At 33.7% G+C, this 71,985-nt stretch overlaps 1 protein-coding gene and 1 pseudogene across 1 annotated transcript; one reads left to right on the top strand and one right to left on the bottom strand.

Moving 5' to 3' along the window:
• Window positions 1-21,800: 21,800 nt before the first annotated feature.
• Window positions 21,801-24,964, bottom strand: LOC121391833 (annotated as a pseudogene).
• Window positions 24,965-50,495: 25,531 nt separating this feature from the next.
• On the top strand, window positions 50,496-51,444 carry LOC121391832 (MAGUK p55 subfamily member 6-like). The gene is made up of 3 exons (XM_041523316.1): window positions 50,496-50,630; window positions 50,780-50,950; window positions 51,262-51,444. The coding sequence occupies exons 1-3, from the start codon at window positions 50,496-50,498 to the stop codon at window positions 51,442-51,444; spliced, it is 489 nt and encodes a 162-aa protein (XP_041379250.1).
• Window positions 51,445-71,985: the final 20,541 nt, after the last annotated feature.

Raw genomic sequence — 71,985 nt, 5'->3', positions numbered from 1 at the left:
TCTTTTTTGTGATCCACATTTTAAAAAAAGTTTGTTAAATTGTTTCTAGGCAAAAAAGACAAAAAGGTTTTAGTTTTTTAAGGAGTTGGGAGTTCCTTTTACCACGTTTCTGTTTGTAAGAAGAAAAGATTATTTTGGCTTTATGAACGTGATAAAAATATCTGAAAAAAAGGTAATTGTCAAAACAATTTTGTTATCTCCAAGGTAACTGTGGCTATATGATAATGATTAATCCGACTCTTTTACCTATTCTCAATTATCTTAAAAATGGCTAAACAGATTTCTGGAGAAATCCAAGGAATTGAACATTTGAGTGTAATTTTCTCAAAAAATTTTTGTGAGCCGCTATCTGGCAATTGTGTTGACTGTTTGTGATAAATACTAAGGGATGTAAATCTAGGTGTGCACGTGTCGGACTACATAAAGAGCCCTTCCCCTTTAGCTATAGAAGCATTTCATAGGATTACAACTATTGGCAACCATCATAACTTGAGTTTTGAAGTAATAAAGCTGTTTGTACTCTTTCTGTAATGTAGTCACCCATTTTCATTAGGCTATTTGGGTACTTAGTGGAGATAGCAAAACTGCTACTCCTCTAGGAATTTTTTGTCTTAGATGCAAGCTAAATCCATTTCTGAATACACTGAAATTTTATATCTTTAATATATCTGTCCTTTGACAGATGTACTAATTTAAACCACTGTTTCACCTAGCACTTTGTGGATCAAAAGAATAACATGAGCTGGTACTGTTGATTGAGAGACTGGAAATAAATGGTAAAATGCTATGCTTTTAAATGTTCACATAACTTAGGATACATTCCTTTTCAAGCTATCAAAGCTAATCAAGTCATGCTTATCATAAAAGGGACAATAGTACTACTATGAAACTGTCCACTTTTGATTTGACGAAAACAAACCTTCAGAAGATAATTTTATTATGAAAGTAAAATGCCTTAGTTGACAAAGTTTCGAATCATTCTCATGTTATTGTTATAGCTGCTGTTATTAAGAGGAGAGTTTGAAAGTAAGTCTCTTCTCAACATCAAATTACTCACTCTCTGCAATAGCTTTATTTTATAGTACGCTGTCCTTAATAGAGTTATAGACTGGCAACCTCTGTTCTTGATGACACTAAATATTGGTAATGTACAGACTGTAATTACAACTCTAGCTACTGGTGGAAAATGTGCTAGATGATAAAAAAGTTTTGTAAAGCTTATTTTTTAGCTTCTTGATTAGACAATTTACATATTTCTTAAACTATAAAGCCGCGGCATGCATCCCGTACTTCATCTTGATTAAACTGGTAGAGATAGTTTCCTAGATGCTGATGAATCAAATAGGGAATGTTTTGAGCATTAGCTATTTATACCACACTTCTCCAAAGCTGCTGTTATGATAAAGTCAAAGGATAATTAGAGAAACATACCTACACCACCTTGTTTTAGCTAAAGGTCATTACTATGGAGAGGCCGAGGAAAGTTTTATTGGCACTATTTTGACAGTTGAAAGAAAACATGGCAACTCTTTATCGTGAAGCCATTGCCCAGAAATATTTAAGCTGTTCATCTGGCCAAATATTGATTGGACAATGGCAAAAGCTTTGTTGGTGTTTGCCACTTTTAGCAACCAACAGCAAATTTGAATGATAGTTTTCATTGTTAGAATAACACTACTAACATATGTCTCTAAACAGGTAGAAGAGTATGATGAACAGTCTCACTGCAAATAAATTGTTGTTGTAGTACTATACGAGAACGCCAATTGTGTAAACTGTAAGTCCCCACTGAGTATTGAAGCAATCTTAGACCGAGAGGGTCGTTATACCCTGTGGTCCCTAGGCAGTAATCTAGAATATCAAAGTTTTTTGCATTATTAGAGATATATCATAGATACTAGACTTTTTTAAGTAATGCCCTTAATCTACATGGACTAAGAAACATTTTTATTTTGATCAAAATACAGTTTCAAAGCCATCAATTGGTTTACAATTTACTTCAACAAGATTTACATTGAAATTCAACACACATTGCTTGACTGGGTTGTGAAAAAAATTGTTCTCTCAACTACAAATAAATGATTCACTAATGCTAATCTATTGTCCACCAGCAATTGGAGTGTACACTACTTGACTACTATGTAGAAGGTGCTTATAAAAAGGCTCTAAAAATCGAACCAACTTGTATCTTTACACAATCTATATCTGGCAGCATTGGTATACAGCAGTACAATTACTAGGGCACAGTTGTATTTAACAGGGATATTAGCTGTTTGTAACAGAAGGCAAACACTTTTTACTAACAGCTTGTTCCAAGTACTTTCTCTTCATCGTCTTGTCCTTTCTTGTGCTTCCTATTGAGAGAGATCAACGACTACGGGACTGACAGCAAAAGTTCCATTAATGTGACCACGAAATGGAGCTTTGGCTTCAACTGGCAAAGGAAGGACAAAATGTACAACCACTAGAACATCGTGTATACTGACTTCAAAAACAGTTCCTACCCATGGCAAAAACATGATGCTTCCTCTGCTAATTGCATTACATCTGTGTCTTTACTACCAACCTGCTATCCATTCATGTTTACTATGGCTACATCATCATTTTGTTTTCAGTATTGAAGTGATCGGTACTTTTAATAACTTCACACACACTACTCAGAGAATCAATTGTAAAAGTAGATTGTACATCATAAAGTAATTGAATTATGTGTTGAACATAGGTATCAGTATCAATAATTACTTTAAACACTGACTTAAGAGTGTTATGGACAGAAATGTCTATCACTTCAATGGAACAAACTGATCGAAGAAAAAAGTAATATGTATTTTGGTTCAGCCCTAAGAGATTGCAATAGTACTTGAAGCTTTGGTATAGTAAAGAGTTCTTCAGAGAGGTTTGTTGGTTGATTACGAATTGGAAATCTTAAAAGCGTTTTTTTCCATGAAAGGGTTCTGAAAAAACTGCAGATATCTTTATAAAGGAGTTAGTGTTTCAGATGACTTGCTAATAGATTTTTTAAGTAAAAGCCTTTACCCAGACTCCACCCTTCCATATAGGTTCTTGTGGATCTAGGAATCCACAGTTAGTCCTCACTAACAATTACTGAATGCAAATGTTGCCTGAACTATAAATTTACTAGGACTCCTTGTCATGAATCTTATTATATTTCCATGAACTACTGTACTTATGTGATAGACAGAGTTGAATCCAATTCCAAATACTTGTGGGGTTCTTAGCTTTACCACTCTGGTGTGACTTAGTATACTATCCATTCTTCTTTCTTAAAAGGTGCATTATTAAAAGACAATTAAAGCTGGACACAAAACCCGAGATAGTTTCGACATGTTTCTCAGTATCTGTCACTAGTCCAGGTGGGAGGGTCTGTAACAGCCGACAGTCCAGGAAGAATATGACCTCAGTAGCTCCAGATCATCAGCATTTTGAATACTTCCTGTAATAGTTCAGAGACATTCATGATAATGCACTTTTTGGGAATGAATTAGACTGTATGTTTTGTCTTGGCCACATAAAACATCAGTTAGTGCCAGAAAGTTATTTAGGCATTCATATTTACTCAGTTATATATAATAAAATATATGTACATTATAGATGTATAGTTTTAGTTAGCTCTAATGGAAGATTTTATGCTTTTTTGGATTATATCATGGCCAATGTATCTTTAATAGGAAACGTCCCAGAATGTCTAATCCCAGAATGTCTAATCCTAGAATGTCTAATCCCATAATGTCTAAAGGTGATAACTGAGGTGTTAATGAATGATTGTCTAATCTGAAAAGCTATATTTAAAAATCAAACGAAACAAACACAGTGGTCTAATTGCAGAAATGTATGATGTCAATGCTTCTATTCTCATTAGTAAGTTCATCTTTCAGCAATTTTATCCTCTCTTCTCTTGAATTACCTTTCGTCTTTTCAGCTTTGTGCAATCTCCCGCTTGTAGCTGTAAAATAGTGACTTCAGTAGCTGCTTGTTCTTTGTGAAAGAGTTCAAGCACTTCATAAAAGTTAGGGTGTGCTTTCTCTCGCTATTCTTTTTAACCTATTGTGCCATCCTTCTAAATGATTATTGGTTCTTGGGCCACTGTGAGCAAAGTAGTTCCACTACATGGTTTAAAACTGACCATTCATCCAGTTTTGGTCAAAATAATCTGAGTAGTTCTTCATCTTGTCATCATCTGGTATTTCAGTTTTTAATCCATCCCAAGCAACTCGAACAAAATTTGGATGGCACAAAAGCAATGGTTGCACTCTTTTGTATAAATTGCCTAATAGAGCCATCTTCTTTGTACTCTTCCACTAGTCCAAGACTCTGTACTTTCTCCACAGGCACTGCGTAAAATGAAAGTAGCAGCCATGAATACAAGCACTGGGAAATTGAAGTTCAAGTGATTTGCACTAAAGGAAGCTCAAATCAGTCATGATCTCAGCAGGGGAGATGCGAAAATCACATTTCAAAGCTTCTTCTTTTATACACATAAAAAAACGATTATAATACGTCTCTTGACTTCCTAGGTAGTAAACCATACACAAGAGGAACTGTTGGCCTTGAATAAAAGCATTAATTGTGAATACTTGGAAGAAAAGCCTTGGACAAACCTCAAAAGTACCCATCCACATAAATAGATTTTGCTTCTGCTAAGAGATGAAGGTTCTTATTTGTCGCAAAAATAAGGATCTTGTCAGCATCACCTTCTTGTTGCAAAAAGAACCTGTTCTCCTGACAATGATTTCTGCCATCTGCCTTCAATGACAATGTCTTCTCATTGCTGTGGGAGAGGTGGTAGCCGGCTTTGTCGAGCTCGATACAAGGAAGACTTAAGGCTTGGAAATGTTGGAAGCTTTGAAGTGACATCCTCATCTTCTACCAATTGGTAGCTAAGTCTACTAATACATCGTTGTAGATGCTAGGAATTAGTGTGATCTCCCTCTTGGGCTCGTTTACGTAGTGCATGCTTAACTCTTTTCCACTTTAGCTTGCACACCATCTTCAGGATGATTATGACCATTGTTTGTTGCAAGATGTAATTCTAGCTGGGCAGCTCCTCTTTCCACATCTCCAATAACTCTTACCATTAGCCATCTTGCGATTGAGAGTAAATTTACATCCCTGCCAGATAAGGGCTTCTCCACCTTTTTGTGTAGTAATGAACTCCATAACTGCATTAGTGATTAGCTGGCATGCTGCATTTATAATATATGTACTTAGGTAACTGATGTAACACTTTCTAGCTATCTAAACTATTATAGTACAAAAGTCTATTGCTCTTGAAATACTCTGTTATATTAACACCTCAGTTATCACCTTTAGACATTATGGGATTAGACATTTGGGATTAGACATTATGGGATTAGACATTTGGGATTATACATTCTGGGAATGACTCCTTTAATACTTATCTAGATAATAATAATGTATCTACCCTGAATACCTTGATATTTGTCCGCTGGGATACTCTTTCAGAATATTTTTAATCATCTGTACAGCAGAGGCCTCTTCTAGCCGAATGACTCTCCCTGCAGCGAATTAGCCATGGTGGATGACTAAATACACAGTAGACACTATCGTTGACAGTACACTATCGGTATCAACTATACGATGTATATACGTTTCTAGTAAAAGACCTGGGTCCCAGTTGACTACTAACGAGACCACAATGACGTAGGTTAAAGTGTGTAGGCTGAACTGTATACATAGCTATATATCCATACAAGTAATGCTTTGTTTTGACTAAAAATCTCTAGTAGAATTCCTTTCAATGTAATATCTACTCTATTCTATTAACGTTCATATCTGCGTGCTATGGCTAGGTTACTCAAATCAACCAGTATCATGGATACTATCAGAGTATGTCAAGCAAGACTTCTCTGTGCCTGAATCAAAAGCAGTAAGGTAGTCATGTGTTAAACCAACTAACTGTTAAATTTGCTGACATGACTTTTGTTAACTTAAAGTACTAACATAGCCATATATTTTAAACTATTAAACTTAGAAATTAAACTTAGAAAGTGCACCAAAATGTTCAGTTTTTTAAATTTAAAATAAAATTTTAACTCTTAACAAAATGACAAGGTTATTATTACCAGGATTAAACAAGAATGTGTGAAGGCACAATTATTGCAAGCTGTTTGGGTGCAAATTGACATCATGATAAAAATTGTGATGTTAAACTTAGAAAAGTCTGTAAAGTGTACCAAAATGTAGACTTTTTTAATTTAGAAATAAAATTTTAAACTCACAACATATAACAAAATGACAAGGTCATTATTACCAGGATTACAACAAGAATGTGAGAAGTCACAATTATTGCAAGCTGTTTTGGGTGCAAATGATAAAAAATTGTCCACACTGCATCAACATGTTCAGTGAATGGAACCTTGCTGTCTTTGTCGGTGGCTTTTTGACTGGATTGATGACTGATATGTCAGGCACTATATTATTAGTGCTAGTACTAGTATTAGGAGAAGGTGTATTTGAATTTTGTCACTCTGAGGTTGAAAATATCCTCTAGGTGAATAATACCATGCATCTTCATAAAAGTAGGAACAAAATGTCCAAATAACAAATACAGTACTAGCAGATATATGAATGTGATAGTCAAAGTTGTTATATGTACCATTTCATGTACAAAATATGACCATTGATGCTTGTTTACAGACAAGGACCAACATAGAGCAGTTACTTAAGTCTTGCTAGTTCAGTCTACTTCAATAACTTGCCAAGAGTATGCTCTGTTACAATTATTTAGCTTGATCCTTCAATTTAATTTAAGGAGATAAAGATCTTTAGCTTCTCAAATTTCATCATCATTGAGTCTATATAATTAAGATCAAATTCTACATTCTACAAGAAAAGTCTTTAGTATCTATCATAATGAAATCAACATGCAGTAATGTTGAACTGATATAACAGTACCTATAGCAGATCTCCAATACCAGCTTCTCTTTACAGTAGAGACTGCCAGAGTTGTCTCTCCATATATGGTCACACTTCTTAACCACCCACTCACGTAAGAGTGCTATAGTACTGAAGCCACACCTTCTTTATGATGGCTATACCTTTTCGGTTATTTGACAACTTTCTTTCTGAATGGCCTGAAATCGAAGAGAGAGCTGTTGCTCTGTTACAAACATTGATACAGACTGATACCCAGAACTTTGGAGAAGAGTGCACAGAAACCAAAGCCGTTCAGATAATTAAGGATCTTTTCCAAGATGCTGGAGTCCCTTATGAAATTGTTGAACCAAAGCCTGGTCGAGGAAATATCATTGCCCGTTTGAAAGGAGATGATAGCTCTGGAAAAGGTGCTTTGTGTTTGAGTGGTCATTTAGATACAGTAAGGGCACCAAGTGACAACTGGGAGGAATCAGGCTGGAAGCATGATCCATATGGTGGAGTTGTTGATGAAGAGGATGGATGTTTGTATGGAAGAGGAGCTATTGATATGAAACACATGGTGGCCATGTCTGTCATTTGATGTGCTTAATAAAAGAAAAGGGCATTGTTTTATCTCGCGATCTTATATTCGCAGCTGTTGCTGATGAGGAGCGTGCTGATTCTACATATGGTGTAAAATACCTCATTGAGAACAGACCAGAATTGATTGAAGCTGATGTTGTCATAACAGAACTTGGTGGTGTCTCATTTTATGTTGAAGATAGAGAAGTTTTTCTGTTATGGTTGGAGAAAAAGGCATGGCTAAAATTAAAATCACTGCTAAGGGACCTGGTGGTCATGGATCATTATATCACAAGGATAATCCCATAGCTAGGGTGGGTGATGTTGCCAGTACATTATCAAAGAGTCGTCTACCACTTCGTGTTGTGCCAGCTGGTAGAGGTACAGTTGAAAGTATAGCTAGTCACGTGTCTTTCTTAAAGGGACTTGTGTTGCGGCAGCTATTATCTCCTTACCTGTCTGATTACGTTGCTGATCATGTGCTAAATAGTGAGCAGAGACAAGCTTTCCTCCCATCATTGCACAATACAGCTAATGCTACTGTTATTGGAGGAGGAGACCAGCCTAACCAAATTCCAACTGAAGCATGGGTCCTTATTGATAGTCGTATCCTTCCAGGTTGTACAATTGAAGATATTCAGCAGGATATTCAATCTGTTCTTGGACCTGAAAAGTTTGAGTTACAAACTAATTCCAATGGTGAAGAGGTACCCCTGAACTCCATATGGAAGTACTGACATATCGTTATTCATACAATCAGGACCCCGAATCACCAGATATAATGTCAGTTCTAAATATAATAAGGCAGGTTATAGCTGAAAGGGCTGATGGGGCATCCATTATCACCAATCTTCTCCCTGGTGGGACAGATCTATCCTTTTATGCTAAGCATCCAACTAAAACCCCAATATGTTTAGGTTTACTCCTATTCGTTTGCCACCTGATATGAAGTTTACAGCATTATTTCATGGAGTTAATGAGCGTATTCCACTAGAAGGTTTCAAGTGGGGACTCCGGACATTAGCTGATGTTGTTGCCCTTCTTTGTTCAGCCAAAATATCATCGTAGTGTCAATCACACTGTTGGCTTGGATTGGATAAACTTACTATTACATAATTATATATATTAACAATTTCTGGCATCCCCCTTTATTTTTGTTTATGTTTTTTTTTTAAAGAATTATAAAAACACTACAAATAATCAACTCAAACTAAACTTGTTTTTATAACTTTTGCCAAATAATGAACACATGCTAACTGAAGCATATTACATACAACACCAAAAACAGCCATAGGCCATTATTGAGGTACATAATGAATATCAGAAGATATAAGGATATACCTTTCACCAAATTATATTTTAGGATTTATGAAAGACACTCTATCCACTAGTGGAACAGCAATACCTTTTGTTCCAAAGTAATTAAATGCCTTTATGACAAAAAGGTCAACAAGGTAGTTTACAGCCTTGTTAAGGTGTTCAACAGAAAAGGAACCAATATTACTGGATGTCACATCAAAATTGAACTTGAGAAGAGTAACATTACCATTGACAATTTGATCTAGACTTTTGGAATGAATCCCAAAAAAATATATTTGAACCACTGAGAGACCAAGTGTGAATACAGCTGTAACTCATTGTTTGGAAGAATAACTTGAACAATAATTTCACCTACTGCAGTAAGATTTGCACTCCCAGGGTTAATTTGTAAATGTGGTGGCTTAGTTGTACGAATACCAAGTTCAATGCCCATATTTGGATATTTATTATAGAGTTCCGGGATGATGTCTTTAAATGAAGCAGTGTTTAGCTTTATTGGTAATTCCTTTGGAACCATATCTGGTGTGATGTTATAAACAAAAAAGCCTACATTGTGATAGACCAAGCCAGCTGTATTAGCAATATATTCTGTTAAAACCAAACATATATCATTTGGTTAGTACTGTTGATGTCCGGAAGAACAGGTGGAGAAAAGGGAGCATCTGTGGGATCAACAAGAGACTCAAATTCACCTTTGTGAGACATAGCAACATAGTTTGAAGTATAAATGGGGTCCTTTACAAGCGCATAGTTGATTTCTGTATACTTACCAATCTTCACCATTACTGGCAGAAACTCTAATGCTTTTTGTTACCTTGATTGTTAATACCTTCCATGACACCTTTACAAAAGGTTGGCTCAAAATGTTTCGAGAGCAGCTTGTCAAAGTCAGCTATTTTATCAACTACTTTGTACACCCAACTAGAACCACCATGAAAACTAACATGAACATTAGAAATGGTGGCTGAACAGCTTGAAGTTGTTACTGTAGCATGACCTTGGTATCTTTTCCAACAAGAAAGCTCACAGTAAAAGAAATACCACTAAATGTGACAGAAGCATCACAACTGGCACTAATATGTGGGAAGTCATGACCATCATCAATGTGGATGTGTCCTGTTACTTTTGATGTCACTCCTGAAGCTTTCAGAGTGAGTCCATTTCTACCAGAAGTAAGACCAGGTGTTGGGATATCTAGACTTTCAACATGCAGTTTAGACAATGTCCAATGAAAAGTGATATGCCCAATACCATAGTGAAGTTTGACATGACCAGATAGATCAGACACCTTCAAAGACTTTAGAGATTCCTCAAGAATGTTCATCCCAACTTGCTGAATGTAAGTTAGTCCCTTGGCCGTGATAGCTGTGCGAAAGCCAGGATTTTCTCTACAAGATGTTGGCAAAAAGGGACCACAATACGACAGCGAAAGCGGCTACAAAGAACAGATTTAGCTTGCCATATTTCTAACTATGAAGGCTTCTTATCAGAGCTATTGTTTAATAATACTACAGGTCTTTTACGTCCGCAAACTGAAACTCTTGGGATAATCGATATAAAAATTGCTATTGATGACATCACCTAACACACAAACATTCTAAACCTAAAAATAGAATGATATTATTTATAGTGATTTTAAGCGGATTTGTTGTCTCACTCTTACCTATATTATGAATCAATGACGTTATCTCAGGGTCTAAATTGGATTCCATTCACCTAAAAAAAAAAAGTAACATACTCCTTGATATCACTTCATGAAAATAATGATATTTGTGAAAAAAGTAAAATTAAAATGTATGCTTTAGTGTCAGTCAAAAGCCCTTTCTAGAGGTCATAAGTGATCACATGTGGTAAATCTTGCTGATCGGTAACTTGCCAGGGTTTGTTTGTGATACATTAATGAAAGTGAAAGTCACACTCAGAAAGTTATCATAAATAACCATGTTGATAGTTTTTACAAATATGTATTAAAGTTGTTTATCATTACAATGATTGTACAAACCACTGTATTCAAAACTGGTTTGTGTGTAACTGTTAAGACATACACACCACAGTTTATGTTACTGTCAAAGATGTGGTATATAAAATTAAATTATGACCATTTGTACCATATGATAAAAATTACACAAACACATATACACATAGTATTTATGAAAATAAAAGTTATTATGTTTGATGTTCAGGTTTATCATATCAACTGATACAAGAACTACAAAAATAAATGACAAACATTTATAATCAATTTGGAAGATTAATGGTCTTTGTATTGGAAAAAAATCAATGGATCTAGGATTAGATTTTGAAGGGAGCTAAGAGGAAAAAGGAGAATTTATGAATATACAAAATGTAGTCAAAACGAATTTACTTTTGTGTATACATACTTCTTAAGAGTTTTTAATTCACAGGATCAGCAGTATCCAAGTATAACGCAAACTATATGTAATTTCACTTAATTTGATCTACCAGTAGATGCTTCTCAAAATTCTATGAGAAACTTCCAACATCATGTTTACTACTGCTAATTGTATTTATGTTCATAAATATACTAGAACCAACAAATCAATTAGTGGATGCATGCAATCAATTAGTCTTGCTCACTACATCATGTTTATATAATGTTAATTGTCAGTCTTACCAGTCCACAATTTTCAAATACTTATTTCATAGTGTTGCAAATGAAGCACCTGCTTTTAATTTGCGTGATCAGTTTATCCTATATAAATATATAAATAATATAACAAAGTATTCTATATCAACATATAGATACTATTGGCAATAAACCAAAGGGTACAAATCAATTAACATAAACTCTGACAATACGGGAAAACTTGGAGGATAGTCTGACGAAGGACATCAAGGAAGTGCCTAAATGTGAAGTAATGATCACTATGTATGATGTGTAGCACCATCTTACAATGGCATAGGACCAACTCGAATTACAGTCACAAAGCACTGAGATGTTGTCTCAAAGAAAAGGTCATCCTTGGGGTCAAAGTGGCTAGATATAAGAGCAAAGCTTATCACAACATATACTGGTATATACATAACAACCAGCCCAAGAATAACAACAGTGATCAATCGGAACAGCTAAAGGAAAATTTCACTTATTTTTAACCGAAGTAATTCTATCTGTGTGTGTGTGTGTGAAAATAATAAATAAAAGTCATGCTTTGATTTAAGACACCACATGTACAGTCTATGATAGTCATATGAGTTATTGTAAGCAATGTAATATTTGTAGATGTATAAATATGTCTTCTTACTAACCACTTTTTCCTACAGCTCTCAATATGTATAAGAGCACAGTGTTATTAAGAAACAAATAGGTGAAACACAATAAAAATAGCAATTAATGCTAGAGCCAACACAGAGAACAGCAGAAATAGCATGCGAAATGTTGGCTGAAAACTGAATATATAAAAACATCAAAATATTACTCAGGATGCATGGGGATGATTAGTATGACATGCCAATTTAAGGATGACATTGAACTTGCATATATTTTTAACTTGAAGAAATTTTTTCTTTGGATAATATCTGAAAGAGAGTAAGGTTGTATAATAAGGCTAACATGGCAGAATTTTCCTAAGTATAGGTTTACTTATTCATATAGTTATCTTTTATCTAATTTGTTTGAAGTCAACATGATGTGTTTCTTAGTAAGTTTATCATAATTCTTACATCTAGCTCTTGACAAATAAAGATTCAAACCACAAATTAATCCAGTTCATTAATCCAGTTAATAGTGAAATATTGAAGAACCATCCACAGTGCCAATATGGCATAAATACTAATATACCAACACTGTACAAACACTCCATGAACCACACTGGTAATTGAGGCTCAACGACTAGGGACAAATAGTGTAGTGTGTGACAATAATACACTATTATTGTCACACAAGTCACTGTTGTAATTATAAGGAATGAAAAAAGTGCAATACATACCTTTGTGTGAGCTTGAATAAAAGGGGATCATCAGAATTAAGAGTATAAGTTACCTGAAACAGAAATAAGTACCAAGCTATTCTACACATAGATAGTATTGAATGTTTTCATATAATAATGTGACTAACAGTGCAAACAAAAATCCATCTGGTAAATGGCATCTTTTGTAAAAATACATGTAACAAAATCATAGCACAGACACAGGCCCACACACACAATTTTATGTGTTTTAGTGTCGTATATACCTTACTTTCATCTATGATTCTCTTGACTTAATTTAGTCCAATGCAATAAATCAGTAAGCTTCTCTTGATGTGAATATAATTATTGCAAGACTTGATTCTTTTCTTTTTCTGACAATGAGATCTGGAAAAATTTGAACTATTGAAATTAATTCCATTAAATTCCTTTTCATTGAATGAATAATCCATTCATCTATCTATATTCTATATATTCATCCACCATTCACAAACAAGGTATTTACAATGATGGATACACAGTCTTCTTTGAGAATGCTGTTGACTGAAGAAACAACTTGACCATTAAAAGTTAACCCTTGATTACGATGGTTACTGGTACATATCTCAATCAACACTTGCACTGCACTGTGAGCCAAAGTTAAATTATTGTCAGTGAGATTATCTCCAATTCCATGTAAAATAAAGGCACCCGACTAACAATGTTAAGTTCCTGAAATAAGTAATAATGACAATGTGAAAGTGTTGGTCAATGAAACTTAACTGAGATTGTTTCTTTCAAAATGTTTTGAATTACTGTTTTTTGTCCATTGCATAATCGTGACAGAATATCTAAAAAACACACAGACATGATGATAAATTATGTATGGTATTGAAGGGTCTTTAGTGGTTGTGCCCTACAAAAAAAAACTCATTGAGCATGATAGTACTCAATACGTAGAGATACCATTGCAAAAAATTCCCACCACATTCAATCTATACAATATGATTTCTTCAAAATGACTCCAAAACTTATTTCCTTTGGCATTGTAATCCCTACGTCATTTTCTTTTTTTTTTAATGTTATTTAATACTTGTAGGTTATGTTAATAGTACTATTATCTTTGTTACTTACTTGTAACAGAAAGATTAGTAGTTGGGTAACATCAGATAATGATTTGAAGAGCCTATATGAAAGAAATAATATCTTACTTATTTTACTAAAGTTGTTGACTGCATCGACAATATCATAATAATTTTATTGTTGTCCGACTTACTTGATATTTTTACAGGTTCATTCATTTCTGTAACATACTATCAGGTCTAGGTTTTGATGACCAACAAATCTCTAAGATTCTAGTTTGTGCTTCTTCATAACCATTCAAACAAGGCTAACACTTGAGAGGTGATATCATCACTGGCGGATCTAGTAGAGTGCCCTTTTTATTCTATAATAATATTTCATAGTCAACAATTCAAGCCACACCCTGTGGTAATAATTATTATTTTAAGTATATTCATAACAAATCCTTGCAAACCACACCTTACGAAGCTAATACACTACTTTCACGTGAGCTTACCTCAGGTGTTGTGAATGTATGTGATCTCCGTAAGATTACGTCACTTGAGGAAAGCCTCTGGATAAGACCGCAGCATTAATTAATTAATCAAGTAAATCGTGAGGGAGATGCTGATTATAAAAGTGATTTATTTATTATAATAAATAAATCACTTTTATAATCAGCATCTCCCTCACGATTTACTTGATGTTTGCAAAGTTGCTGCCAAGCGCTAACACTAAATTAAAGATAGCATCATTTTACTCATTTTAGAATCTATGACATCAATGATTTAATTATTAATACTAATTGAGGGTATATCATTGGCTTTACCAATATAAAATTTACTAATAGCACTAAAAAAACTTATCAACAGTCTTACAAAGTCAAGTATTATAATGCAAAAAATGCCCTTAGCTAGATAATGTCTGGTTTTTAAGCTCCCACTAGCAACATAATTCTCCAGAGCCAGAAAGATACTGGAGATTGTCATTTTAAGGTTAAAATATCTGAAATTTTTTTTCAGCTTTTTTTGATGGAATCATGTAAAGATACTTGTTCTAATAATTGATCATGCTTTAAAAATTTTTTTAAACCCTAGTACTTTGCAGAAATGTAGTTTGATTCCTAAATATCTGCAATGTTTGGAGACGTCAAATAATAATATTAAAGAACCTAGAGAGCTGAAACTTTTGAAAATTAAAGATGAAGTCAATTACTACAATTATACGGATGGGTTTATTTCTACAATAATATTTGACATTTTTACAAAGCTATAAACCTTGCTTACTTTAATCACTATTATTATTACATGTTATACAAATCGTACAAAGAAATGCATCCGTAAAAGTACTAAAAATTGATCATTTTCGTTCTTGAACTTGTCAGTAGGTTGTTACATTATCCATAGAATCAAAAATCACAACAACAGTATCTAACAGTGCAAAAGTCGCCATCTTGATAATGAATAATCGATTTTCATTAATTAAAGCCAATGAATACACTTAGTGTCAGGTTATTGATAAGTGACTTTCGCGGGGTTAAAATAGTTAAATATATTATTACTATTTTTATTATTGTTGTTATTATTGTTATTAAAGCATGGTCTGCTTTGAGATGAAGGCACATAAAACTACGATCAATAATAATAATAATAATATATAGCAATAATAATTAATACATTTATTTAACTATTTAAACCCCGCGAAAGTCACTTATCAATAACTTGACACTAAGTGTATTCATTGCCTTTAATTAATGAAAATCGATTATTCATTATCAAGATGGCGACTTTTGCACTGTTAGATACTGTTGTTGTGATTTTTGATTCTATGGATAATGTAACAACCTGCTGACAAGTTCAAGAACGAAAACGATCAATTTTTAGTACTTTTACGGATGCATTTCTTTGTACGATTTGTATAACATATAATAAATAATAGTGATTAAAGTAGGGAAGGTTTATAGCTTTGTAAAAATGTCAAATATTATTGTAGAAATAAATCCATCCGTATAATTGTAGTAATTGACTTCATCTTTAATTTTCAAAAGTTTCAGCTCTCTAGGTTCTTTAATATTATTATTTGACGTCTCCAAACATTGCAGATATTAAGGAATCAAACTACATTTCTGCAAAGTACTAGGGTTTAAAAAATTTTCAAAGCATGATCAATTATTAGAACAAGTATCTTTACATGATTCCATCAAAAAAAGCTGGAAAAAAATTCAGATATTTTTACCTTAAGCCTAGAGTTTGCTAATGAATTGATAAACTGCATGACTCTAGCTTCAGTTGTCACTCCAATCACATGTTGCAGTGCTATATCATAACATCCACAACCTATACTTACAAAAGATCAAAACAGTAAACAATAAATAAATCAGACTACCTCTACAAAGTATTAATTATATAATGTTTTGAGTATGATACAAATAGGCAATCAAGAAAAGGTCCTATCATAATGTTAGGACCATGAAGCAGACTGCTTAGTTTTTACCCGAATTATTCATAACATGTTTACATTGTAAGGCATTTCTTTTTCAGTGATTGTTGCATTGTTGCAGCTAAGCCTTTCACTTCAAGTCTAATATCCAGAGGATGATAACTTAATTGTTCAGCTTTTTTGTTGTCTTTCATCCACCTCGTGAACTAATTAATGCGTCTGTATTATAGAGACTGACACTACTAAGATCAATAGGGAACTATTGATGTACTTACTATTTTGAGTTTGAAGAAGAACGAAGCTAATTCAAATACATAGTACATGTCTCTGATAGCAACCTGATTAACCTATAATGCATTGAATAGAGACATTACGCAGCATACGTAACATTCTAATATACTATTGGAGGCATACCAGGTTCGCTGTACACGTAACTGCCACTTCTGTATAATATAATAAAACTGCCAAAGTAGACCATACCAGTCATTTTCCTCGTCTGGATTATCATAAATAAATGTCCGCGTGCATAAACGAGTATAAATACAAGTTGTTGTTGTTATAAAAATAATGAATTTATTACGTTCCAATTAATTAATTGTTATAATATTAATCAGCCAAAGTGAGTTCCACATAAGACTGTTTGAATCCCAGCCTACAGAAAACAAAAATATGACGAATAATGACAAGAAAAATCAGTGAGAAAGAGACAGACAGACAGACAGACATACAGAGAAAGAGAGAGAGAGACAGAGACAGAGAGACAGAGAGAGACAGAGAGAGAGAGAACAAGGTTGATACTTGATAAGACACACTGTACTTGGTCAAATAAATGTGAAATTCTTCATTTTCTCATTCATTAAGGAAAGCAAAAATTAGTGTCTAGGCATAAGGCCAATTTTTATGTTTCAAAATTTCCCAACTTATCATGGTCTACTTCAATGATACTTTAAAATTGTTTTACCTGAGTTAGTATAGTCTTTATCACAGTGTGAAGTTTTTTAGTGTCACTACCAGGAAACACTTCCACTCTGAGATTAGCAATATATACACCTGTACACAGTGACCACACATGACAGTCAAGTACTTGAGCAAACACTTTCTAACTCAATAATCTAATAAAGATGGGAGCCATAAATTTATTAAGCTCTTAGTGACCTTACTTTTTGTAGATGATGACCTAATGTGGAAGTCTAGTTCTATCGGAGTTCTCTGCATTAAAACACCTAATGATTCCCTCATCAGAGGAAACACACTATAGGACAAAGTGATAAAATAGCCCTGATACTATTTAATGTACTAATATATAAGAACGTCAAGTAGGATTGTACAAGTCAGATAATACATGTAGTTTACAAGACAATTTTAAACAAAAATACACCATAGTATAAAAATTATTAATCAAGCAATCTCATTGACCAGTTATATTATACAAAGTAACTCTGAGAAATATTATTTGCAATAATTTGTAATTACAAAATTAATTCTAAGATAGTATTGTGTTTGGGATGAGATCACTATTTTTGCCGTCTCTTGCCAAATAAAAAGTGCATTTAGACACAAATGTTTTGGTTTATTAAACCCTAAACGTTGTAGATATGTAAATCTACACAAGGCATTCTTAAGTTATCAATATGTCTATAATACAGTGCATGTAAGTCTAGTCACTACCAGTTATAACTACATCTCAAAAAGACCTAGAAACTTACCCTCATGTTATGAGTGCAGCTATAACATTGGAACATATAGATCAGCGTCTAACATCCAACCTGATAGAATAGACAACATTATGATTATATTAGGAGTTTATTACACTTACCAAATTGATGTAAAATTGATGAAATGATAACACCAACACTGCCAAGAGTATCAGCAAGAATGTGAAGAAATATACCTATGATTTTATTATAAGAATAAGTTCATTAAGGCATATTCCAAGGTATCTATTATGAAGCATTTATGTATATATTATGTGATATCATATCAATATTTATTATCTTAGAATAAAACTTTGCTATTATTGTTGCTATACGTAATTTTGTGCATGATGTTTACCAAATGTAATATCTAGATATATACAAATGTGTTTATTCCAACTTTTATTACAGCAAATATGCACATGCTTCTACATTCATATATTTTACCTTGCATTATTTGAGCATCACTGCCTCCATGAGAATGTCTGTGTGACTATGAGAATGATCATGATGGTCATGGTGGTGGTGGGTGTGATCATGATGGTGGTGGGCTTGGTCAACAGAATGACTATAAGTGTGATCATGAGTATGATCATGATTATGAGTATAGGAGTGGTCATGAGATTGCCCATGAGAGTGGCCATAAGAATGATTGTGAGAATGACCCATGAGAATGACCATGAAAGGAGCCATGAGAGTGACCATGGGAGTGGCTATGGGAGTGCCATGAGAGTGACCATGAGAGTGGCCATGGAGAGTGACCATGAGAGTGGCTATAGACCTACCAAAAACCATATGCAGTACTATTAAATCAAATATGTACTATCAAACCTCCATGATGAAAGACAAAGATTCCCATTAAATTAACAAAAAATCCTGCAATAGACACAAGTAATAATCTGTCATGTTTTCACCTCAGGAGGCCTCAAAGGCTCGCTAAAAAGACAGAAAACATAAGTATTACACACATAAGATAACAACCGAATATAGAACAACCAAACATAATATATAAAATCAAACACACTATAGAATTTATTGCACATTCTACATCAAGTTTTTCGCATAAAATCAACTATCTATGTTATACACAATTATACATTGAATGAATTGTCCCAAACAATACAGATTGGGCATGGCTCGGATTTAGTCATTATCATAAGTTTAAAATAGCTTAAAACATTTGATGGAAACAGGGTTTTGGCTTTTTTTAATAAATAATTTGGAAATTCAATAAAATTATTACACTCTGAAGCCTAATTTCTGAATGTTTAAAAAATGGCTAAATTTAGTAGACATTACTAATAAAATAGCTTAAAGTATAACCTACTTCAATAGCTTCAGCAAATATGAAGAAAGCCAATGAACAACAAGAACAAGGAGGCTTAACAAAAAACCAGCAATTGTTTTCTGCTCGACTATAACTACAGAAGTATAAGACAACAATAAGTATTAAGATGCTTATGTCAATATCCCTTCAAGTCTAACAAAATCACTTACATATTCAGTATTTTATTTCTATTCTTTTTTTAAGCATGCTATACAACAAACAGATACTCTATAAAGGAACGAAAAAGCCACTGACTTGATTCTATTAGTCAATGTGTTCCCATTGTGAATGGTTTAAATTAGGTATCAGTAGTCCCATAGTTAAGGCTATAAAATCCCAACGGATGAAATAGTGATTAACAAATGTTTCATGCTTAAATTCCTGTTGACTCTCTCATATTGGGCGAGGATTGCTTCCACAATTTTAGTCAATAGTGTACAGTGGAGATAACATGTAAAGCAAATTTACCCATAAGAAAAACTTTTCATTGGTGGCCATCTTGATACAACAGTAGCTACAAGACCAGCAACAAAGATGCTGTACAGGTCAAAAAAAACATGTGAAAATGAATCTGAAATGAGACCTAAACTGAGACAAAAACACAAAATATAAAGTTTATAAAAAACACACAGTGTAATGTTGCTAAACGAAACCAGACCAAACTATGACCATAATTATAGAACATAAATGAAAAAAGTATACCAAGTATCAATATGATGTAGACCAAAGAATGAGACAATCATTTCTCATCATAGTATAACAATACATGCATCAGTCACATTGGTCAGGGTATTAAAAGTAAACAAAATTATAAGCAACACATATGTAATAACAATTAACACTGTGATAGGTTTATAGAGTAAACAGAGCCCAAGAGGGTCCTATATACTTGAAAGCACTCAAGGAATAATATAGTTTTATTATGTACTGTAGAAAATTATTACATTCTTGTCTCAGTCTATAAACAAATGCTTTGTATCACTAATAGTGATGGGATTGGAACCAAAAGGGAGACATAAATGTACATAGAAGAGTCTGCTACATTTACATGTACAATATAATAGTATAATTATAGAAATCGTTGATACTATAAAATAAAGTACAATGACAAAAATAGTTTGATACTATCTCTGACAGAATGACATTACTGTAAACAATTCTTGTTAATAATTTGTAATACCTGTTTGTCCACATTCCATAGAAGAGTTCAACAAAGGCAAACGAGAGATTAATGAGAAGAAAGGCAAATAGATTTCTTGAATTTGTATCTGAAAGAATGTTCCTAGAGAAAGTTAAATTATGTCATATCATATCTACGGTTTGGGGTTATAATATACCATTCATTACTAGCATTGTGTCTAGGTAGCTGACATCAGAATGTAGACTTTAAAAAAAAGGAAATTTACACAGAACACTAGGGTGTCCTAATCACATTGGAAACTAAAGTATGGATTTTAAAAAAGTTCTGTGTTGTTTACCTAATCACTTAAAATTAGTGCTCTTAACAAAGTCATTAATGACATGATACTTTAAGACAATAAATTTGGTCATAGAAAAATTTATTTTTAAAGCATTTTTTCTAATCAAACAAATATGGATATCATTACCTAATTTAACTTTAATATAACATGTACTTACTTGAGCCATTTAGTTAATTTAACAGACACTTTAAGAGATGGTTTAGTTTCCTCGCTAGGATGAAGTGTGAGAGAGACATCTTGTACGTGCTGTGGTAACAAAGAAGACATCCTATCTCCAAACACCACAAACGGAGGAACAGTTTTATAGTGGGTAAATATGCTCGCCTCCAATAAGGTTATTAATAATTTTTATTTCCTGTTGCGTTTATATAATGACAATGTTTATAACACTGAATTTTCCATAACAATGTATCTATTGTTATAATATTAAGGAGATTATGTTTAAACCATTGTTAGTAGACAGATCAGTAGAACAGGAATCTCGAGATTCATCAATAGTCCCGACCCCATTTTATAAAGTCTTTGTCATATTTCTTCATTGCTGCTGCTCGCAAACTTTCAGCATGTTGTCTCCTCTGGTCTCCACTACACACTCAATCTAATTAAGGACATATTCGATAAATAATATGTTTTATTTTAAACAATCTTTTGATATTTAAACATATGTCAGGTAGAACTGAGATGTTATTGAAAGGGTTTTGGAAATACCAAGGAAATCACAATTACAGATGCAAAACCAGGAAATTGTTACAGTCAAAAAAACAGCCATGAATATAAATAACACTTTCTGAGTAAGATAGTCTTGCCATGGCAATTGAAAATCCTTACTTTATTCAGACAGTTCAAAACATTGCATTCAAAATAACTATGATAAACATGAGGAAACCAACTTGCCTCTACATTGAAGATTACTTCCCTTCAACCAAGTTCTCTCATGAATGATATCTTTGACACTAAAAAAGACATGGTCTCAATCAATAAATTGACAAGACATTATCAATCCTTTAAGTTCAAAACACACCAAATAACTTTTGATTATAGAGGTTATGTTCATACCTAACACCTTGTTCATAGAGGAACTCAATAAGTCCTTTTAACCACCTGGTCTGTCATTTACTAGTACTGTAAGACGTACTAATCTTCATCAGCAGCTAGGCCTCGATCAAGACAACGTCCTAGTACTGTGGTATCAATATTACCACCACATAATAAGACTACTACACTAGAGAGAGAGAGAGAGACAGACAGACAGACACAGACAGACAGACAGAGAGACACAGAGAGACAGAGAGACAGAGAGAGAGACAGAGAGACAGAGACAGAGAGAGAGGTGATAACACATAGCTAAAATTGAAAACAAAAAACTATCATTTTGAGTTCATTAGAGCATGTAATATTAATGTTATGAGTTGAAAGAGTATCAGCGTAAAAATCGGTACTCACTTTTTGCCTCTTAAATCGTTCAGTTTACCAGACAAACAGGCTGTTACAAGTCAGTAGCTCCAGCTCCTTCAACTACTGCTTTCTCTATCTCTACCAATCTTAATATAGCAAGAGCTATATCGTCCTCACTACAGGGACATGAACCAGTCAAATATGACTATAGTACATTAATTTAAGATATTTTGACAGTGGAATACAAACACTTGCTTGAGAAATAGTCTATTAGTTCATTACTAGAGGCACACTGAGTTAGTGATCCGATGAAGTCTGACTATCTTTAAGATTTCACTCTATTTTAAATTAAATCTTGTCTTATATCTTTAGTTCTTTATTAATAGATTTAATCTACATTGCCATGCTGTATCATATACATGAAGTTTAACATTATATCTAAAAACTTGATATCACTCTAACAATACACTGTCATCACATTTTTCATATCAAAGAAAGTTTGAATTTAATAACCAGTCTACCTACATACCTTACCAACAATGTACGATCAACATTGCCTTAGCAGTAGCAAAAAGCAGATGGTCCCACTTTAGGTACTGCTAGCCCATCAGGCTAAAGTAGGCATAGGAGTCACTTGTACAGGATAACCAGCTTCTAATGATTTACTGAAACTAGGGACCACTGTTCAGATTCTACACCCTATAGTGTAAACACATGACAATACACATCTATAATCAACAGATAAGATCAACAACTTCAAAATCATTACTTAGGTCTATATACCAATACTATAACATCACCACCTAATTACAACTTGGTTTATTTATCACAATAAATATATGTAAACAATCCTGTTATATACTTACAATGACTTCTACATTAGGCAGTAGATGCTTTTATTACCACTGATATACCAGCTATAAGCCCCTCCTCCACCTATAGGCACCACTACAGCATCCAAGCGACTGTCTGAAGTTAAGCATCCATCTGTTCTATTATTTCTAGAGCTATTGTGCCTTGACCAGCAAGAATATGAGGATGATGATTATATCTATAACAAAGATAAGTTTTTAGTTACTGTATTGTTTGTTAAGCCCTACCACATATCTATCTATTGAAATTCTATATTATTTTTGAGATTCCATAAGCATTGGGACAGAATAAAATATGTGACATGATGAAGTATATAAACAATATCCTTACCCATTAATGTATTGTAGACCTTACCTGCTTTAGCTAAAGAAGTGGCAAAACTTCTTCGCCTATGGAAAGGAATAAACATACTTTTTAATAGTAAAAGAAGTACATATGTGTCGGAAGCGCCTCACAACACTAGCTAATTGAACCCCGTTTGGGTTAAAATAATCTTGATTTAAATAATAAGTTAAGTATAATATCCACTTATTATCCAGGCTTCCAGACTGACTAGGAACGAATGTGAATGGGTTTAAATAGTGAACTTAGCGGTGTCATGATTAAAACAAAATGATTGGTTAATGTAGCATGGGAAAATAAAATACAATGAATATGATTGGTCCTTTAAACAATGAATCTGATTGGTCCATTATTTATTGATCTAAACTTCCTCCATTTGATCTGCTAGCTCACTTTTGTCATAATATGCATGTACTGAATTGTACTTCTTCTTTAAGCCACAAAGTAAAATGTCACTATGTTTTTTGTTGGTTCATTTTACATTAGCATCATAGAAAACTTTTAGCACTAACAAAGTTTGGTGTTAACAATTGTTTAATGTGAAGGTATTATAATATGTGAACACTCTATGCATGTAATGTATGCAACCTTACATACCTCTCCTAAATCTTTGCCATGAAGTATTACAGTAGCTCCATACATTTCACACTGGGTCACTTTCATAATAGGAGCCGTTGTTGGCATCACAACAGTCACTGGAATCTTTAACAGTTTGCCATGATGGCCAAAGCTAGTGCATGATTACCAGCAGATGCAGCAGCTATAACCAATTTTACGTTGAGCCTACATGGAATTTAGCAACAAAGGTATGTAATACATAGCTGGAATATTACATTCAGTGGTCTATAGTTGCTAAGCAAACATATAGATGAAAAGCTATCATTTGTGCAATGTAAAGTGTAAAGTGTAGTCCCAAATATTACCCTAATCTTTATATACTAGACTTTGTATTTAATAATCCTTTAGTGCCATACTGTTAATTTGAAGAACAAATTTTATTATACTGGATAGTAAATAACATCAAAGGCTATACCACATTTTTATTGATATTACCAAGAGTAGTAGTAATAATAAATCATCATTATAGATTGCTGGTCATGACTAACCACTGGTAACAGTTCTAATGAGTTCCTCGCTCCTCTTTCTTTAAAGCTAAAATAACACAACAAATAATATTGATAATCATATTTAAGTATACCTTCCAGTTGGTAGTGTGAATTCTTTCTTAAAGAAGATGTTTATTCCAGTAATAGAGGACAGTTGAGGTGAAGCCTGAGAGAGAGAGAGACAAAACATAAAGCACTTTTTAAGTGTAAATTAATTTGAAACACAGAGGTAGTTGATGATAATTACTGAATGACATAATCACTATTCATATCATAAAAAAGAACAGATCAAAACTTTTCGCTAAATGTGAATAGTTATATACTACCACAAGTAGGTGAGAAAATGTGGTTAGTCTAGCAACAATAACTGATAAAACAAACCTGTAGTGGTGTCTGTTGATACCTTTACGAATTCTGTAGGCAGCTCCAGTGCAATTTCATAATGAATAGCAGCATCGTGATCCCCACTCTCTGAAGTACGACGATTAACAGAAGACCTGGCCACAGTCTCAGCAGTAACATTTCTGTCTTCAGACTCCATTTCTAGTCTTCTTCGGCTGTTTAGTGGTGTGAACTAAAAGAGAGAAACGTCTTGAAAAAGTTGCTGTGTAGGTACCCCCAAACTGAACTGTCATGTAACAAAAGGGGGAAGTCCGCCTATCCACACTCATTATGACTGTTAATGGTTAGCAAGTGCGTAGGTGTGTGGTGTCACCTAGTACTAGATTTTTTAATTCTTGTGTTTCGGTGAACATAACAATCATTAAAAATTATCAATTATTATAAAATACTAATAAATTCATCAAAAAGGAGAATTCATTCCAAGTTTTGTCTGAAAAGCTAAACGTAACTTATTTGAACACGAATAAATGTGTTTTCGAATGTGCAACTTCACCAACTCTTGTAATACAAACTGCAAATAATCCAAGTTGGTTCCAATTATCCAGATATAGAAAGGCAAACGTCTCTCAAACTCCAGATCATGCCACCTTATTCACAGCCCATGAAATTGAAATTGCTTGTGAAACAGTTAAAGAATACAATCTGTAGCATAACAACTAAAAACAAGGCAACAATGAACAGCCGCTAATATACTTGTAAAACTTTTCCAGATAGGTCTGATCGATTTTTTTGAAGAACATGAAACTAGACACACATAAGTATAAAGTAAGGAAGAAAGCAGTACAATCTTGAGCCAGCAACATAATCACTTGCTTGTTCCTGTTTTGCCATCCACGATCAAAGGAATTACTACTATCATTGAGAAAAGCAGTATTTCCAAGAAAGGATTACACGTGAAATCACTTTGCACCCTTACATAAGGTTTCAAGCGTAAGAATAGATTGACAAACAAACTAAAAACTGGAGGGAAGTATGTTACTGAAAGTATACAATATACACATGCAATGATTACGTGTCCAAACAGCTGAAGTTCTATCAGGCATTATAGTTTTCTGTCTTGCTCTTATCATCTCTAACTGAGAGAAGAGACAGTGATAAACTGGGATCACAAACAACAAAACCCAAAACTCATGGCTACCAGAAGAGGAAGTGGTAAGAAGAATAAAAAACAAAAGATAAGAAGAGATGTAATTGTCAATGAAGACCCTATTGCAAAGAGCAATGCCCTTTGTATGCAGCCTAAAACAAACGTGCTTGAATAATATAAAAGTGAATGCAAACTGATATCAGCATCTCTTTTAAGTTCTGAATATCAGAGGTAAAGGAATTAAGTATTTAGTTGCCATACCTAGTGGTGATCTTTCATCTCCACCTATAATCATTGGCATAGTTGAACAGTTATTATCCCTATTGTCATCTGGTGCAGGAAGAAAGACTTAATCTCCTCGGCCTGTTTATACAAAGGAAGGTTATCAACAATCCAAGCATGCCCATACATAATAGTCTCACCATTTTCTTGCATTATCTTCATCATTTCTTGAATGGCCTCAGGGGAACAATCAGTGAATAACGGACCAGTAGAGGAACATTGTCAACATTATGGAGATGTGCTCGAACTGTCTCTACACCTTTAGGTAGCTTTGCTTTAATATAAGCTTGAAGGTGTCGAATGCTGATGAAAGAATGGAACTAGAACTGCTCAAAGATTCCATCATCAAGTAATCATAACTATCATCTATACCAACATCAGATGAAAGTGAAATATGACAATTCCAACCAGCTTCTAAGCCAAGTTTCTCAGCAAATATCTTTCCTCTTACTTCATTTCTACAGTAAAGTGAATAATCGGATTCCACAGTTTCAAGATCTTGCACTAAAGTAACAATATCAGGCTTAGGATGATACTGAAGAGAAACCATTCCAACAAATACTTGATTAGTGAGCAAGCTCAAAGTAATGTCTGGAGTATGTGGTTTGTGATGTAAGTCATCATAACTGAATAGATGGGAATGGCTGATAGCCTCCATTGTGTAATGAGGTACATATATTCCCACTGTATTTAGTGATGATGGTATAGCACTAAGAATAAAATAGGGATATAAGCAAGTGCCACACAGTAGGATGACAAGCTCTTTCTTGTGAAGAAGTCAATTATTACTGGCTCTCTCTGCATCAGTCATTGGTTGTAAATTGTTCCCATCCCAAAAATCACTGCAACATTGGCAATAAAATTCTCCACTTCCTCTGCTGATAAGTAGATTAGCATTCCTAGGACTGATCATGACAAATTAAAGATATCAGATGAGATGGACTAAGTCACCCTGCACTGTTGTATGAGAGATCGACTTTTTGTTTTAGGCAAGGTGCTATCACTTGTGTATTCAAAGTTGGCATTTGTTATCACATGTACATTGTTCAGTAACCTGATGTTATTTAATGGATATTTTGAACACAACTATCTCATGAGCCAAGTTACAACAGCACTGGGTCTTGTACAAATATAGCTGTAAATACGGGAACATATAGATGGCAAGAGTGAGTTATTACTGCCTAAGTATGAGATGTTGCTATCAAATTGAGTCCAATAGCTTTCAAGGAGTTAAGGTATTGCTGCCAGTTAGGATCGTCAAAACTAAGTCCTGATTTATTGTAGTGTGTGTTGGTGTGATATCAAGTATCTCTGAGGTGATCTCAATTCTATCGTCCTTTGGAGATAATTAATTTTGTGGTCCTACAAAAAGCATCGTCAGATTCATGTTCATTGGTAGCTCCACAAGGAGACATATCTTTGTTGAAATCATCCCTGCTTTTCTTGTCTATCTGTGTGTTACTATTAAAAAAAAATACTTTCTCTGGAGTGGGAAATCCTCCTGTTAAAACTACTCTTTATCAACAGCCCACACACAGCTGTAAGATCACCTAGAGCATGAACCAGTTCATTACGTGGATACCTATAGGCCAGACTATGATCTTCATTATGTTAACAAAGTAATAATCAAATTATACAATCTTTCCATCTTTGATCTGTAGCATCCATTTCAGAATTGTAAAATGACAGTTAAGCTTTGCCACACCATATGCATTTGTTAAAGTCCCAAACACTGCAAACAGAGAGATACTAAAGGAACGTACAGTCAATTCAGGCCAGAGAAAGAATGATGCCTGCCATGAGAAATAATCGTTAAAAAATAGCCAACGAATTAAGTTAAAAAGTAAACATAGGATAAAAGCTGGCAGGTATTAAAAGATAGTTAATAATCTTCTTACAATGACTCTTCTGATGACAGAGAATAGATGGCGAGAGAAATAGTTGAATCTGCTTGCATTAGCAATTTTGGAAATGGTGTCTCTAAAACTTGATACCATTCTATTGAATCTTCAACAAACGTTACTTGATCTCCCTTATGAACAGGTAGTTTGTCCTGAGCTATCTCACCCATTGAATATGCTCTGGGCCAATACACAAGTGATTGACATTAACAGTTCGAACATCTTGCAGGTGAAGGAAAATCTTAAATCGACTTGAATGATATCTCCATTTACTAAAATGGTATGAGGAATATGGACTAGTTTAACCGTCTCTAAGACCCTTTACTGTGATGTGATTGCGTAATGTACATAATGGATGAGAAGGGTATGACTCGGAGGTCCAATGACATATACCATTTTCCGAAAAGTGAAGACCAAATGAGACAAGGAGCGTTCCCTGTGCCAAAAGTGGTGGTTCTAACTTCAGTACAGTTAAGAGTATGTTGAGTATTGCTACCAACTACAACATTAGTGATTGATGATTATATCAGTATTAACACCCGTCATTTTTAGAAGTAGGAGGAATAGATGCAATAAAAAATATAGAAAGGTCACAAAAAGGTAAGTGGAATTTAATAAGCTAGTAGCACATTCTTTATAATTGAACGCCAAGCATTTGATTTATAAGTACTAAGGCAATCTCTGAGATCTGATAAAAGTCTCTGGTTTGCTACTGTAGATGAAATTGACTGTGCAATAAGTGCTTCTGGTATATTATCCTATTTGAAAGAATTGAAAGTAATTAATGACAAAAAAAACACAAATGGGTGGAGCTAAATCAAACACAATGGGTGGAGCCACACCCATCTCAGAGACCTAGTTTTTGGAGATATTTGATATACAAAGGCAACACATTGTGTAAGGTGATGTCATTGATTAGGTCACAGTTTGGGGGTGGGGGTCGAAGGAGGAAATTAGTCTGACATAGCCAGATCTTCCTCTTGCTGAAGGAAGGATCTTCATTTTTATAGTTAATTTCTATGCCAGTTCAGGTGGTCAGAGAGCAAATTAACTAAGGGCTTTCTATCTAGATATAGAGTCTTAAAGAAAGTAAGAAGTTAGTCAATTTTAATTTTATTAGAAATCAATTAGGAAATTCTGCAACACGAAGTAATGGCTAATATAATATATAATCTACTACTATACTTAGTATAAAATAATAAATGGTCAACTCACCATGAGAAGAATTTAAGGCATTGGTTGCCAAGCGTTCCAATTTTGTCCTTCGTAGTGCAAGTCATCAATATTAACAGTTTAAACAGTTATTACAAATTGACTTGTTTCAGTGAGCCCCCGCCCAAAAACTGCCAAAAAGGGCGTTTTGCGACATACCAGCTGGACGTAGTTCCTCATGTCAACACCAAAAGAGAGATCAAATAGTCTTATAGTTTCCTCAACAGTCTCTAGGTGGCAGAAAATCGAGTGTCTTCTCCAGAGAGAGCTTCCATGAAAGGCTTGTTAAAGAGAAAAGAAGGCAACAGGAGTGTCATCTCTTAGCACAGCAACCCGACGAGCAAACACCGACAACAAACCAAAAATTTCTCTTTGAAAACACATACCAACTAGAACCAATAACGAAAATTCCCATCAGCAGCAGCACAAAGCCATTATCAATCAGAATTTGGAACAATACTTAAAGGATGAGTCCTATGATCCTCAAGCCAGTGCACAGATGTCTAAAACACTAGCTCAAATCATTAAAGATGGCGTGAAAGAACTTCTTTATGAGCGTTACAAAATATAGTCTGTTATAGTCACTATTGGACAGATAAGTCAAGTAGGTCTACAACAAGCAAGTCGATGTGTGTGGGATATTAATTGGGATACCTATGCTAGTGGGACTTACAAGAACAAAACTTTGTTTGGTGTAGCAACTGTATATGCTGTTTATCAAGAATAACTATGACTACACTACATATTTCATTATAAACTGACACACAACTCTTATCGTATGAAAAAGCAAACATGTTCATTATTACTTCGGTACATTTTAAAAGTATCTTCATTACAATTATGAAGTTTACAAATGACAATAGATAATTTACTATATATAGTTTTTGTCTCTCCAAGGACAGCTCTGTGGGTACTCTCACTTCAGGAAAATAACATATATGCTACTTGAAATTAGCTTGTCTTCTGAGCTGGTAGAGACAGATTACAGTCAGTCTTGTTCACTTCTTTTTTTCTCACTAGCTCTATTGTCCAGGAAGATCATCTCTTAAAACTGACAAAAGTGATTAGCAATGTCCTCTAGTGATTTTGTTAATGTACCTCTTCATTAGATGGATCCAGTGAAGACATTTTTGAAAGTTTTGTAAGGCCTAATAATGATAACAAGAATATATAAATATGGACAATACTGGAATTATTTAATATAATGAAAGTGATGAAAAATATTATAACAAATGAAACCAGATGTAGGAATAGCAAAGCCCAAAACAAATAAAACTAGGTAGAGATGAAAACACCCAATCTATACAAAAATCCCTACACATCCCTACATAAGTTGTGTAGCTAACAAAGGATTGTCGGCTACTTCAAAATAGGTAGTTTGTGTGCTTTCAGTGACATATATCTGGGGTGATTAAAAGTTTGTATGACTGGCTACTTATGTAGGGACCTTGTATGCATTAATGTATTCATCTTACCATTGTTTCTTTTATTTTTAGGAACGCCATTACTACATCATTTGTAACGATGTTTTTCATTACTTGTTCACTACATTTTGAACACTATAACTATATAAATTGAAGCATATGGTCAGATTTTATAGTACAACACTTATTAATAACTTGTAAACAACATTCCAACTGTAAAACAGGAGTCTTTGACAAGACAGTTCACTTCCCATACCATATATTCAGTCCCTTTTTCCAGCAATGAACCAGAACATAAGTACTTGTAGGAAATGAATGTCGAGGAGACATTCAGCTCAACTCCTTCGTTCAAGTACAAGCAGGCTGAGATTTACCTAGTTCTTCTAAAATACTGTACCTACTATTCAAAACTTTAAAATATAATTTTATTTTTTGCATAATTGCAGCAAGTGCTTCAATTTATTCATCTGAAAATTTAAATTGTAAAATAAAGTACTCTTATTTCAGTAGATGCCAAACAGTGTTACATGTGATAAAAGAAATGAGGATCACAGTAGGAGAGACAGCTAGCTGTTTCTTTCATACACCTATGTATACTTGGAACCCACAGAAAATTTTTCCAAATCACTATAAAATCACTAGCAAGGTCAAAACTGTAACACCCTCTAACTTTGTAAAACAGTTTTAAAAGAGAAGGTATTCCATGTCACCGATCATTGCCTTTAAGGTTAATTTACAAAGCAGAGGAAATGTTTTATAATTTTTAATTAACTTCAAGCAGTTATTATTAATAAAAGATTTTAAAATAAACTGTTGATATTGAGCTGTAACTTGCAGAAAACTAACAATTTGGATACAATTTCAAGTTATGATGTAGGAACTTCCCAAGTACTTGTAAATACTTTTCTTCTAAGAGAAGAAAAAAAGGAGAAAAATATGGATGTAGGACTATAGTTCGGGGGCAGTTCTCTGCTTTAGTAACACTTCAGGATGACATAGAAATTTTACTAGCTGTGAAAACACTCGATAATGGCAACTAAGTCTATAATAAGCCTATAAGTCAATTGTTAAAATCACATAATATTATGAAAGAATCTAGTGAAATATATTGAAGGTGGTCATTTGTTCTGGACCCATACCTACATATTAAGCATTACTGTGGCACAGCATACTTAATATATGCTTAATGATAAACAAAAAGTACGTAAATTCAATAAGAACTAACAAAATATTTTGGACTAGTGGACAATAAAGATATCATTACTTCTAAACCTAACATGTTGCATTAGAGTGAAAAATTTATAAGTTTCCAGTTAAACCAATTGACTTGTTCTGGGGCATATACATAATAAAGATGAATATAACTATAAAATCATCCTAAGAATATTTTGATGTTACTGTTGATGCTGTAAGGAACTGTATTATTGTTACGTTTGAAGACCAGGAGAGTTGCAAAGGGCTATTGAACTGCTCAAAAGCTTCCAATCCTGCTCACAGTAAATGTAACAATATTCATTGGTTGTTATGTGTATCAACAATGCCACATGAGGATTAATATAATTCCATTTGCCACTCTTGAATGTCGCACAAAACAATACAATAGAAACAATGAAAACAAACACATCCCATTACATATATACAATCACAACACATTGTCCAAAACAATCTTACCATACACTATGCGTACCAGGCAGAATAAAACTTACTAACTCCACATCTCCTAATCCAAGTTGAGTACGACCTAAAAGTTTGTCTGGCAATAGCCCATGTGGGATCTAATTTTACAGCCTTCTCTGCACACACTTGGCTTGTACAACCTCTTCTAGTTCCAACAACACCTAATGGGATCACATCAAAGGTAAGGTTGTACCTATATATACCTCTTACTCCTATACCTTGATACTTTAATTATAATATCTGCTAATCCAGATACCAATACCAGTATTGTGACTGGACATAAGTACTACCTTAAATGACCAATAACAATTATTATTACATTACACACCCAAGTGTCAGATGACCAACATGGTTATTTGATGAGTCTTGTTCATCCTATTTGCATTAAATGATATTTGAAAAGGGATAACTGTTTGAAAATTCTTTGCTGCACAAAGTTGATGGCTACATATATATCTAAAGTATAGGTATCATATAGAGTATAGTATCTTAACAGTAGATACTTCATAATGTTAATTAATATGCCTATAATATTGATAACTGCCTATATAACCCAACCCTACATCCAACACGTGTAAGATGTTGCCACTGCAGGTCAAAAACATATCAGTATAGTCTGGAGACGTACTAGCACTTAGCTTATTCAGTCGCATGTACAGCTTTAGGATTGGCAGATAAAGTAATTCGTACAGCTTGGGAAATGAAGTGCCCATTAGGCACTGTCCCTAGCCCATTTGGTTACGTACTATGCTATAACAGAACTCCACCATCCTTCTATAACAGACCTGTGATTTCATCTCATGTATCTTTGTTGAATTTGGAGCATATTGTAGAGCTTCATCCCAATATTTGATAGCTTCCCAATACCTGAAATAAAAGGAGATCACGTAATTACTTACATAATAAAGTAGATACAATTATTTATTAAAATAGTCTATAACACTTAATTTGCTTATCATCACAATACCGATGCCCTTATGAGCAGTTTTCTTGGTTATAAACACAAGCTAGCATTAAAAGTCATATCAAACTATTTGCCTTGCAGCCAAAACTGCTTGCTACAACCTTGGAAATGGTAGCTTCATCAAAGAGTATACTAAATAATATACCTCTCTGGGAGGTGTACATTGCGATTGATCGACCTAAATGGAGCAATTCTCTTTTTCCTGTTGTATATTACAGTCAAGAAAAGCCCATTTCTTCTATCGCAAGTAAAATGGAAGCATTGCTACAAGCTGCAGCTATAAACAGGTCTCAAAATACACATATCAAAATGCAAAAGACTTTAACTTCTATGGAGCAATTGAAATCAAGTAATCACAATAGTCAACATGGTAGAAGTCAGTTCATACAGTTTAGCAGTAAAATCCTAGCAGGGTTTTTAACTAGACTACAATTACTGGTGCCACACCCACATTTATTTCAAAAACTAAAACTACCATATCTTAACCTACCAAAAAAGCAAGATATCAAATTTAAAACCAACAAGACAAGTTATAACCAATGACATACGATTTCATTACCATCTGTTTCTTTACAAGTTCGCAAGATAAACTGAATTCGTTTATAAGGCTGTGGTTTTAGAATCAAGATACACTTCCTGTTAAACACTTTATTGTGTGCCATGGTTTTAATGAAGTTAAACTTACTAAATGATCTTTTGCCTATGCTATACTATAGCAGGGATGGTGCAAAAAATAAATGGGGCAATACAGCAATTAGGAAGAGAGGCTGTAGCATACATTTAAGAAGGTTGTTTTAGATCAAGAGGAGGCAAAGACTTTTTCTTGAAATTTGACAAATGATGGATTGAGATCTCTTAGCTCTTCAACAAGATCCTCTGAAAACACCAATGCTGTAGTTTGTATAACTCTCTGATTTTCTTGCAATACCTCATCTGTTAAAGCTATGTACTCCCCCAGAAATGGTAACACCATAGATCGGGAAACTTTCATGTTACAAAAAGTTTTTATGTAAAAAACTAACATGTTAAAAAAAATTCAAGCAAAGAGGCAAGTACAAAACTTATTAACCTTAACTATTTTGCCACTTGGATGAGTACAGTAGAGTTTATTAATTTTTATTCAAGGCTATCATGTATATCAAAAAATTGGGTATGTCACCATTGAGGAAGGACTACTTTGTGAACAAGAGTTCTTGATAGTAAACATAGATATGCTGTGGATGCAAAGAAGACTGGAAAAGTTGTTAGACATTTGCCAAGAAAGATCACACTTTTATTCAATTTTTCTTAGAAAAGGTAGCAATATTGAGTGTATGGTGACAGGAAAAATGATGGTATTCTACTGATATACTTCAAGGAGGCCTTGAAATTCCATGCCTTCTAATATTTAAAGGGGAAGCTAAAGATGTGGAAAATCATCAAAGATTATTAAAACATTCTTCTAATTAACTTGTATATAATGATACTTATTTGAGTAATTATAACTATATATATTATATGACAGTTATTATAATACGTCTATATGGCTGTGTTTTGAATCAGACAGTCCATAACATATCTCAAAAGAGATATATCAGTCCGTATCGACACCCTAATCACTTTAAAAACTTAATACTACGATATAACATGTGGATTATATACTATAAAAAATTCACTGTGCAATAATGTTAGTGTAATTAATTTTGTACATCGTCCAAAATTCCAACCTTTTTTTTAACAACAAAACTTTCTGTTTTACGGTAATCATTAATCTGACTTGCTGCTTCATAGCTAACTATTACTCCAGAAATAATGGCATTTAAAACTTAGTAAAAATTAACATTTAAAGCTTATTTCTTCATTTATTTTGTAAATTGTCAATATACTTGATAATATTCCTTTATTGAAAACTACACCCTATGAATAACTAATTAGCTAAAAATTTGTGTGCTGCACTTCGCATGCCAGGACAACAGTATCTTAAGTGTCATGGGGTCCTCTAATCTTACACCAGCCCTGTTAATTTCATCTAAAATGTGTGAATGAATATTCTGATACTTACTTTGAGTGGCCTGTTCAATTTACTATTATACCAAAAGAAAGGTGTCCTTACTGGTTGTGGTTACTAAATACTAGCAGTCATGGTACTGTTCTTTTAAGATAATTAAACATTGTGTAATTAATTACCTCTCTCGTTCAGCCAATAAGAACACCGTGATCTTGAAGTCTTTTGCTGGTGGCAACACTGTCCTCTAACATCATTCCTTTGCGTTTCTTTGACGCAGTCAGCCAGTCTACTTCTGTTTGATCCTCCTCTTCGTCATCAAATTTCCCACAACACAGTGGTACAAGACTGCTTTCTCCTTTTCCACTGAATGTGACACATAGCTTTAGTAAAAACTTTAAATATTTGGGTGTGGTCAAACGCGTCATAAACAAGTAGTAACGGGAATAATACAATGATGGTTAGTTTGTCTGACAATTTACTCAAACGTTAGAATAACGTAAACAACAGTTTGTCTCTGAAGTGAAAACAGATGATTCCTAGCTTTAGATGGTAATCTGACGCCGCTGTAGTGATTTTAGATAATTTTTGGCACTATTCAGTATGTTCGTACATATTCCTTCCACTTTAGCGAAATTAACCCTCTGAGTCCGACTTCATCTTGACTGCCCTTGGCCTGATAACAGATGTTGTTCAGTATATGAAAAAAGTGGAAGGTAAACAAGTGTATGATAATCTAATCTAAGTCAGCATGCACATCAATATGTTCATCACATCAGGCACTGTCATTGTATACCAATAATCCAGTATGTCAATGTTGCCTGAAATATACACAGGCATTACATAAGTAATTGTTTTATCCTTACTGCAAAGTTCTTTGCATTCACCAATTGTTTCTCAATTCATTATCAACGCATGATATTCCCTTTTCAGTTCTGTTAGAAAGTCATCTGGTGTCTCTGTATTATTGTTTTGGTTTTCTGAACGAAATTGTACTGATCCACATAACATTAGGTAAAAATGTATAAGACTTGAGGATATATATACTTTCTTACTTCTTAATGTTAATTGCCTAGTGACAAGTATTTTAACAGTCATTCTGTTTTTATCTAGATCTTCTTGGGTTTTACTGTCTTTCAATGATTAATTATGGTACTAAGCAATGCTTCCAAGCTTCCTTTCTTCTACTCACAATGCTGTAGTTTTTCATCATGACAATTTCTGTTGAATCAGAGGTAAAAAATATGATGTAATTTTTTTATTTACTAGTATCAATCTGTTCTTTTTTATGCTTAACTTTCATTTCATATTAACACAATGTCTTTTTGTTTATGACTAGTGCACAAGCTATTGAAGTAAGTAAATGTAGCAGCCAAATACAGTGGCACTCAAAAAGTTTGACCATCCATGTGTTTCTCATTAAAAATTAAAGCTTACTTATTTAGACAATGCGCAGTACCTAACAGAACATCTTACAGTTACGTCTATCAAAAGCTGTTTACACAAGAGCAATAAGCTGGTGCAAAGATATAATTTGACCTCTCTGGAACTCACTGGTGGGTTTTCACCTGGTCATGTTTTTGTCAGCTTTTTTTAAAATGTTTCCAGGCACTTTTTTGTAAGTCAAGGACTTTCAAGTTTATAACCGCTACTCTAACTGCCAATGACATTATCAAAACATACAAGAAAAGTACATGGAAGGAGGAAGATAACAAGCTAACACAAAATCTTCGTCACTAACTTTTACCCTTAGATGAAGTACAAACTTACAACCTCAGATGGAGTATGAACTAGCACCCTCAGATGGAGAATTGTATGAATGTCTTGAACCAGAGACCTCCAAACTAAATTTGTAAAAGTTGAGAAGAGAAAAATATATGTAATAGTATATAATAAAAATTATAAAATAAAGTGTATATTATTGTTGCCTCCCACTTACTCTCACCAACATAGATCCTGGACTCAAAACAAAGCTATATAAGCTATATAAATGAAAGAAAGAGTAAGAATGTGCCGTAAAATCTTTAGTTTCTTTAGTTAACCGAAATGTCCATTACAATGTACACCCTCAAATAGAGAAAGGTATGAGTGTCTTGAAGCAAACACATCCATATCTAAATGTATGTAAAAATTTGAGAAGAAAGGAAAATATGTAATAGTATATAATAAAAATTATAAAAAGGAAAAATTATTCGTATCTCTAACTTACTACAACCACACTAACATCCTGGACTCCAATGATCCTATATAAGGAAAAAATTAAGAGTAATTACGCAATGATTGCAAAACATTACATTACAATATATATACTGACAGTATATCATTTGAGAGTGCATGGTACATTCAACAGTTGTATGTTTTTGCAGTATCACAATACAAGGTTACCAAAGTACTTTTTACAGTCTTAATAGGCAACAAGAAAGAAAACATTATATACCTGATGGACTAAATAACACATCATAAGAAAATAAACAAACATCATTTTTTTTAAAATTATCACCAGGGTAAAAACGTCATCTATACAACTAATCTTTTGTAAGTGACCACAAAATAATAATAATTACTTCAAATACTTAAAACTACACAGGAATCAGATAACAAAGCTATACCTTCAGATGACTCTTCTGGCTCAAATATAGAAAATAGGTGATATTCATCCTTTTGATGAATGTTAACTATATCTGCAGCTCTGAAAAATGGTCTAACGAATTAAAACTGTTGTAGTTTATCCATTTTACAGGACCAACTTTGACCCTCCCAACATCTCCAGTTGCCACTTTTTCCTCTTCTTTAAGAATTACTTTTTCAAATGATTGTAGTAGAAACAAACAGTTATGCATGAACCTCTATAGCAGAGGAAGAATATGTAAATAGACCAATGCAACAATTGACGAATTAAAGGCATACATTGGATTTAAAATAGTCATGGGAATAATACACTACCATCTCTGTACAACGTTTGGAAAAAAAATCCTTACAGTTGTTACAGACAAATAGCAAATCGAATCTATGGAGATATTTTTATGGAAATTGGAAGATACATACACTTTGTAGATAATTCAACATTACCTCCACCAGGATAAGATGGATATGACTGACCACCTTGGAAAATTGAGACCAGTCTTAGAACACCTGTCTGAACGATTCACAGCTCTGTATAATAGAAAATGTAGTATTGATGAGGCAATGATACCATTCAAGGGACGAAGTAGTATAAAACAGTAAATTCCAATAAACTATAAAATTAGGATGAATGTCAGATTGCAAAAATGGTTTCCTATCTAAATTCCAAGTCTATGTTGGTAAAAAGAAAGAAGCTGAAATGGACTAGGGGCAAGGGTGGTAAAAGATCTTACTTGACACATACTTGAAAAAATCATTACATCTACTAGATGGTTTAAATAACAGTAATTACAAAGATACCCAATGGGTATATGCCTTAAGTGCTTGTAAAATATAGTGTCCTACTACTTCATGCTTTTCCTTAATAGTTTTCAGTCTGTTCTCATGGTTTCTGTACTTTCTTCTTCTTCTTGGAAGACCTCCTGCAGCCTGCTATCACTTGATGGATGTACAACTTGAAGTCAGCATCTTCCCTGATCAACTCCACTACTGTCTCTGTTACATTTTGGAGGTGGAGTGATTCTCATTGCAAGAGACTAGCTGATCATGAACATCAGTGACTGCTCTTCCAGGACAAACTTCTGTCTGGACATCTCCAACATATCTCTCCATCTGCTGTTCTTCGATTGAGTGTGTACCTATAACCTGGTGTATAAATGACTTAGCTCCTCTTGCTGTTGTAACAAACTCGATTGATTCAATATATTGTATGTATGAAATGGGTCCTCTTAAGTACTCTACCTTTCAAGACATCAAAGCCTTTACATTATTAGTTCTTTTTGAATAAGAATTCCATCACCTTTACTGGCCTTAATCCACTTATCTTAAACCTTTTACACTATTAGACAAGATGGGACAAAAGTCCATTTTGTTAGACAAAATTGGATTAGATGAAATGGCATGACACCGACATTAAGGGACTATCAATGTGAGTGCATGAGATAGGAGGAAGTGACAGACACTCTGACAGAGAGAAAGAGATTTTGAGAGAGAGAGATAGAGAAACTTCGAGGTGTGTGTGTTTGTATGTGAGAGGATGACATGCATGTAGGCAAATAGAGAGTGGTGAATGTAATGTAAAAGACACTCCAAGAGATAGAATAAGAGAGAGAGACTTCTAAAGTAAGGGAGATAGAGGCAGAGACAGAGAGACAAGCAGAAAAAATCTCTGTGTGAGATAGGGAATGACACACAGAGATAAAATAAATGAGAGAGAAAGAGAAACAGAGACTGATCAGGAGAGAGATGGGGAGAGTGAGAAAAACAGAAAGAGTGAGAGACTGAGAGTTGGTGTTGTATGTGTGTATGAAGAGAGAAAAGAGAGACTATAAGAGAGAGACTCTGAGAGAGGGAGGGACTATAAGATAGTGAGAGCAGAGAGAGAGAAAGAGAGAGAGAGAAAGGGAGGGAGAAAGGACAGAGAGTGAGAGAGACAGAGAGTTAGAGAGATAGAGAGACAAACTTAGGGAGATAGACTCCTATAATGTGGCAGGAGAGAGAGGTAAAGAAAAAGACTGAGAGACTCTGAGAGTGTGTACGTGTGAGAGAGACTGTGAGAGTTAAAGCTTATGAGATAGTTGGACATGTGCCTAGAAAGCTGTCTGCTCTATGCTCTCTATTCTTGAGAGCAAGAGGTTCCATAGCGTGTAAAGTCAGAAGGCAGTAAAAGGTACTCATATGACCTTCCTCAGGGAGGACTTGAAATACCTTGTACACTATTATCTTCTGGTGAGCAACTAAAATTTTAAAAATAGGACTTATTAAGGATATAATGCTAGCTGATAAAAAAATAATAAGAAAGATGCGAGTGGAGAATCAGGAGTGAAGATAAGGTGGATTATTTGAATTGTGGATCTGTTGTAATAAGAGGGAATATGTAGCATGCAAATAATGGGATGTTTCACCTGAGTAGCAGAGTATTTTATTTCCACCAATTCTTATATGCAGTCTTCTTTATGTCCTGCTACTAAAATTAATAATATTTTTGTACACTCTTCTCCAACATATATATATTATATATATCTATTAATAGCAAAATTGAAATGAGACAGTCATAACCTTACATGAGTGTTACTACATGTGGTGCATTGTATTTGTCATCATCTTTCATTAATTTAGAACAACCATATATCTTATAAAAAGGCATATATTATGTTCTCTGAGATAGAGACAAACTCCAAGATATTAGATGGAATCTAAGAGAAAAAAGACTCTGTGGGTGAGAGAGAGACTGTGAGAGAGGAAACGTTGAGAGAGAAAGAGACTGACAGACAAAAAAAGACTCCATGAGTGAGAGAGAGACTGTGAAAAGGACAGACTTTGAGACAGAGAAACTCTGAGAGAGAGAGAGACTCTAAAAGAATAGAGAGAGACTATGAGAGAGAGAGAGAGAGAGAGAGAGGTTTGTAGGGAGGCAGAAGAGAGAGAAAGATAGGGATATAATCTCTGAGTGTGAGTTCATCAGCTGTTTCAGTTTCAGTCTGTTACACTGAATTGTTTTGGAAGTTCTTGAGTTGTTCATTTCTTGTATTATTACTAATACCTTTCTTGATAATAAAGTACAATAACAAACTATTAATACAGTACTAATAGACTAGCTCAATCATTATTATCATATGATGTAATTTATTACAAAAATTAATATACATTGTTATATGCCATAAACGTGGGCATTAATTAGAATAAGAGGTGGAAAAAGATAATAGAGTTTCCGCATATTCGTTTAAAAACAAGATATAGAGAGAAAATGAGTGAGAAACACACCAAAAGTGAGAGAAGGACCGAGAGAGAGAGAGTGGGAAAGAGAGAGACTGTGAAAGAGAGAGAAAGAGACAGACACACTCTTATAGAGAGATATAGTGACAGAGAAAGAAAAAAAAAGAAAAGAGACTCTGAGGGATTAGTCCATAATGTCTAATCCCAGAATGTCTAATTCCATAATGTCTAAGAAAATGTGGAAATGTCCAAAAATGTCTAATGCTTTGATCAATTAGCACCAGAGAGTTTTTGACAGGTATTCTCTGGGATAAAAGGTAGGGTTGCCAGAAAAAGATTTCAAATATCAATCATGGAGCTTATTACAAATCAGAAAGGAGGACAATCACTACTATGGGATGGCTGTAGATTCAATTAAAACAGAAAACTAGACAATGGAACCTGCTACTGGAGATGCCACAAGAGATCATATGCTGCTAGAGTGGGACTACACTTGGTACAGATACTACAGCAAACAAAATGGACACACCCATGCAGTCAACCCTGCAACCACTCAAGTGGAGGAGATAAGAGCAAAAATTAGAAAGAGGGGAAAAAGGAGAGATGACCCCTGTTCCAACTCTGTACAATGAGGGCACTAGTAGAAACTCAGCACACAGCCAGACTGCTCAGATGTTGCCCCAAACTTTACCTACCTACTCTCATTCAAATCATCCATGTACAGAAGTAGACAAAAGAGGCTCCCTCTACTCCCTAAAACAAGAGCTGAGATCGATCTGACTGGTGATTGGGTGAATACACTATCTGGAGAGAGATTTCTGCTTCAAAAATGAGAGCTCCAGCAATCGCATTTTGATCTTTTCTACAGATGCCATGCTCTATTTCCTTTGTGATCTTGATGCGATATATGTTGATGGAAAATTCCAGGTCTGCCCTAGCATGTTTATACAACTTTTCACCATCATTGCATTTGTCCATGGCCAGCAGTTTCCTCTGGTTTATGCCTTGCTACCATCCAAGACCCGAGCAGATTACAACAGGATGTTTACATACCTCAAGGAAGAATCATTTTTATCTAGTTTAAGCCATTGTGTAGTTTCTTTTGATTACTAACTTGTGCTGAACTCTTTATAGATACACTTAGATTAAGGGGACACTATGTTAACATTAAATTAACACTAGTTAGACATTTTGGGACACTTCCACATTTTCTTTAGGCATTATAAGATTAGACATTATGGGACGAACCCACTCTTAGGATGAGAGAAAGAAAGAGGCACTGGGAATTTGAGAGAGAGAGACACAGAGACTCTGAGTGCATGTTAGTGAGAGAGAGGGTCTGACTGAGAGAAAAAGATTCTGAGAGAGAAAGAGACTTTGAGAGAGAGAAAGAGAAAGAGAGAAGGTAGAGAGAGTGACTGTAAGAGAGATACTCCGAGAGAGACTCCTAAAGTAAGGAAGAGAGAGTGAAAAGAGAAAACATTTAAGATACTTTAAGAAGGTATGTATGTGTGAGAAAGACTCTGAGAGTGAGACGCTATGAAAGAGTGAAAGATATAGGTGTGTGTGTGTGTGTGTGTGTGTGTGTAGAAAAGAAGAGACTGCTAGAGAGAGTGATTGTAAGAGAGATACTCCGAGAGAGACTCCTAAAGTAAGGAAGAGAGTGAAAGAGAAAAGAAAATTTAAGAGACTTTAAGTAGGTATGTATGTGGTGAGAAAGACTCTGAGAGTGAGACACTATGAAAGAGTGAAAGATATATATGTGTGTGTGTGTGTGGTGTAGAAAGAGAGACTGAAAGACACCAAGAGAGCAGAAATGTGTGGGTGGGTGTTTAGAGACACACAGACTTAGAGTGAGAAACTATGATAGAGAAGAAGAGAAAGAGAGAGGACAGAGACTGACAGACTCTAAAGAGAGTGTGCAGAGAGAGAGAGAGAGAAAGAAAGACTCTGTGAGTGAAACACAATGAGAGAGAGAGAAAAAGACTCTAAAAGAGTGTGAGACAGAGAGAGATAGAGAAAGATAAATATAAAGAGCAATAGATAGGGAGGGAGAGAAACCAATATACTTGAGTAGTCTAACTATTGTCAATATTAAAATAATGTGATATATACAGCTGATCAATGTGCCTCCTGTCTTACACAGTCTTCCTCAATACTATAAGATATGATGTAATTAGTAAAAGAGGGTGTGGTCTCACAACATAGAGGTTGCAGAAGCATAACTAACAAGTAATTAATTATTAATAAGCTCCACCCATTGACTTAAAGTGTAAGAATTCTTCAAGTTTATTGTTTGTTTTTTTTAAACCAATCATAAATTTTGCAGGGGATTATCGGTAGGGTCTCCCTCACCATACGTATACGTAGCCATACAAACTATCATTTAAGAATCTTCTATCTCTTGACCTAGTTTACCAAATCTTCCATTGAGAAGACCAACCCCTATAATTAAGTACAATTAATTAGTATTACTTACTGGTCACTGCAGTCCTCAGAGTGGCAAGCTCATTAGCTGTCTCAGTTTAAAATGATCCATAACGGATAATTTTCTGTATAATTAATAATTTCGTGTATAATAAGTTAAAAGAATGAGAGTGTATTTTGTTCTGTCAAGGTACTACAAGAATAAGAGAAGCGAGAGACTCTGAAAAAAACTAGATTGAGAGATACCGAGTGTGAGAGAGAGACTCCTAATGTGAGGGAGAAGAGACAGAGAGCAAGAAAGACTGAGATACATGAGTGTGAATGAGAAAAAAGAGAGAGAGAAAAGGAGTTAAAGGAACTGGGAGTAGGGGTGTTATGAGAAAGTGGAAAAAAAAAAAAGGTAGCCTCTGACAGTGATACTCTATGAGATAGAGAGAGAGAGAGACAAGAGAAAGAAAAAACAGGAAAAGACTCTGAATCTGTGCGGTGTGTGAGAGAGAAAGAGGGACAGAGAGACAAAGAGAAAATAAGAGAGAAAGAAAGAGAAATAGAGACTGATAAAGAGAGAGAGGGAGACTCTGAAAGAAAGAGAGAGAGAAATAGACTCAGGAAGGAGACAGAGAGAGAGACTGACAGACTCTGAGAGTGTGTCACTAGAATAAAACACAACAATACTGTATCATTATCCCTGTATTATTGATTAAGTATAGGTCAAATATGTTCTTACATATTGGGTATCAAGGATTGTTCCAACTAAACTGTAGATTTACTGATGCAGGGTAGGGGGACAATAGCTAACACATATCATGGCAATGAAAGGTGACATATCCTTGGCTAATCTAGCTATGTTAAATTTGACAGTAAAGTTAATTATATGTCATATTTTTGTCATATTTGCTTAAATCATTAAAACAATATTGCATGAAAACCATCACTGTTATATATCATTTAATTCTGAACTGCTACCATTATTAACCAAGCTCAATGCTAGGGAAGTTGGATCATGTCATCAAACATTTAAATCAGACCTTAATGATGAAGGCAAGTACTCATTCCCAAATACTTATACCCTTGATGTCTTAAAAACAGACAAACATGTAAGTTACCTCTCGACTATTCATGCTAAGCTTCACCAACAGTCTATGATTTCCTCTCCAACTCAATTTACAAAAAGTACTTATCAATTAATCTTCAAAAAAAAACAAATTTCTTGCTTCAACTAAGACCTGAACACTTTTTGTTGCTCTTGCACATTGGGATGTAACGATCTTTGACCATTTCCTACTCCTTTGTATAACCAATTAGAACGCAACAGTAGCTTTCGTCCTGTAAAGATAACATCACTTTGGTTCTGTTTCTTTCAGTGTTGGAGATGAGGTTTCAAACTTACCAATAGCTGTTTGTTCGTGGTATCTCCCCCATCAACAATTTGGTAGGATAGGTAAGCCTGTGCAGATTGGGTGTGCTGACAAATTTGAAAATCCAAGTTATTAGTGTTTTGTTCCTATTCACTTAATAAAGCAGCGTTGTTCAGAATTCAAAGAGATCTGTATCCATGACGAATGGTTGCTACAACTTATACCTCTTATAGAGTGAAGAAATCTTTGTTCTCTTAAATAATAATGTATTTTTCACACTTGTGCTCAGACAAAATTTTCATGTATTAGTACTATAGCACATCTTAGCATTAATTAATGTAATAAATTAAATTCAATAATATTCATACCTCATGATCTATATATTAACCAAATGTGACCTATCTATCCATTATCCTACAGCTACTAATAGGTGACAGATTTGACACATTATAGGTAACAAATTATTTCTGATATCATTAGCTGACCAAAAACAGATGACATATACTGCATCAAGGATAGGTACAGTAAATCTCCAGATAAACTCAAGAGGGACTAACTATCGAGGGTTCATTTCCAATAAGCAAAATTTTCAGGATAGTTGGCTTTTTGTCTAGTGTGTGTATATGTTAGTGTGTAAGAGGCACTCTAACAGTGATAAAAACTATGAGAGAGAGAGAGAGAGAGTAAGAGAAAGAAAGAGATATAGACAGAGACAAAAGAGACAGAGAAAGAGAGACAGGGAAAGACTCTGACAGTCTCTGTGTATGGGTGAGAGAAAGGGACGGAGGGTACAGAGAGAAAATATGTGAAAGAAAGAGATATACAAATAATAAGGAGAGAGACACATTTTTAAAATGAGAGAATGAGAGACATAGAAACTCCGAGAGTGATATAGAGAGATAATCCTATTGCGAGGGGTGAGAGAGACAAGGAGAAAGACTGACAGAATCTAAGAGTGTGTGTGTAAATGAGAGAGACACTCTGACAGAGAAACACTATGAAAGAGAGAGAGTTAATCTGAAAGATAGTGGGAGAGTGAGGGAGGACTTCTGTTGTGAGGGAGGATAGAGAGAAAGAGAGAGAGAGAGAGAGAATGAATGAGAGACTGTATGAATGTTTCTGTGACAGAGAAAGTGAAAGTGAGAGAGAGAGAAAAGAGTGAGAGAATGTGAGTATGAGTGTGCTAGAGAAAGGCTTTTTGTGGTGATACTGTATGAGAGAGAGATACACACATAGTAAACACATACAGACAGATTGAGACTCTGAGAGTGTGTGTGTGTGTGTGTGTGTGTGTGTGTGTGTGTGTGTGTGTGGAGAGAGATAGAGAAACTCTGAGGATGTTTGTGTTTGTATGTGAGAGGATGACATGCATGTAGGGAAATATAGAGACTGTGTGAGTGGGAGAACGTAAAAGAGAGACACTCCAAGAGATAGACTGTGAGAGAGAGAGATCCTAAAATAAGAGAGACATAGGCACAGAAAGATAGCCAAGCAGAAACTCTGAGAAAATCTGCGTGTGAGATAGGCAGAAAGAGAAATAGAGACTGATCAGGAGAGAGATTGTGAGAGTGAGAAAAAGAGAGAGAGAGAGATAGATAGAAAGAAAATGAGGAGTCTAATCACATAGAAAGTAGAGAGTCAAAAGAATTACGGAGATTGCTTCGGAAACCTAATGTTCAGGTCTACTATATGCACAACTTTTTGATATTAATGTACATGTAGTAATGCTAACTGTTTGAAGTGTTTTCTTGTGAAATCCACTTTAAAAAGATTCTCTTTCTCTCTCTCTCTCTCTCTAGGCAACTTTGTTCTGTCATGATAAAATTGCCACACAAGATCTCTATGTTCCTTCAACATACTTCCCTAAATCTGCTCAAGACGAAGAAGACATCATTCTATTTCACTCAGTTCAAAATCTTCATGATCCTACTCTTTTGTATCTTGAGAAGCCCCTCTTGGTCGAGAAAACCTAGCAGTAGAAAGGAAAATGCAACTATTGTCTACTTAGAGAGAACAGACCTTTAGTAAGTTTAACTGCATGTAAGAATTGGTTTCATTTAACCTAGACATTTTATTGTATTTACTTCCCATTCTTCATTAATATGTCATAATTACAGGGTTGTACCATCTATAAAGAAGGAAATGCTGTTTATGTTGGCAAGTTATTGAAAGGCTGTGATGCTGAGCAAAGCTGTGAGTATAGCAATATATATATTTTGGATTTTAGTTAAAATTATTCAATTGGGATATATTAGCTAGAGTAAACGGGGGGGGGGGAATCCAGACAAGGGGTGGTTTCTGGACACAATCACAATTTTGAGTATTACAATGTGAAAAGACTATGAATAGTATTAATATTAGTACCTATAATATAGCTATATATAATCAATCTATTGTAGCAATCAATGCTAGTTTTACTATTTCCTACAGTTATTTGCAGAGGGTTTTTGTTCCCCTTTGAAAGTTGGAAGTAGATTTTCTGATCTTAAACTTTCTCTCTTGCCTTTAAGAACACACTTCTCATAGTCAAACTGAATAACAGTGAAGTGGAGCCATCAACTGTAATATAACAATAAATATTAATTAAATTTTATGATGAATTCAACATTTATAATTAATTTTTTGAAACAGCTCATAAAATACAGTTCAAATTTGAAAATTTCAATGCAGTTTGAGTTTCCATAACATGACTTATAGCAAAGAAGCAATGGAAAGCACCATAGAAGAAGTAAAGACAGGAGCAAGTAGCATCTGTGGTGCTGCTAGAAAGTATGGAATTAGCTCCAGTACTCTGCATGATCATCTCTCAGAGAAACATACTAAAGTAGGTACTGGAGGACCAACAACAGTTCTAACATATACTGAGGAAAGAGAGATTGTTCTTTCTCTTATTGCACTGAAAGAAATGGGATTTGGGTTAACAAAAGATCTAGTAGATATAATAAGATGATAAGAATGGGTGGATAGGATGTGATGGAGATTGTATGTAACAGATGGTACCATGCTGGGTTCAAGAGAATGGCAACTAGCAGACAACAATTTCTTTGCCAGTACTGTAAAAAGGAGCAAACATCTAATCAATAACACAGCTAGCTGCATGTTATAATTATAATTATGTAACACCCTAAATTAATTTGTATTCACATTTTACACTTTATATTATATTATGGGAATGTATTATTAGTATATACTTTTATATCTCACCATCCATTTAAGTTTAATCACCAGAAATAATTTTGAAACCTTTTTTCTGCCAATAGTAATTACCTAGAGACAAAATAAAGCAAGTTTTAACTAGTGTCCGGAAACCACGCCCTCGGCTATTAGAGTAGTGGCATTCCAAGCTGTATTGACTAAATGCGAGCGAAGAATTACTTGAGATTTTATATCAATATAGTATAATAGTTCTATTATCCAACAATATCTAAAGAAAATACTGAAAAGTCAGGCGATAGGTGAATAGCTACTCGAAAAAAGTTTGTCCGGATACCCCCGCCTTTACCCTATGTTCTAGATTGACCTTGTTACACCTTAGTGAGCCAGATTTTTTCTATATACTATCTGCTTATGTCAATGTTGAAATGTTGTTATAACATACTTTCTGATTATAATTTAAGCAGTCCTGTTGAGATCTAGCATCAACTGTACTTTGTATCATCATGTTTGCACCACACATACAAGTATATACAATATTGGTCACAATAGCATATATAAAATGTTATGTATTTTGAGCTGTGGCTTTGGATGTGGAAATATTAAGAGAAGATGACTTCTAACAATATGATCTTGGAAACATTATGGGTAGTGATTGATGCTATGATTTAACTTCGATTTAGGTGTTTTGAGAGAAGGAGATGAACTATTAGAAATTAATGGTATTGCTTTACATGGCAAATCAAACTGATGAGATTATTAGATTTATGGTAAATCTTAACAGCTTGTGATTTGCATTATTACATTAACATGTACTATCTAGTCTGGAGAAGCTGGCAAGATACTGGCTTTCACATTAATTCCAGTTCATGATGACAGTGTTGATGTAGATTATGAGGAGGTCAGATCTCATACATTATTTCATGAGACTTTCTGTACATAGTAAATAAATTGATCTATTGTTCTTACAGAAATATGTCCAAGCTCATTTTGGATACAATGGTCAATTGGACGAAGAAATTCCCTGCAAAGAATTAGGACTTAATTTCACTAAAGGAGAAATATTAGAAGTATCTAATCAAGACGATCCAGACTGGTGGCAGGTACTATTATTAGGCACTTTTACTAACTCTCATAACTATTATACCCTTAGGCACATAAAATTTTTGATGATGGAGGTGAATCTCTTCCTGGTCTAATTCCTGCAAGACATCTTCAACAAAAGTATATAGTATAAGTTATCATCATGATGGTCCTACTTTGTTCCTATAGGAGAGAAGTACTAAGAGAATCATATGTTGTGTCAGTAGCTATGGAAGAAAAAAATAGAAGAAAAGGTCAGTTACTACTCACATAATGACTTTAGTATTCCATCTGGCAAGTTTTATGTGTCATGGTGTCTATTGTTGTGTGCAATTTTCAAAAAATTAAACCACAAACATTTATTACCAAAACATTGTCCTGCCACAACTGAGCAAGCTTTGACACTTGGTAAAGCAATTGCATTGCCTTCTACTCGTACCTTTTTAACATTAATGTTCTTTGCATCTCATTTATATTGTCCTGGTCTTACAAATTTAGGACTTTTATCAAAGTTTTCTTGAAGGAAGAAAAAAGAGATATATTATAATCAGGGACCAATGAGTGGAGGTAATTATGCATGTAATTGTATATTTACCAATGTAAGATATTGGTAATACATTGTATAACAACCTTCATTCTTTTTAGTTTTTCAGTCAGTTGGACATGAAGTTGCCACGTATGAGGATGTAGTCAAATTGATGCCTTATTCAACTAGAAAAAGACCCATTGTATTAATAGGTGAGTATATTTATTTTGTTTGTTTTTCATTTGGATAGATATATTAAAGTCTGTTCACATTAATTTGACTTTGCTGTTCTATAATAACTTTGTCTTTTCTCGTTCAATTTTAAAATATTAAATTAATCTAAAAAATATATGAAATCAATTTCAAAAGTTAGTTGCATTTCCCATAAGCAAAGTACTTTCATTGGGACAAACATTAAAAATGTGACAGAACCAACAAAGTGATTTACAAGATCAAAGTTAACATAAATATGATGCATTTTTTGCTTCACATTTGTTTACAGTAAACACTTTTATTAAGTAAAGTTATAACTCGTTCATTCTTATCACTTTAGGTGCCCCTTGTGTGGGTTGCCGTACATTAATGAAGAAACTAATGGACTCAAATCCCAGACATTATTCAGCTTGTATTCCTCGTAAGTTTTATACAATGACTAAATAAAACTATGTTATCTTAAACTATAATAGATACGACACGACCAATGCATTCAGGTGAGATGAATGGAAATGAATTTCATTTTGTATCTTGAGAAGAAATGGAGCGTGACATTCAAGCTAACAAATTTTTAGAGTATGGAGAAAGTAAAGGTCATCTTTATGGACTCTCTGTTAAGGCTGTTAATAGAGTAATTGAAAATAACAAAGTCCCAGTGTTAGACCTTCATCCTCAGGTGAGTGATAGCTATAGATGGTACACTACTCAATGCTACATATTTAATATGAGTCACTTGTATATTGTTGTACAACAAGTCTGTTTATACATGCATCACTTCTAATACCTATTTTCAAATTAATTGTTTACACAATTTTTTATTTCCAGGCCCTCAAAGTGATTGGTTCTTCAGGCCTAATGCCCTATATTATTTATATTGCATCACCTCGACTTGATAGACTGCAAATGACTAGACGTATAACATCTGAAAAACTCAAGAAGAAACTTCACACATCAGTTTCTGCTAAAGGATTGAATAAAGAAGTTTGTCCATTTACTGTAAGTGGTGTTGTTTTAGTTTTTGTTTTTTACCTCCTGGTACACTGCACATAGCAAGTGTTCCTAAGATTGGTTTGGATCATATGTTAACTATATTTGTTATGGTAGTTTTCCTTATTTTACTGTATTGTTGTATGTGAATTTCGAGAGTGACCAATAATTAAACCACACACGGTAACCACTGACGTGACTTTATCTTTGTAATTGTCCAAACCATTTTATAGTTTGATTATTCTGGCCTCATGTTTATTAACATCATGATCTCCATACACCATTAAAATAGTGATCTTGTGTTACTTCACCTTCTACAGGAATCTGAACTACTTCAGCTTTATCATGCTAGTCAAGAGATTCAAGCTGAGTATGGTCATTACTTTGATTGGATGATAGTCAATGATGACTTACAAGTTGCTTCAGACTTGTTAATAGAAGTAGCAAGGAGAATAGAGGAAGAACCTCAATGGATTCCTGCTAGTTGGGTAGAAGAAGTGTAAATGAGAAATTTGAAATTAATACTACTATCATTTCATATTGTTTCCCCAATTTCTTTTAATTCTGTGGTGTGCTTGTATTGTATTGTGATAATTAATTTTTTTCTAACATACAATACAAATCATGTTCAGAACTATATTGTTTATTTCATTTCATTCACTAATTATAAATACATGTCTCCTCTGTTTGTATAATCACTGTTTGTTTTGTTAATAGTTACATATTATTATGGAGATAAAATAGTCAATCATGCAAGGTAATAATAAAAATCTACAAGGGGGTGTGGCTAATAAAACTCAAAGCAGAAATTCAATCACGTGAACACTACAGTCATCACATGACACGTTCAGAATTGTATTGCTTTATATTAGAGTAATGAAATAATACTTAAGGTAGGGTAGGGTAGCCTGTTAATGAAGGAATGTTGTATTGAGTATGGATTAAGTTAGACTTATGATGTGTTTTGTCTTGTCTTCTTAGATGTTATTTGTACCTGTCTCTTTTGTTAGGATGCATGCATGGAATGCTATTAAAAATGGCTCCAGAACCTTAGACTCATATATTAATGCAAGTAAACACCTTGCTGTCTCCTTTGATTAATTTTAATAATTTTATTCTTTTATTAGACATCTTAGTTTAGACATTCTGGGATACATTTGATGTTAAGCACGTATTGCAATACCATTCAGAAGTAGGAGGATATTTGATGTTAACACAGGTCCTATTGAATGTAAGTGAAATTATTGTAATCGTTATGTGGATCAAACGTTATTGAAAGACAAAACATGTTTAATTTATACATTCTTTGTCTTAATAAATGTACCTGTAATACCACTCTTCACATAAGTCACAGTGTATCATATTCATTGTTATATAATTTATAGGTCCATTCACATTTCTTTTTATTTATATATCAAAAAACAAGTAAAACAATTCTTTTGCATTACATATTTCGATATACCTCTCTGTAAGAATTCATACCAAGCATGATCAGTGAAATAATTCTTCACATCATTAATAGCATTGTCAATGATTTCATCTGGTAATGATGTTAAAAGATTATTTGTTGTAATTAGTTGTCCATGCTGAAACATGGTTTAGATACTTCTTTGATTGACACTCATGACTAGAGTTTATATGACACAAGAATTATATATAGTGCAGTAATAAATTCATTGTTCATGTCACCACTGTAGTATCAACTAGTATCCTCAAATTTTTGTGCATAATTACTTAACCAACAGCTTTTCATTTTTTACAGTTTAATCTCACTATCACATCTAAAATATGTATTATGTATACAGTGTTTATTGAAAATAAACATATAAGTTACTACTTATTTTGAGTGATTAAAGTTTGATAGAAGCGACTGTTTAAGCTCATGTTTTGTTTGTTGGTTGGTTTAGTAGCTGATAATGTTTTCAAGTTGAGAAGAATCGTTTTATGGATACAGTGCTTTGTTTGCTGGTTCATTTGATAGCTTATTGAATGCTGTGAGATTATATTGACTTCAACAAGTTGCTCTTTTATTCCTTTTTATTTCTTGCAGGATATCTTCATCTGTACATTGATCTAATAAGGCATATAGATGATTCATATCTCTCTGTATGTCTTTTTTCATGGCATCTGTTGTAGTAAATTCTCTAAGACTTTTACTTCATGGAATATTTTCTAATTCCCAATATCGAGTGACTTCAAAGAGACAATTGATGGTTCTACTGGAATATGATTTAGGTGAGAGTTTGATAACAAGGTGAATGTGTTTAGACACTGTTACATTGAGAAGAGAGTCAGAACATGTACATGTATACTTGTTTATACAAACATTGAATTCCTTACATCATATATGACAATTTTGACAAATTGTCTGTTATTTTTTGATGTGTAGTGGTTTTCAGGTTTTGATGTAGAGGAAATTGTCCATTCATTATACTGAGTTTCTTTTACAGCTTATATTGAAGAGCTTTAATCTATGTACATGTCTGTTGTTAATGATACTTACTTGGGTTCATCCCATGAGATCAATTCCATGAGATCAACTCCCTTTGAATAATAATTAAATTCACACACTTAACTTTATCAAAGACCTAACTTCTTTGAGCAATTAACTTTAACTTATCAAAATCTAGTCATACCTTCACAAGTGTAAAACTTCTCTATTGCAAGCACAGTTACATGTCCCAATTATATGTCTGAATTTGTCGAAATATATGAGATGGAGTCGGCCAGCTTTACCTTTATCACCCCCCACCCCTGGTTGGCTCTAGCTTGGTAAGTAAACTGATTGTAGTTACCTATTAAAGAAGTTATATTAAAGATAAGGTATTATAAAAGCCAGAGAGTATTACAGTTTCAATTAAACATCATAGGGTGTAGGAACAATTTTGTGTCATTGGGGGGGCACATATGTAATATTTTAACATTGTTCAGTTTAACAATGAAGTATTTCAAAAACAACCAAAATAAAATTCTTCTGTCATTTACACTGACAAAATTTTTTGAAATGTTTTTACATAAAATGTGCATCTACAGGTGTAAATTATATTATGAGGATAGGGATTGAAAAGTGGCTAATCTAAATCAGTTGATTGTGAAACCATCTCACAGTATACCAAAAATTTTGGGGGGGGGGGGTGCATGCCCCCAGTGCCCCTCCTGTTCCTACAACAATGAACATGTATTGCACTTTGTAAAAGTTAGTTTCAAAAGAAATTGAAACCTAAACTTATTCAACAAATCGAATTCTAATTGAATTGTATAATAATTAACTTTCACCACACACGTGTTTACAGGCTTACAGCCACTTAAATTGACATATATGGTAAACTAGTACCCACCCCCACTTTACTATAATAACATAATTAACAACATTATTGTAAAAACAGTTATTTTAACACAAATATTGACCATGCCCGGTTCGCTAGTCCACGCACTCCCATACTGTACATTCTCAATACAATATTGTTTAGTCTGAATCACATCTTATTCATATACCATCCGTTCTTAATTTTCATGATATGTTAGCCTCAATCCCATACCATCCAGTCTCAGTCCCATAATGTTCATTCCAATCCCATACCATTTCCTTATTCCAAAACAATCCAGTCTTATTCATTCCTATACTACCATTACTTTTCAGTGTATTCATTCTAATCCCCAATAATTCATCTCATGTTACTCTAGGTCAACAATTAAATGGGCAAGAGAGGGAGGAGCTCAGAATTGCACTAACAGCTGCTGAAGAGAGTAGTATGATACAGTTATTATTAGAAATATGTCTACTAATGAACAAGATAAAAAAGTAAGAGATCAATAAATTGAAATGTTAATGATGAGTTTATCTGTCACATAGGATGCAGCTGTTTTTGGTCCTCTGTTAATATCACTTCAAGAAATTCACATAATTATATATAATTATGATTGTTAATATTAATGCCAACATTAAATATATGATATGAGTGGTGAGAGATGATGGAATTATTGGCGTTTCAGCTGATGCCTGTCAACCAGAATAATGAGTAATGACTATAGTAACGAAGGATATGATAACATTGGATCTGTAATGATCCTTGTATCAACAAACTGATATGTGTGACACATACCAGTTGTTTGACCCAAACTACAATGATAGATGTGACCATGAGCCATACAGCGAAAGCTCAAGGTACCTCATGTTTTTTATTGGCTTCCAATATGATTACTCATTGAATGCTATATGAATGGGTAGATATTGATTGTATGCATGAATTGAGGACTATAATAAGTTTGTCTTACAATTCTTTCTTTATATAGCACCTGTAATTCAACAGATCCATATGCTAAATTGAATAATACTTTGGTGTATTAAAATTAGTGTACAATGATCTATATTGTTGCAATTATATTATAATCATGGTAATTACCACTAAATTACACAATGAAATACGGTGACCCTTTTCTTGATACTAAACCTGATGTCCGACCTTCCATATTTATTTAATCCCTTTGTGTTTGTCTGTTACTGTATAATGGTGACCTTTTCTCTTGATATTAAACCTGACGTCAAACCCTTCCCATATTTATTTTAATCCCTTTGTGTGTCTGTTAGTGTGCCATAATGTTCTATAACTTATGTCTGCCATATTAACTCCCTTTGTGTTGTGTAATCCTAATTATTTAACCCCTTGTGTGCGTCATATAATCCTAATAATTTAACCCCTTCTGTTTTTAATTGTTTGACCATTGAGTGTGTTGTGTATCACCCTTGTGTGTGTCGTAAATCTTGAATTATTTAACCCTCCATTTCATAATTTATCCTTTATGTGTGCTTTATAATCCTAATAATTTAACCCCTTCTGTTTCGTAATTGTTAACCATTGAGTGTGTTGCATATTTATCCCTTATGTGTGCTGTATAAGCCTGATTATTTAGTTCCCTTTATAATTTTTTGTAAATTAATGCTGACATTCGTTGTCATTGATTACTGGTATCTGGCTTGGTTTTGAAGGTTGGTTTGTGGTGGTCTGGAGGGTTACATTTATTACTGGTGTTTGTGAAGTCTAGGCTCTTCTTCTCTTTATCCCTACTAAGTGACATGGACTGTTGTACACTAGAATTAATTAAGTAATTTAATATACAACAGACTCTTGTCAATTTATATACTATATTGCTCTGTTATAATACATATTTTTCATTTTATAGTAGACTGTTTTCTACTGGAGATGATCAACTAATTGAGACTTATAAACTCAATAATTAAATATAATTTAAATGATACCTTCTTTTAGGATAAGAGTAAATAGGTCTGTTTACTGACTGGTCTATTGGAGATGATTGTCCTACTTCTAGTAATAGAACGCTTATATTATAAAAGTGTTTACTGTTTGTTCTCTTCTATTAAATAGTATTTTATTCTACATAGTAGTAATTCTACAATAATACTAATTATTCTCTAGTTTCAACATGTTCTAGTTGAGTGCTGGGAATGATGACAGTTGTATCAAAATTCTTATACTATGTTATAAGTACGACACTACTGACCCTTTTGTCTCTAGTATATTTATGATCTAATCTACATTAACTGATGACTACTGTAATTTGACTTATTAAATATACACTTTTTACTAAAGATTTAGTTTTAAGCTTTCGTTATTATCCAGAAAATCAGATTACTTTATTACTAACATCTAAAAATTTACTTCAGTTTTTTTACGGCATCAATATTTACTACAGTATTTTTTCTGGCATCTAGAATTTACTTCATACACAACTTTTGTCACTCTAATAGATTTATGATCTTTCTAAAGCAACTTCGCTGCACAGTTTGCCTCTGAGTGAGTCACTCTTCATAAATAGCAGTAATGTATTATTTTCCCACCTATATCTGTGATATAGAACTACATATTCGGTATGAACCATGTACTGCAGTTTGTTACAATGAGATAAGATAATTTTTCTTTACTTTGTAAGTTCATACGATTACTCCTTCCTACAGCTGTTTGTTAATTATGTTATTAGGGTGAGATACAACTAATTAATTGAATGGAGCAATTTGCTCACGTTATCACTTTAATAGAGTTCTTCTATCAGTATTGGAGCAATAGTCTGGTAATACCTTCTTTCCCATAGATTGATGTTAATTAAATTATCAGGTTTTCAAATTATTATGAACACAATGATTAAACTAAAACAACTTGCGCAAAGATTTCTTCACCTATTAAGTCAAACAAAATAATTTTTGAGACTGAATTTGTTCTGGGAACAGGAGAGGTTGTAGACTAATCAAGAGTGTGTTCCATGTTGATGTAAACCCAAGTTACAATTATATACCTTAGATATATGAAGTTAACTCTCCCAGGTATGCAGGCTACCGTAGATATCTAAACATGAGTCTGTGCCACTGCGTTCTGGAGATTATACATGTTAATGTTCCGTGCTGATACTGAGATGCTATGGGAATGATATGTGGTCAAAGTAAAGCATTTTATGTACTATGCTGCATTTTTAAAATTTTTGGTTTCCTTCAATTTTAATAATTAGTGTTTAAGGGTGTTGAGAATTCCTTGAGGTTTCTTGCAGAAGCAGTTTTCCAGAGTTAAGAAGTATTCGTCTTGTGGTAATTAAGACCAGACCTTCTGCGGGTTTTAGATAGAAGCGTCGTGTGCTGTGTGTTCTGCAACAATACCTGCTCAAGTAGTTTGACAATGTATGATTATTTTAGTAATATGCAATAACTCCTATTCTTGAGACATCATGTTCTCAAACTAGTGATGCTCTCGTTGATGTAATACCAATAGCACCTTGTTGGGTCAGCATTGCAGGCTCAATTGGTGGTTTCAACGAACCTGCGCCAACATGTTACTGCTACTTTATGCAACTTGTCAAGTCAGGTTGTTCCTTAGCTTTGTTTTGTAATGATACTGTGTGATATATTGTTAGGACACCTGCTCAAGTAGGTTTGGTAGCTCCAATGGGTTCACACTTTTTTGAGAGAGGAGGACTAAAACCCAAAGAATCTTTATATACTGATAAAACCATCTTTGGAAGTCGGAACTGTATGAGGAGGTTACAAGTAAGCTTATACACAACCCACCCTCACTCAAATAAGACACTTTTTGTGTAATCGATCTTTATGTATTCCTGTCCCATACCCTCAGAGGATAACCGGTGACAATGCAGGACGAAATTAGCTCTATCATTTGTGTGACAGTGTTGTCTGGTGAACTCTCTCTTGTTCTCTCTCTTAGGCTGCATGTCACTTAGTTACAAAGTCATTTACCTTAAACAGGTAAAGCCTTTATAGCTATTATGTCATTGTATCTCAATCTCTTGTTCATAGATCACGTCTTGCTCTTTCGACACTAGAAAATGAATGAAAATAAGTTTGCTTAACAATATAATAAATAATTGTTAAATATAAGATCTGCATTGTACTATTTATTTAATAACTATAAATTTTCTCTTCATCATATATCTGTTTTTAATATAATAAACCAATACTTCTGGATACAGGTTAACATTTAAAATTACATAACATAATAGATGCTAATTAAAATTTCTGTAAAAATTAAGTACTACTGCACACATTTTATACAATTACGTCTTTATTGTATAGCAGGCAACTATACTAATTAAACAACATCCAGTCATTAATGCTGTCAAAAGGTATGCAAACAAAACCAAAAACAGCACTCGATGCTATCACTATAAATCAACCATTAACAAATGATACAGTTTTTAGCAATCCAACCTTGTGTTTCATTTTGAACAGAGAGAATAGATGTGAGATATAGGTTACAAGTCCACAATACTCCACTAAAGATCTTCAAGTCAGGTTTGCTTAATTCTATACAATACTACTAATATTGAGCGTTTAGTTTAGTATCACAGTGATATATAGGATAATGACATAATAATAGAAACCATTATAGAACTTAACGCATTCACTAAAAAAAATTTATAAAAAAGATCAATATATGCATACTTTTGTATTTCACTAAGGAACAAAGATTATAACAATCGGATGTGAAGTAATATAATGAAAATTATCATTCCTAGGTTTCATTGTGATAGAGAAACTTTACATAATAGTGACTATAATAATACTCCATGAAATATAAAAGCATGCTACTGTTTACATACCCATTGTTATAGTACAATTCAATGACAATGCTGCTGTGTAGATGGTTTGAATCAATCAAATGTACTTAAAATGCTGATACTGTTGTATCATGCTGTCAAACAATGTCAGATAAGTTACAGCAAATACAAGGGGCCACATTTAGATCTATCACGCCGCCTGTCATTGTTAATAGCTTTTATTTCCATATCAGACATACTTTATCAGTCCATAAACCTACAGCATCAGTCCAATCATATAATTACAACTCCAATCAAATAGTTTTATCACATCCCTATATTTTTTTTTGGTGAAGGTGTCAGAGAATAAATGAAAGGAAAAGTCAGTATAGCTTACGAGACATTAACAAATCTACTGACAACCAAGGTGGCATGTCCAGATTATAAATATAAAAAAAACAAAGTATCTATATAATTACAATTTGCAATGAGGATTAACATTCACCTCTATAAATACGCATCTCTAATACTCCAGGCATTCAAATTGTCAATCTTTTTCCCAGTGTACTATCCACACTCTTCATACAAAATGCTAAATAAATCTAATCACTTAAAATGTCATAGAAAATGTGATGGTTACTTGATGTTTGTTGGCTCCATTTCCTTTTATTTTGTAGTTTTTTAATCATTATCATCTCGTATTTTGATACTCGGACAATAGGTTAGAGTACTTCCTTTAATAACTGCAATAAAATAACTAGTTGTCACATAAAAATAATACAACATACAGAAAAATGCATGGAATACAGCAATGGCACTTTTTAGCCATGTTGTAAGAGCTATGATATTCTATTTAAATGTTTCATTAATTAGATGCAAGAACTTTCAACGAATCTTGGCTATTGTGAGGGCTGTCACTATGGAATTTATAACAGGACAGTCTTATATACCACATACTTGTCCCTTTCTGAGAAGTTGTTTGTTTAACTAAATGAGCTGTCAAATTCATAGGTATAGTAATCAGATATCATATCTTGTTAATACATTTCATCCAGTATATACTGCCCAATCATCTATAACTACCTAGTGACAATGATTTGGTTAAAACAAGCAATCATTTTATCAGTAATGCATACATTATTTCACTATGAAATCACTATCTTCTAAAACAAGTTTTATAGGATGAGTTTTTTAAGATTATAATCTTGGTCTTACAGTCTATAACTAATTTATTATTGTCAATAGAAAACATTAAATTAACCTTGTAAACCCCCTTGACTCAGTAATACATTAATATATTTCATCAAAGTGGACTTAAGTAGGGGTTGATGTCCATTTGGAGAGGCTTAAAATTACCTATCATAATGGAAATTTGGCACACCTCACATTTATTTTAAAAAATTGCCAATTATAAATCTAGGGTTTCAAACATTAGCTTTTGATTTATGTATGAAGACGTTTTTTATTAGAAATACAACTTCAATATGGATTGTGTTTATAGAACAGTAAATTCCTAATTGTTATAAAAACATTACTTCTAAATTCATAGTTTTTTACATACCCCATCATTTTCTTGATCTGAAAGGAGGCAATTGTATTAATTACATTATGTGGAATCATAAAGAGGATGCTTACACCCAATACTGAATATAGATTTAAACATCCACCCAACCAGAAAGTAAACTACACCTTATCATCCTTCTTTTTAGTACAGTATGGACCGGAATAGGCTACCATTATAAATCATTCTTAAATTTCTACAATAGAAATTACTTATTATGGATGTTAAAATAAATTTTATACCATTGTGATTTTATCAGGTGGGTACAATCCAGTCTAGCAACTCTCTCACTCATTCACGTTCTATCTAAATCTGTGCTCCGGATATATACCTTAATGGTATAATTTTTTATGCATGAAAAATCCCTCATAAACTAAATCACCCTGTTTCTGGAATAATTTTTATACATGTAACCAAATTTAATGGATTTCCGACTTCATATAAGTCTAAGATTATAGCTTCTTTCATTTCAATTGCTATGAAATATGAGAATAGACAGACTGCATGTATTCAACTTACATTGTTAGTTTGTCCAAATCCTTGAGCGCCATGCATCTTCCTGTTGATGTGTCATTTAGGATAGTTTTCAACAGGGGTTTCGATCACCAGGTCGGAATAACCTAATTTGAGACAAAGACTTTTTGAAATGAAATTCATAAAACATTGCATAAATTAATTGACATGTATACTTACTTCACCTCTTCTCTCAAAGGCATCCCTGAGCTAAGAATAACCGGAACTGGAGATAATTTATTATTGACGACATAGTTCAAAGATCCGTAATGAGACATCTTACATGTTCATACCCATAGACATCTAAAATTATAATCATGGTAATTCCCAAAATATATTCATTGGGCATAGATCATTGATAAGACTGGCTTTTCTGAGACTGTTTAAAACTCACTTAAGATGTCCCAAGTGCTCACTCCAGCTGTCAATGTAAAATCACTACATCATCCAAGTAGACGGCTGCAAAATTATTTCCATACCATGTATAATATTGTAAAACCTTATCCATTAATTCGTTGAAATGGTTCGGCCTGAGCACCTTGGAGCACCAAATAGCATAAACATGGAACTGAACATAGCCCAAAGGGCGTCACAAATACTGTCTTGGTCGCCATCCTTGCAACTGAACCTACCAATACCACGATTAAGGTCCATGCTGAGATGATTTGCTTTTGCCACAACTTGTTGATCACTCGTCCACTCTGGGCATTGGATATGCCATCACCTTCCAAGAGTCCCCGTTCAAAACGCTGGTAATCAACACACAGCTGTAATGATTCTGTCCTTCTTCTTTAAAACAGTACCACTGGAGCACTCCAAGCATTTCGTTCTGGTGAGCATTTGATCCAACTCTCTGTTTCACACTGTCTGATAGTAGTGGTGGTAGGCAATAACCGCAGTCGTACTAGGATTGAAGCATCTCTAGTGAGAACATGGTGTTCCACCAAATCTGTACGATCAGGAGATTACTAATAAACATCACTAAATCCTTTAACAACTTCATCAGGTCCCTCCTGTTTGAAATTGGATAGATTATTTCCAAAAATGTGTTGACATTTCGACTGTGTTTTTACTACTCTCTGTCCAGGTAGGTTTTTCCCTGCACCCCGTTCCAATACTTCTGAACTAGATAGAGCACTGCTTGCCTGGGCATACCCATTCCCATAACATTTTGCATGGTACAATTGTTTTCCTTTTCCTGTGATCACTGCATTCCACAATAAATTTAACTTCTTCAATGCATTCGTTTACTCCGCATGGGAGAAACAAATATCTCATATGCCCTAGCCCTTGAGCAAGCATTTTTCCTACTGGATGCAAGAAGAACACTAGCACTTGCTGTCCCGGCTTAAACTCACATAATCGAGGCATTGCGTTATACCATTGACGTTGTCACTCCTGGGCTTAGATAAAATTACTCTGCATCAGCTCTGTCATTTTGTGCTAGCTTGTCAGAAATTGCGAGATAATGAATACCACACCCACTATGTTTCTCCAGGCCCCCCACTTCCCAGGTTATTCTTCAGCACATCCAAGGACCTTCACAGCTCTCCCTACAACAGTTCAAAAGAGAGAACCTGTGATGCTGGCACCGGGGCAAACAGGCCCATAAGCAACAGGGATTGTGCAACATTTTGTTTTTATTCCTTCCTTCACTTTGCCGCCTTTTTTAACATGGACTTTAAGCTTGATTAAACAATGCAGAGTCTGCATTTGGGATGGTAGGGCTTTTTGTACCTATGGATGTTAAAAGAATTTTGTATAATTCTGCCAGGAGTTAGATGAAAGATATCCTCTTGTCTGGAGAATCTCATAGGATGCCCACATGGGCAAACAAATGAGGACTATTCCTTAGCAATTGTTTTCAGTATCATTGGCGTTAGCGACAGTCTCAGATACCGAGTTGCATTGTCACACAAGACCAAAGTATCATTTTCCTGACCGAACTGCGGAGAGAGGTCGCGACAATATCCTAGAACTCTCTTAATGGAGTAATCGATAAAGGGAAGGGGAAGAGTGTGCTGGTTGCATATGATTTGAGCAACCTCTGGCATGATCCACAAGTCCAGCATACTCCCACAACTCTCTGTATATAGTTGGACAATAGGAACTGCTGTAAGATACATTGGAGCCATCTTGTCTCCGCCCAGACCCAGCTGTGATGGAATGGTCCAGACTTATAACTCTGTCACGACATTCCTTGGACAACGAGTTTTTTCTACAGCCATGTCGTCACTATCCTACAGATGGCATCCAATCTTACAGTATACTCATCTTTCCAGTAGAAATCGTTTCACTCCAGTTGTACTAGCTGCCTAACTTTTATTCCTGAAGATTCCAAGATGGGTCGTTTCTGTACCCATCTTTCAATACTCTGAGTCAATCCTTCGCATGGGTTGTCCACTATCCTTCCTTCTGTTGTGCTGGTCCCTTTATCGTTCTGCTTAATCTTCTCTTCTCCTTGAATTTCCCAAACAAGTCATTCATCTATCATCGTCCATCTCATGTCTCTGTCTCTTCACTCTTGTCTTCTCCCTCCTTATATGATCATCACCCTTTGCTTCGTTCTCTGCTCGTCTTTATTATGGTATGATGTCACTCCGTATTTTCTCCGCTAATTGTTTCTCCTCAAATTTTGTTCTTTTTGTTTCCCGTGCTGCGGCTCTTGTCATTGTTTCAATGGCCGTCTCTGGTTCCCCTACTCCAGAGTTCTGTTTGATTAATATCTCGGTAGTTGGGACCATCTGTACCCAATATGATTGTCCTACTTCTAGTAAGTTAATAGAACACTTATATTAAATAAATGTTTTTACTGTTTGTTCTCTTCTATTATAATAGTAATTTATTCTACATCAACATGTGATGATCTGGATCTAGTATAGTCCTATGATATACTATATATGACTAGACTGGAGATGATGTAGTGAAGTTCTCTAATAACTACTCTATGTAAGATTGAAAATCAAACTGCCCATTTTTATTCTAACTTGTTTTTATTCTCTAGTTGCAACATGTTCTAGTTGAGTGCTGGGAATGATGACAGCTGTATCATAATACTTATACTATGTTATAAGTACGATACTACTGACCCTTTTGTCACTCTAATATATTTATGATCTAATCTACATTAACTTATGACTACTGTAAGTTGACTTATTAAATAGTACAATTTTTTCTACTGAATGAACTATTTAATAGGATGGACAGGTTTAATGATCACTGGTAGTGATGATCTGATGTACCAGATGCCAAAAGTCAAGTATTACTATTGTTTTCCATGCGGATAAAGAGCTGTAAATCTACCAATTCATCTTGTCCTTTGAGTTAATCTCTTTAGCCAAAGAATTTGTTTAAAGCTTTCGTTATTATCCAGAAAGATCAGAATTACTTTATTACTAGAATTACTTTATTACTGGCATCTAAAAATGTACTACAGTATTTTTACTGGCATGTAGAATTTTACTTCAGTATTTTTTACTGGCATCTAAAAATTTACTTCAGTATGGCATCTAGAATTTTTCGTGTCCTGTTCATTGGCATCAGGGCTTTTAAGTTTTTTCATTCATGGTTTGTATCAGCCTGGAGGGTTTGAAAGTTAGTGTTTATTGTACACTAGAATTACAAGTAATAATTGTTATTGGTGCTCTGTTGTAATAGCTATTTTTTTCATTTTATACTTGTTCTGTAGTGTAATGATATAATGTTCTAATGGTTGTGTGTTGTATAGTAAGAACAATGTTAGAACAAAACAAATTCTGTTACATTTAGTAGGTCTATCAATAAAGTAATAAGAGATGATCTGATCTACAATTGTTAATATATATACTGTACTGTAAGTAAGTTTGATTATTAAATAGTACAATGTCTACTAAATGAACCTCAATGTTCTATAATAGGATAGAAAGGTTAATGTCACTGGTAATGATGATCTTATAAACATTAACTGATGACTAATGTAAGTTATCTGTTATAATAATATGGACATTTCTTTACTAAACATGTATTTTAATAATTTTTAGATGGACTTTAGTCTATTATATAGGCGTATCATTAACTCTATGCGTGACTAGACTGGACTGGAGGTGATGCAGTGATGTTCTCTAATAATCACTCTATGTAAGATTGATCTTTATATACCTTTTGTTAAACTTTTCATTCTGTAGTGATGTTCAAGTTGAGTGTACTGAGATGGTGGTGGAGATGATGAATGAGACGATGATGAGATGATGATGATGATGATGAGATGGTGATGGAGATGGATGGATGTGATGGTGATGTAATATGATGATGATGGATGGTGATGGAGATAATGGTTGTTGATGTTACACTATATATAGTACAATTATAAACTGTTTTGTTTTGTCTCTTCTAATTGGTTTATCTACTACTAACACTGTGTGGACATCAATAATTGTTCATGGGTCTGGAAAAATATTCAACATTGCTGGTTGTGGCTCTTTATCTTGGTTCTTGAGGTTGACAGTCTTTGTGTGTTGAGTATGGTCAGGGATCAGTTTGTGGGTTGTGTATATGGACATCATAATGTGATTATAGGTGGTTGATGAGTCTGGGGTATTAATAGGTGGATTTGGACATTGGAAGAACTGTTTGTATGTTATTTTGTCAATACTTTCTAATACTGTATCCTCTTCCTTGTCTTGTGGTACCTCACATCTCATTCATCTTTGTCTTTTGTGTATCTATATATAAACTCTCCCTGTATAACCTTCTAGGTGTTTATTGATGTATAACGGTGACCCTTTCTCTTGATACTAAACCTGATGTCAGACCTTCCATATTTATTTTAATCCCTTTGTGTGTGTCTGTTACTGTATAATGGTGACCCTTTCTCTTGATATTAAACCTGACGTCAGACCTTCCATATTTATTTTAATCCCTTTGTGTGTGTCTGTTACTGTGTGATAATGTTCTATAACTTATGTCTGCCATATTAACTCCCTTTGTGTTGTGTAATCCTGAATTATTTAACCCTTGTGTGTGCGTCATATAATCCTGAATAATTTAACCCCTTCTGTTTTTAATTGTTGACCATTGAGTGTGTTGTGTATTAACCCCTTGTGTGTGTCGTATAATCTTGAATTATTTAACCCTCCATTTCATAATTTGTACCATTTGTTGCATATTTATCCCTTTATGTGTGCTTTATAATCCTGAATAATTTAATCCCTTCTGTTTCGTAATTGTTAACCATTGAGTGTGTTGCATATTTACCCCTTATGTGTGCTGTATAAGCCTGAATTATTTAACTCCCTTTATAATTTTTTGTAAATTAATGCTGACATCTCGTTGTCATTGTATTACTGGTATCTGGCTTGGTTTTGAAGGTTAGGTTTGTGGTGGTCTGGAAGGGTTACATTTTATTAACTGGTGTTTGTGAAGTCTAGGCTCTTCTTCTCTTTATCCCTAATAAGTGACATGGACTGTTGTACACTAGAATTATTAAGTAATTTAATATACAACAGACTCTTGTCAATTTATAATAATTATTATTGCTCTGTTATAATAAGTATTTTTCATTTTATAGTAGGACTGTTTTCTACTGGAGATGATCATCAACTAATTGAGAGTTATAAACTCAACAATTTAAATGATACCTTCTTTTAGGATAAGAGTAGAATAGGTCTGTTTACTGACTGGTCTATTGGAGATGATTGTCCTACTTCTAGTAAGTTAATAGAAACACTTATATTAAATAAATGTTTTTACTGTTTGTTCTCTTCTATTATAATAGTAATTTATTCTACATCAACATGTGATGATCTGGATCTAGTATAGTCCTATGATATACTATATGACTAGACTGGAGATGATGTAGTGAAGTTGGAATAACTACTCTATGTAAGATTGATAGTTTAGTTCTCTGTATTTAATAATGGCCTATTTTTTTTTATTCTCTATGTATGTTCTATTGAGTGCTGGGAATCATGACAGCTGTATCATAATACTCTATTTTAAGTACTACTACACTTCTCTAATAGTTGCAATCTATGTACATTAACTATGACTACTGTAAGTTGAATTATGAAGCTGTAGAATTTTCTACTGAATGAACTATTTTATAGGATGGATAGGTTTAATGATCACTGGTAGTGATGATCTGATGTACCAGATGACAAACGATCAAGTATTACTATTGTTTTCCATGCGGATAAAGAGCTGTAAATCTACCAATTCATCTTATCCTTTGAGTTAATCTTTTAGCCAAAGAATTTGTTTTAAGCTTTCGTTATTATCCAGAAAGATCAGAATTACTTTATTACTAAGTACATCTAAAAATTTACTTCAGTTTTTTTTACTAGCATCTAAAAATTTATGGGCATCTAGAAATTTACTTCAGTATTTTTTTACTGGCATCTAAAAATTTACTTCAGTATGGCATCTAGAATTTTTCGTGTCCTGTTCATTGGCATCAGGGGGCTTTTGTTGGTAAGTTTTCATTCATGGTTTGTATCAGCCTGGAGGGTTTGAAGGTTAGGTTTTATAGCAGATGTCTATGAAATATAAACTCTTTTCTTTATCCCTAACAACTAAGTAATTTTAATATACAACAGACTCTTGTCAATTTATAATAATTATTATTGCTCTGTTATAATAAGTATTTTTCATTTTATAGTAGGACTGTTTTTTCTACTGGAGATGATCATCAACTAATTGAGAGTTATAAACTCAACAATTTAAATGATACCTTCTTTTAGGATAAGAGTAGAATAGGTCTGTTTACTGACTGGTCTATTGGAGATGATTGTCCTACTTCTAGTAAGTTAATAGAAACACTTATATAAATAAATGTTTTTACTATTTGTTCTCTTCTATTATAATAGTAATTTATTCTACATCAACATGTGATGATCTGGATCTAGTATAGTCCTATGATATACTATATATGACTAGACTGGAGATGATGTAGTGAAGTTCTCTAATAACTACTCTATGTAAGATTGAAAATCAAACTGCCCATTTTTATTCTCTAGTTGTTTTTATTCTCTAGTTGCAACATGTTCTAGTTGAGTGCTGGGAATGATGACAGCTGTATCATAATACTTATACTATGTTATAAGTACGATACTACTGACCCTTTTTTATGTCACTCTAATATATTTATGATCTAATCTACATTAACTTATGACTACTGTAAGTTGACTTATTAAGTAGTACAATTTTCTACTAAAGAATTTTATTTTTATGCTTTCGTTGTTATCCAGAAAGATTAGAATTTGAGTTATTACTTTATTACTTAATGCTTTCGTTATTATCCAAAAAGTTTACTTCAGTTTTTTTTTTACTGGCATCTAAAAATTTTACTTGGCAGTATGGGATCTCTAAAAATTTACTTTCAGTATGGCATCTAGAATTTTTCATGTCATGTTCATTGGCATCAGGGCTTTGTTAAGTTTTCATTCATGGTTTGTATCAGCCTGGAGGGTTTTTGAAGTTAGGTTTTATAGCAGATGTCTATTATGAATTATAAAAACTCTTCTCTTTATCTCTACCAACTAAGTAATTTTAATATACAACAGACTCTTGTCAATTTATAATAATTATTATTGCTCTGTTATAATAAGTATTTTTCATTTTATAGTAGGACTGTTTTCTACTGGAGATGACCATCAACTGATTGAGAGTTATAAACTCAACAATTGATATATGATATTTTCTTTTAGATATAAGTAGAATAGGTCTGTTTACTGACTGGTCTATTGGAATGATTGTCCTACTTAGTAAGTTAATAGAAACACTTGTATTATATAATGTTTTTTTACTGTTTGTTCTCTTATTATTATAGTAATTTTATAATCTACATCAACATGTGATTTCTATTACTGGATTTAGTATAGTCCTATGATATATCTATATTTTATAGACTGGAGTTCTTAATGATTGTAGTAAGTTCTCTAATAATTGGTCTATGTATCTATGTACTATTGAAAATGGTCTGAAAGGTTAATTTTGTATTCTCTAGACTTTGTCATTTTTTATATAATAATGACTTTTTATATAAGTTGATTTGATAAATTATTAAGAATGTTTTTATACTATGTTTAATAATTATTATTGCTTGTTATAATAAATATTGTTTTTTATAGTGGACTTCTACTGGAGATGACATCAACTAATTGAGAGTTATAAACTCAACAATTTAAATGATACCTTCTTTTAGGATAGAGTAGAATAGGTCTGTTTACTGACTGGTCTATTGGAGATGATTGTCCTACTTCTAGTAAGTTAATAGAAACACTTATATTAAATAAATGTGTTTTTACTGTTTGTTCTCTTCTATTATAATAGTAATTTATTCTACATCAACATGTGATGATCTGGATCTAGTATAGTCCTATGATATACTATATATGACTAGACTGGAGATGATGTAGTGAAGTTCTCTAATAACTACTCTATGTAAGATTGAAAATCAAAACTGCCCATTTTTATTCTCTAGTTGTTTTTATTCTCTAGTTGCAACATGTTCTAGTTGAGTGCTGGGAATGATGATAGCTGTATCATAATACTTATACTATGTTATAAGTACGATACTACTGACCCTTTTGTCACTCTAATATATTTATGATCTAATCTACATTAACTTATGACTACTGTAAGTTGACTTATTAAGTAGTACAATTTTTACTAAAGAATTTGTTTTAAGCTTTCGTTATTATCCAGTTCAGAATTACTTTAGAAAGATCTAGAATTACTTTATTTTTGCAGCATCTAAAAATTTACTTCAGTATTTTTTACTGGCATCTAAAAATTTACTTCATTATGGCATCTAGAATTTTGGCATCATGTCCTGTTCATTGGCATCAGGGCTTTTGTTAAGTTTTCTTTCATGGTTTGTATCAGCCTGGAGGGTTTGAAAGTTAGGTTTTATAGCAGATGTCTATGAAATAATTATAAACTCTTCTCTTTATCCCTACCAACTAAGTAATTTTAATATACAACAGACTCTTGTCAATTTATAATAATTATTATTGCTCTGTTATAATAAGTATTTTTCATTTTATAGTAGGACTGTTTTCTACTGGGAGATGACCATCAACTAATTGAGAGTTATAAACTCAACAATTTAAATGATACCTTCTTTTAGGATAAGAGTAGAATAGGTCTGTTTACTGACTGGTCTATTGGAGATGATTGTCCTACTTCTAGTAAGTTAATAGAAACACTTATATTAAATAAATGTTTTTACTGTTTGTTTTCTTCTTCTATTATAATAGTAATTTATTCTACATCAACATGTGATGATCTGGATCTAGTATAGTCCTATGATATACTATATATGACTAGACTGGAGATGATGTAGTGAAGTTCTCTAATAACTACTCTATGTAAGATTGAAAATCAAACTGCCCATTTTTATTCTCTAGTTTTTTTTTCTCTAGTTGCAACATGTTCTAGTTGAGTGCTGGGAATGATGACAGCTGTATCATAATACTTATACTATGTTATAAGTACGATACACTTTTTGTCACTCTAATAGGTTTATGATCTAATCTACATTAACTTATGACTACTGTAAGTTGTACTACTTATTAAATAGTAGAATTTTCTACTGAATGAACTATTTAATAGGATGGACAGGTTTAATGATCACTGGTAGTGATGATCTGATGTACCAGATGCCAAAAGTCAAGTATTACTATTGTTTTCCATGCGGATAAAGAGCTGTAAATCTACCAATTCATCTTATCCTTTGAGTTAATCTCTTTAGCCAAAGAATTTGTTTAAAGCTTTCGTTATTATCCAGAAAGATGAGAATTACTTTATTACTAGAATTACTTTATTACTGGCATCTAAAAATTTACTACAGTATTTTTACTGGCATGTAGAATTTTACTTCAGTATTTTTTACTGGCATCTAAAAATTTACTTCAGTATGGCATCTAGAATTTTTCGTGTCCTGTTCATTGGCATCAGGGCTTTTGGTAAGTTTTCATTCATGGTTTGTATCAGCCTGGAGGGTTTGAAAGTTTAGTGTTTATTGTACACTAGAATTACAAGTAATAATTGTTATTGGTGCTCTGTTGTAATAGCTATTTTTCATTTTATACTTGTTCTGTAGTGTAATGATATAATGTTGTAATGGTTGTGTGTTGTATAGTAAGAATAATGTTAGAACAAAACAAATTCTGTTACATTTAGTAGGTCTATCAATAAAGTAATAAGAGATGATCTGATAACAATTGTTAATATACCTACTGTAAGTTGAATTATTAAATAGTACAATGTCTACTAAATGAACCTCAATGTTCTATAATAGGATAGAAAGGTTAATGTCACTGGTAATGATGATCTTATGTACATTAACTGATGACTAATGTAAGTTATCTGTTATAATAATATGGACATTTCTTTACTAAACATGTATTTTAATAATTTTTAGATGGACTTTAGTCTATTATATAGGCGTATCATTAACTCTATGCGTGACTAGACTGGACTGGAGGTGATGCAGTGATGTTCTCTAATAATCACTCTATGTAAGATTGATCTTTATATACCTTTTGTTAAACTTTTCATTCTGTAGTGATGTTCAAGTTGAGTGTACTGAGATGGTGGAGATGATGATGATGAGACGATGATGATGATGATTGAGATGGTGATGGAGATGATGATGATGGAGATGATGGATGGTGATGGTGATGATGATGATGGAGATGGTGATGGAGATAATGGTTGTTAGTTACACTATATATAGTACAATTATAAACTGTTTTGGTCTCCTTTAATTGGTTTATCTACTACTAACACTGTGTGGACATCAATAATTGTTCATGGGTCTGGAAAAATATTCAACATTGCTGGTTGTGGCTCTTTATCTTGGTTCTTGAGGTTGACAGTCTTTGTGTGTTGAGTATGGTCAGGGATCAGTTTGTGGGTTGTGTATATGGAC

The sequence above is a fragment of the Gigantopelta aegis genome, unplaced genomic scaffold, assembly GCF_016097555.1.
Source record: "Gigantopelta aegis isolate Gae_Host unplaced genomic scaffold, Gae_host_genome ctg2996_pilon_pilon, whole genome shotgun sequence".
NCBI classification, from domain to species: Eukaryota; Metazoa; Mollusca; class Gastropoda; order Neomphalida; family Peltospiridae; genus Gigantopelta; species Gigantopelta aegis.
This window is presented reverse-complemented; position numbering and strand designations above follow the sequence as displayed.

Bases quoted from the DNA above. Each gene is read 5' to 3' on its own strand.
- LOC121391832 (XM_041523316.1), top strand. From the start codon at position 50,496: ATGGAGCGTGACATTCAAGCTAACAAATTTTTAGAGTATGGAGAAAGT. The intron at 50,631-50,779 runs GTGAGTGATAGC...TTTTATTTCCAG, and splicing joins TGTTAGACCTTCATCCTCAG to GCCCTCAAAGTGATTGGTTC. The intron at 50,951-51,261 runs GTAAGTGGTGTT...CACCTTCTACAG, and splicing joins AAGAAGTTTGTCCATTTACT to GAATCTGAACTACTTCAGCT.